The sequence below is a fragment of the Eptatretus burgeri genome, chromosome 1, assembly GCF_056783735.1.
Source record: "Eptatretus burgeri isolate ZD-2024b chromosome 1, Ebu_testis_v1, whole genome shotgun sequence".
NCBI lineage: Eukaryota > Metazoa > Chordata > Myxini > Myxiniformes > Myxinidae > Eptatretus > Eptatretus burgeri.
The window spans coordinates 19,819,432-19,891,520 of record NC_140961.1 but is presented as its reverse complement, the minus strand read 5'-3'; the positions used below and the strand labels follow the sequence as shown (position 1 = coordinate 19,891,520).

Genomic DNA, 72,089 nt, shown 5'->3' with positions numbered 1-72,089 from the left:
GGTGTAAATCTAAAAGAATTATTTTCCTTTTTATATTTTTTATTATCATTAATTAGAAGATAATCACAGAATATACATTGTTTATAGGCTTTTGACTCTGTGTTTAATCCCCGTCTTTCACACGCAGGACAATTCTCAAATTTATCATATGGAGAATCAGGAAAGTCTAGCATATTTATATAGTAAAACTTTACTTAAACTGAAATTCATCTATACTTTCAGTTGTATATTACCATCGATATCGATATACTTTTTTTCATTATCAGATTCAACGACAACATTTTTTATATTAAAGGTAATTTTAAAATTATCGTTAACTACTATTGAACGAAATGTCATTTCACCTGATATATTAACATCTTTTATTTCATCAAGATTTACATCTTTAGGGTTGTTGAAAAAAATACAAATTTCTCCTTGCATATTACAGATGGTCTTATCTTTTCTTTCTAAAGCTTCATCCATAAGGTTTTTGTTCTTTGATACTTTTTCTTGTTTCATTGCTTTTTCTAGTTTTGAATATATTACTAGAAGGAGAGGAGAAACTTTTGTTAGAGATACTTTAATTGATGTTCTACCAGGTATACTAAAAGCCCTTCCACTGAAGGAAATTGAAGAACTCATATTATTTACCATAATAGTTTTTATCCAATAGTTGTTATATTTATCTTTGTTCAATTTTACATCCTTAACATATTTCTCAGTATCTTTAACAGATGAAGAGATTGATTGAAACTTGTCTTTTGTGTCTTGAAACATTGTATTTATTAAGTGAAAAAGTTGGAGGATAAAATGTTTTTAAGCACAGATTCATCTATAAATTAAACGAAATTTTCATCAAGAAAATTTTAGTTTAAACAAAGTTTTATTCTATAAATATGGTGAATACAACGTACTGCGATGTTTGTAATCACGAATATAAACATTATAGAAAACACCTCCGAACCAACAAACACACATTTAATCTATTTCATCAAATATCTCCTCTTGAGTTGGAAAGAAAACATTGTGATATCTGTTCAAAGGATGTTTTGAAGAGTAGTTATAATCAACATCTTCAATCACAAAAACACAAGAAAAATGAGTTTAAAGTAAAGGGAGACTATTATATTAAAAACACTGATGAGGCATTTAAAGGGCATATAAAAATAAGGATTTTTCAATTTGGAGAACCCGGTCCATCATCAATAGCTGAATCAATTGAAATAGTGAAACCCGATGTTGAAAAATTTATTAAAAAGACATTAAAAGAAATAAAAACTTTAAAGTTTTATATGGGAGTGAAAATGAATATGAAAAGACAAGATGAAGAACAAACTCCTTATATGAGAACAGATCTTCATTTTATAACATCATTTCAAGATTTTTTGAATAGTGGGGTTTATGAAGAACTATCAAGACAAGAGGAGGATGTTGATAATACAGTGGTAGGAAGTGGATTCAATATTTAAAAAATCATCTTTTTAGATATACACATTCTAAAATCAAACCCTCTTAAAGCTTCTTCTTATATTGAATTACCAAAAGAAATAAAACTAAAGAAGGCAGTTGTTAATATTAAGAACAATGATAATAAATGTTTTCTCTGGTCTGTTCTTGCTCACTTACATCCACCAAAATGTAATTCAGAAAGAGTAAAACAATATATGAAATATGAGAATACCTTGGACATTAAAGATTTTAAATTCCCAATGCCATTAACAGATATTCCTAAATTTGAGAAAAAGAATAATCTTTCTATTAATGTATATGGATTAACGGATACAAACAAAGTTCAAATATTAAAAATTTCAAACAACTATAAAAATGAAGAAACACACATTGACCTTTTATATTTTAGTGTTGGAAAGAATTCACATTACACATACATCAATAATTTATCAAGATTAATCTCTTCTCAGGTATTCAGAACAGCAAACAAAATATATCCTTGTAAGCGATGTCTTAATTCATTTCATACAAAAGAACGATTAGAACAACATTCAAAATATTGTAGTAATCATAAATCAGCTGTAATTACAATGTCTAAACCTGGTGAAAAGATTTATTTTGAAGATTATAATAAATCTATCATGCACCCATTTGTGATATACGCTGATTTTGAATGTATCCTTAAAAAGATAAATACTGCTTCTCCTAATCCAAAAGAACCATATACAAATAAATATCAAAAACATATTCCTTGTGGTTTCTGTTATTATATCAAATCATCTGTTGGAGAAAAGTATAACAAACTTGAACATTATCGTGGAAAAAATGCTTCACAAGAGTTTGTAAAACGATTAGAAAAGGATTGTATAAGACTCACTAAATTAATGAAAGAAACAAATGAACCGATGAAATTAACCAAAGAAGAAAAATTAGAATTTAGAATGAACAATATCTGTCATATTTGTGAGGGGGAAATTAAGGAGTCTAAAGTTAGAGACCATTGTCATCTTACTGGTAAATATAGAGGTCCCGCTCATTCCTGTTGTAATCTTAATTATAAATTACCTTCTTTTATTCCAGTCTTTCTTCACAACAGCGCCAACTATGATACACATCTATTTATAAATGAACTTTCAAAAACACCAGGGAATATTTCTGCTATAACAAACACAAGTCAAAAGTATATTTCATTTTCAAAAATGATATTCACAAAACCTATAACTCGTATTAGGTTTTTAGATTCTTACAAGTTTATGGGAACACCACTAGCCTACCTCGCATCAAATCTAAGCTCCACGGACTCTTTTCCAAATCTTAATTCATTCTTTCCAAAAGAGGAAATTCTCACTAAAGAGGAAATTCAGATTAAAGAGAGAATTCAAAGTAAAGAGGAAATTCTAACTGAAGATGAAATTCTAATTATAAAGAAAATTCGAACTAAAGAGGAAATTCAGATTAAAGATGAAATTCTGATTAAAGAAGGAATTCTTACGAGAGAGGAAATTCAAACAAGGAATGAAATTCAAAGTAAAGAGAAAATTCTTACAAGTAAGGGAATTTATCCTTATGATTATATGGATTCATTTATGAGATTTAAAGAAACACAACTTCCTTCAAAAGAAAGTTTCTATAATAACCTTTATGAAGAAGAGATAAGTGATAAGGAATATAAACACGCACAAGAAATATGGAAAATATTTAAGATAAAGAACCTTGGAGAATATCATGATTTATATCTAAAAACAGATGTTTTATTGTTAGCTGATGTGTTTGAGGCTTTTAGAACACTCTGTCATAATAAAAATTGTTATGGATTAGACCCTGCCCACTATTTCACAGCTCCTGGTTTAGCTTGGAGTGCAATGTTGAAAATGACAAAACAAGATATAGATTTAATCAGTGATGTTGATATGCTTTTGATGATTGAGAAGTCCAAGAGAGGTGGAATATCACAAGTATGTTCAAAAAGATATGCTAAAGCAAATAATAAATATCTCCCAAATTATGATAGTGAAAAAGATAGTAATTATTTGATGTATTTTGATGCTAATAATTTGTATGGATGGGCAATGTCTCAATCTCTACCTTATGGTAAATTAGAGTGGGTGGAAGAAAAGGATTATGAAAAGGCTTTGATGAATATTGTTATTTCTTCTCAAGAGGAATTGAATGACGAAGAAGAAGGTTATTATTTTGAAGTTGATTTGAGGTACCCGAGTGATCTTCATAATAAGCATAAAGATCTTCCTTTTGCATGTGAGAAAGAAACTCCAAATAAAGAATGGTTAAGTGATTATCATAAAAGTTTTAATATTAAAGGTAAATCAACAGAAAAGTTATTAACAACATTCTATGATAAAGAGGGATATGTTTTGCATCAGAGAAGCTTAAAACAGTTTTTGAGAGAAGGATTGAGAGTAGCTAAAATTCATAGAGTTTTAAAATTTAAACAAAGTCCTTGGGTGAAAAAGTATATTCAATTCAATACAGATATGAGAGCAAATACAAAAGTAAAATTTGAAGGGGACTTTTATAAATTAATGAATAATGCTGTATTTGGAAAGACTATGGAAAATGTTAGAAACAGACAAAACATTAGATTCGCAACATCTTGGAAAGAAGCTTCGAGATTGATAAATAAACCAAGTTTTGAGAGAGAAGAGGTTTTTTCAGAGAACTTTTCTGCAATTCATATGAAAAAGGAAAGTATTGTAATGGATAAACCAATTTATATTGGAACAGCAGTTCTTGATTTATCAAAGATATTGATGTATGATTATTTGTATAATGACTTAAAGAAAGAGTATGGTGAAAATGTTTCATTGTTGTATATGGATACTGATAGTTTTATCCTAGATATAAAAACTGATGATGTTTATGAAGATATGAAGAAAAATATTGGAGTATATGATACAAGTAATTTCAGCAAGAAGAGTGAGTTATTTTCCAAAAAGAATGAAAAGGTTATTGGTAAGTTTAAGGATGAGTTGGGTGGAAAAGTAATGAGTGAGTTTATTGGATTGAGAGCAAAGGCATATGCTTATAAGTATGGTGAACAGATTTATAAGAGGTTAAAGGGAATAAAGAAATATGTAATAAAGAAATCAATAACTTTTAGAAATTATTATAATTGTTTGATGAATAAGAAAGAAGAATATCGGAAAATGAATACAATAAGAAGTTATAAACATAACATATATAGTGAAGAAGTAAATAAAAAGGCATTAGGAGCCTTTGATGATAAGAGATTTATTTTAGATAATGGAATAGATTGTGTTCCATATGGATATTGTATGATAGAGTGTATAAAATAGATTATGTTTTAACGATGGGAAGATGGGTTAGGGTTTTTAAGGGCTACACGCTGCTTTTTCACAATATATAAATGGTTAAACCAAGTATTAATCAAACTAAAGAGTGGAGAAAATCTCAGTCTTGGTATATAAATGGAAAACATAATGAATGTGAAAAATATCAAATAAGTCTTATTGAAAAAATAACTAAAACAAAGGTAAATAAAACAAATAAGCGAATTAATTTAAAAACTAGTAAGTTAGAGGATGTAAAGAAAAAAATGAATATCCTTGAATGGACTGAAAACTTTGATGGTTATCAATTGAACAATGAAAAAACAATTTACTATAATCTCAAAATGATATGTGGCTCAGGAGGTGGTCAGATGAGAGCATTAAGAGAAGTTTATCATTTCGTAATGGCACAAATGGGGTATCTTAAAAAATATAAAGATTCAAATGTTTTGTTTGTCAATATTTTAGATGGGGATTATTGTGCAAAGAAAATTAAACTATTGAAGGAATTTGAGAATGAACAAATCTTTATAGGTTCAATGAGTGAGCTGTTCAACCCTCAGGTGTTCAATTCAATGAGGTTCAACCTCCAAGTTAAAAAGGGGAGACAAATAAATATACCTTGGGATAAAAAGGGGATTTATTTTTAGGGAAAAAAAATATAAATCGCTGAAAATCCCCCATTCATTTACATGGGGAAAAGTGAGCCAGAATCAGTATTCTTACCCTACTTATATATATATATATATATATATATATATATATATATATATATATATATATATATATATATATATATATATATATATATATATATATATATATATATAGTCGGGGATCCAGGGTTCGAGGCTTGCCACAAGGGGAAGCACTTAGGTCCCTCACAAACGCCCGATCCTGAGACCGCAAGGCACAGATAACTCTGCACACCGGCAGGTTGCTCAGCAACTACGAAAGCCGATTGGCGTGGCCAATCTTGGCAGGGTTACACTACTTTGTGTGATACCTTAACTGTGGACGGCCGGCAAATCGGGGTCAGTATCATCAGCGCACATTCAGATTACTGCCGAGCGTCATAGTGAGTGTGCGCTGGCTGACAAAGCAAATTATTGGGGTAGAACGTCCAGTCTTAACTTACTTGTGCACTGCATGGGACCAATAAAGGAAAAGACACCGAGACAGATTGAAAATACCAACAAACAATTATTTATTACAAACACACAAGCAAGCAATCATTTAAAAGCAAGTATTTATTAGCAAGAAAGCAAAAAGGCACATCAGAGCAGATTTAACCATAACACGTATCCTTGTTAAATGTTACTCAAACAAAAGACTTGGCCATCATTCACTCAGGGGCAACAAATAAAACAAGGACTTGAAAATATAGTAAAAGTAATGAATGGAGAAAACCTCTTCTTTTTTAATTTTTTTGAGATGTGGGTACCTCTCTCACTTGTCATGGCACTTCAGCAAAAGACTTCTGCGACTCATTGGGACTGACTCAATTGGTCAACTTCCCGACTCTGATCTCAACCAATAGGACTCCATCTCTTCTGGATCCGATTTTGAAAAAATTCCCCTGAAAATATTTGCTGTTCTTCCTTCACTCCAATCGGTTCTTCAAACAACGTGCTTGTCAAAGTAAACATCTCTCTGGCTGTTATCAGAGAACCACCTCAGCGCCATCAAGTCTGACATTTCACAAAATCCGACTGCAAGGTCTCCAAGCAGCCATCAAACTTCGAGACTGGTCTCCCATCGCTACTTTCTTCAACATAAACTCATCCTGGGAATTCTTTCAAAGAAACTTGCTCTCCCTCATGCACAGATTTATCCCCTCTCGTCTTCAGTAAGTTGTCCTACCCTTCCTCCCACCCATGGTTCACTGAAGCTTGTGGCGAGGCAGTTGTCCTGAAACAACTTGCCTTTGCCTCATGGAAAGCAAACCCAACTGATGGTAATCTCAGTTCCTTCCACAAAGCTCGGAACAGGTGTCTATCTACCCTCAGGAGAGCCAGAAAACAACATCTTTCTAATCTAAGTCTGAACTTTCAAACCTCTCTCCCTCCTGCAAATCCCAGTGGTGTCTATTCAAATCTGTTTCTGGTGTATGTTCCCCCTCCATCCCCTCCCTTACCTCAAATGGCCGCACTGCTGATACCGCACATGAAAAGGCTGAATGCCTAAACTCGGTGTTTGCATTGAAATCTTGTGTCCAAAACCCATCGATTTCTGGAAGCACCAACTGTCCCTGGACTCTGTGTCCTTTTCTTCTGAAAAAGTGGAGAGCTTGCTGTCAAACCTTGCCTCCGATTCTGCAACCGGTCCAGATAGCATCAGCCCACGTGTCCCAAAAACCTGCTCCTCTGCTCTTGCTCACCCACTCTCTGTTCTATTCACCCTCTCATTTGCTCAACGTCATCGACCATCTGCTTGGAAATCAGCAAACATTACTGCCCTGCATCAAAAGGTGCAAAAACAGATCCCTGCAACTACAGACCAATCAGCCTTCTTCCAATCATCAGCAAGGTTATGGAATCCATGGCATCGCTTCAGACATTAAATCCTTCCTCTTCTCCAATGGCTGGATTTCTGATCATCAATTTGGTTTCAGACCAGGTCACTCTACCCTGGATATTCTGCTTCTGCTTTCCCAACAATGGATGGAGGTCAACAATGACAGACATGAAATCAGAGCCATATCCCTCGACATATCGCTTGCTTTTGACACGGTCTGGCACTCTGTCCTGCTCACCAAACTCTCTTCCCAAGGTATCCAAGGCCATCTCCACTCATAGCTCGCAGATTTCCTCTCCTGTCAGTCAACGTGTGGCCCTAAATGGAGTTCTATCATCCCCTCTTCCTGTCTAGGCTGGAGTTCCTCAAGGCAGCGTTCTTGGCCCTGTTCTTTTTCTGGTTTTCATCATTGATCTCTCCAACACTGGAAAATCTTCTTCATCTCTTTGCTGATGACTCCACCCCCTGCCATACCATCTGTCATCCCTCATACCAGCAAAGAGCAGCTTCTTCTCTCTCTGCAGATCTGGATGAGATCACAAACTGATCCAAAACGTGGAACATGTCTTTCAATCCTGACAAATCTCACACTCTCACTCTGTCTCTCCGAAAGGACCGTTTGGAACCACCCCATATACTTTCTCAACAATCCTCTGGAAGAAGTCCTTTCATTCAAGCTTCTGGGTCTCACTATCTGCCATGATCTTTCCTGGGAAAGCCACATTTCAAACCTGGCCTCCAAAGCCAGTCACCGACTGAGAATCCTCCATTGTGCAAAGTCCTTCTTCGGCCCACCTGAGCTCCTAACGACTTACCAAGCTTTCGTCCGCAGCCTGATGGAGTACTGCTCTCGTCTCTGGGCTGGTGCTCCTGCCTCTCATTTCTCGGCTTCATGCTGTGGAAACCACGGCATTTAGGATCATTGGTGTCTCCTGTGATGAGGCTGAGTCTTTGGGTCTCTTACTCTCTCACCGCAGGCAGGTCGTTGGTCTTTCTGTCTTCTTCTGTCTCCTTTCCAGTCTCGCCCCCCCCGCCCTTTCTGCGATATGTCCCCCCCCCTATATTTCTGCAAGGCGCTCAAGGTCCGCCAGCAACCCCCTTCCAGTAAAACTACCAAAATCACGAATCACTGCTCACCTTCACTCTTTTATTCCTCTTTTTTCCCACCTCCGGAATAAACTCCCACACTCTATTCAATCCTATTCTTCCCTTAAGGCCTTCAAAACAGCTGTTCAACACCACCTCTTATCTTCTTCATTCAAAAACCTAGAACTTTCCCCCCCCCCGTTGATCCACCACAAACCCACCTCCTTCAAATTTCCTGATTTTTTTTTTCCTGAAAGTCCCTGTAATGCCCATCTTGTTTTCCCCCGTGTTCCCCGCCCCATCCCTCTCCCTACTACAGATCTCCTAATGTCTCTGTTCCCCACTGTTTTGTCCTTCCCTCTCCCGCCCCTGTTGTCTCATGCCCCCTTTGCTGTGCATTGTGTGTTAGCTCTCATTCGAGCCTCAACAATGTATACAAAAAAGAAAAGTCGAAAGCAGTCTTTCCTTCTCTCCCTCACCTCACACAAATACACAAGAGAACTAGAACGGGCATTCAGTAGAGCGCATACCTTCGCCAACGCTACATTTTGCCCCCCCCCCAACCAGAAACCGTTGATTGTGAGGGTATTTAATCCCATACCACATCTGCCATCTCATATGTGTTATGATGGCTTAAAAACATGAAATTTCCTGTGTCATATCGTATATCACAAGATTGGGCATTGAATTCACAACATTTTGGCATTGGTTGCATGCAAATTGGATAAAAATCGACCGCACTATGGCAAAATGACGATTTTGACCTTTTCATGACCTTGACCTTTACCTTTGACCTGATCGCTCGCAAAATCTAATCAAAAAGTCCTCGGATAATAACCAATCATCCCACCAAATTTGCTGCGATTCAGTTCAATACTCGTGGAGTTATGCGAATAACAAACAAACAAACACACATATTCACAAATAAATAAATAAATACACAGCGATCAAAACATAACCTTCGCAACAAAGTTTGAGAAGGAAAATGGATGGGGAAGATGGGCAGTGGTGATGTGACGGGGAGGGGACTGCAGCCACGTCCCTGACCTCAGGGACCCTGATGTGTCCAGACACAGTCGGCGAGTCTTCTCTGGCGTCCCAGATATGCGAGCTCGATGTGTGACACCCCCCCTCCTTCTCTGCCTCAGATTCTTCCTCTTCAGGCCCCCGTCGATGAGGTGTTGCCGTTCACCCTCCTCGTCCTTCGTGGCTGACAGGCTCCAGAGGGCAGGATGACGCTCGTGGAAGGAATGTTCTGTTTCCACAGAAGCTCGACACCAACTGCTCGTGAAACTTTCCTTCCTTTTTCTTCACACGTGTTTGTTCTTTCCCTCACGAGTCTTCTTAGTCTTTTAGTCTTCTGCTCGAGTGAGGTTGTCCCGTTCGCTTCTCCATTCTGCTTCCCTCGGCTTTCTGCCTTTTGCTTCTTCCCTTTCTGCTTTCTGAGCGGTGTGCTCAGGAGCGCTCTTCGTCCCTGCTCGCATGAGCTCGTCACGAGTGCTTCTCTGCCTTTTCTGCTTCTTCACATCAACTTTTTCCCCTCCTCCCACAAGCCTTCTCCCCCTCCTGTTGGTCCGCAGCCGATGGGAGCGGGTGCATGACATCACTTGTGGAACTTGCCACATCATTCTGAGGGAACATTCAACGAAGCTCCCGCTCCGCCCTCCACATGCTGAAAGTCGCAACTAGAGCCCCCTAGCCACATCCCTCACATGCAAAGCACCCATTCACACTGTTTTGCACTGTACCATGCCCAGGAGAAGCGCCGCGCCTCGCCAGCCATGATGAGCCCCAAGCGCCATGAACATGCATGCGAGAGCACCTGATGGATTATCAAGCAATGCTCGGATGGAGGGAACATGGAAAGGAACCCATCATGACCTCGGGATGACCGAACAGCCAGGGGATTGAAAGTAAGACCGATGGAGTGACGGAGGGACTGTTGAAAGGATGTTTGATGGAGGAGACATTGTTGTTGGACCGTTGAAACGTGCTGATGGGGTAATGGAGGGATGATCGAAAGTAACAGAGGGATTGAACAGAACGATAGTGTGAAGGAGGAAAGATTGAAAGTCACAGAGGGGGAGGGGGGCAGACATTACATGGGCCAAATACAGCCGAGCCAACACATGCTCCCCAAACATCCCATTGATAAGGCACCAAGGACTATCTACACAAACACTTATGAAATAACTGATCCTTGGGTCACCAATGGGTCCACATATGCTCTTCCCCTGGGGTAAGTTTTCAAAAACCATAACAATATATATATATATATATATATATATATATATATATATATATATATATATATATATATATATATATATATATATATATATATACTGTTGGACCCCACGTATTCACGCACCCTGCTTATTTGTGGGTCATAAAGGGTCAACTGCTTCTTCTGCATTCACGTTTTTTTGTTTTGTGTTTTTTGGGTGTTTTTTACACTTCAGAACTGCATCCCCTATATCCACCTGGGAAATTGGAAATCAGCCAACATCACAGCATTACATAACAACTGTACAACAATGGATCCCCTAAACTGGAGCTCAATTAGCTTACTGTACTTCCAATCATCAGCAAGGTCATGGAATCCATCATCAGAATGGACATAAAATCATTCCTTTTCTCCAACAGCCTCATGACCACTCTGATGATGATTCATCAATTCGGATTCAGACCTGGTCCACTCTACCTTGGACATGCTGCTTCTACTCTCCCAACAATGTTGGAGGCCCTCAAAATCAGACATGAGATCAGGGCCATCTCTCTGGACATATCTCGAGCTTTTGACACAGTCTGGCATCTTGCCTTTCTCTCCAAACTGTCTACTTATGGAATCCTAGGCCAACTCCACTCGGGTTACTGACTTCCTTCACTCTCATAGACACGTCTGGCTCTCAACAGAACCCTTTCATCACCTCTCCCTGTCAAGCTGGAGGCAAGCCAATATACAAGCCGAGGCAGTGTTCTGGGCCCCATCCTATTCCTAATCTTCATCAATGATCTCACTGACTCTGGAAAATCCTCTTTATCTCTTTGCTGATGACTCCACTCTCTGCCGTGACATCTCTCATTCCCGACGTTCGGACAACGTCGTTTTGGTTGGCCCACCACTGGCTGGCAACATCAATTTTTTTACAAGCAATTGTAAAGGTTGGCCTGGCGTTGGTGAATAGACGTCATTTTTACAACCAATCGCTTTTACTTTTACAGCCATTTACGTCGTCCAGCTGTAATGTGCATATTTTGTCAATAAACATGGATTTATATACTATATTAGTTTATGTAATGAATTATTGTTTTATTGTGTAATTATTCCCCAGTTTATGTCATGAAATCCTGGAGAGGCAGTTTTTAACTCTGAATTGATGAGCGGCTCACAGAGAGTGACACCTTCCTCAACCCAAAATCAGAAGAAACTCAACGACCTCACAAAAATCGTCCAATAACATGTTGATCAAGAACATCCAAACTTCTGACATAATTGATCACAGACATGATGTTCCAGCACCTGATGTAATTGGAATTTCAATAAATTTGGCTTTTACACTATTTGAAATTTGGAATTTTTTTATCACCACAAGAGGGGAAGTGGGGAGCCTGTGCATATGCAGTGCCCAGGGCCCTGCTGCACATGTCCTGATGTGGGCGGGAATATTTTTGTGTAAGTCTGCGAGCCATGAGTGGAGATGGCCTTGGATACCATAGGAAGAGTTTGGTGAGCAGAACAGACCGTGTCAAAAGCACGCGATATGTCTAGAGATATGGCTCTGATTTCATGTCCGGTATTGAGTACCTCCATCCATTGTTGGGAGAGCAGAAGTAGCATATCCAGGGTAGAGGCAATCCTCAGCCATCTCGCTCTCTACGGCCTTAAGGCGTTTCCTGGGTAACCTCGCTGGTGTCTGAAGACGCCATGTATTTTGGAATGCTCAACCGTGCCTTGACTTAGAACAGGCCGCAACGATTTCTTAACGGCAAAGTTTTTTTTTTCACTTTCCTCACTCATATTAATCGAATGCCTGTTCATCATCGCTATGAGTCACTGTATACATCACTTTTGTAAGTACTATAGTTTTCAAATTGGGAGCTTGGAGTGATTTCATGCTTTATATGATAAGATTTTCCATGATCTACTCTCACGGACTAATTAAAGTATATCATCGAAATATTATTTTGCTTTTGAGGACTGGATATCGTCCGGACTAAATTAGTGTTGAAATGTGTTGTGAAATCTGATAATTTAAAGAAATAATGAGTCATATATAATGAAGCCGATATACCTGTTTACTTTAAGCAAGTAAGGCGAAGTTCCCTCCTCCTCCATACAAACACAAGAAAATGTGAAATTTCCAAAAGCATTAAATTGATCTCTTTCTACTGTTTGGAGAATTATATTGAGTGAACCAAAAATTTATAAACGTGACAAAATTAAGCAGCTTCATTGAGCTATATGATTTGATGCATTCACTGCTAGACCTCGCACTCTGTCCCCAAGAAGGACTGCCTATCCATAGCATCTGCCAGATCTGTGTCTAAATTTTCGGAGGTTTCACGAGGTGCTCCACAGGAAATCACAGCAAATCTGGTAAAAAGCGGAGGTTTAAAAAAAAGTTATAACGTTTGCCCCGACCCTGAACCAATGTACCACGTGACGTGTGCACAGACAAGCAGGCAAGATGGTGGATTATCTGCAATGTTTATTTCACGTGTGATTAAAATTTGCAATGTTTCCAGGGTTGTTCTGCATTAAGTTGCAACTCTTTTATGGATAAAGGCAATATTTGAATGAATTAATTTTATTTAATTAACTGCTGCATGCACGGTGAAGACTGGCCTTCAAGTTAAAGGGATCCTATATGATATGCAGCGACAGCCTGACCAACCATTCCTGATCAACCATTTAAATGGAGTGCTTGCATGAGTGCTTAAGCCACTTGAAGAACACCTTTCAGTCGATGGCAGTACCGCGCTCCGTCCTTCTGAGCGAAACGTTCACTCACTGTGGACGCTTTTGCCCGCCATGACAATCAGAGCGAGTCGTTTGTGCGCCACCGACCAGAGCAAGTGGTTCAGTCACTGCGTACACTTTTGCCCACCACGTCATTCAGAGTGAGTGGTTCATGCTCCATCATCCTGAGCGAGTGGTCCATGCTCCTTTGCCCTGAGTTAGTAGTTCGTGCTCCATCGCTTTGAGCGAGTGGTTCATGCTCCATCACCCTGAACGCGTGCTTCGTGCTCCGTCACCCTGAGTGAATGCTTCGTGCTCCGTCACCCTGAGCGAGGACTTCGTGCTCCATCACTCTGAGCAAGTGCTTCATACTCCGTCATTCGGAGAAATAACACCCGTTTTCTGAGCCGTTTGCCATATAAATTTGATTATTAAGTTACCAAGCCTGTTTCTGTCCCATCCTTGCTCTGCCCCCTCCCAATGCAGTGCAGCACCCTCCTCCTGAGGAGGAGGGGCTGATGATTGCAAAGGAGCATCTTGTGTGCCAATGGCCATTCATATCTAGTGTCCAACTGTGTCTGCGGACGTCCTCCTGCAGTTGGGTTACTCCTTATTAGGAGGTTGGTGGCAGGATTTGCACTCCGGCCACCGTAAAACCCTTTATTGCGCAAAACACGAAAATCCAAAGAAATCTGTAAACCCACTCCGTGGGAGTACCACCTGTGCAGCTTCCCTTCGCAGGGCAGCTCACCGGATGACGGGATTGGGGCAAAGCCTTCGGGACCCCCAATCATTGATGATAGGAGGGAGAGCACGGAGTAACATTCCTGTGTCAGATTGCGGGAGAGTGTGTCGGAGTGGTGCTGAGGTGTCGTACACTAGACGGCGGTCTCCTTGGGTTAACCTGAGGTGCTCCCTTTGGGTGGGTGCCTGTAATGTCCTTTTCCAAAGAGAGGATGATCACCTGTCTCTTATCATCTGAGCTCAAGCGTTTGGACATAGGTATTGCAGCACTCTCTGAGGTTTGGAGACCGGATTGCGGCAAGATCATGTCGGGTGGTTACACCTACTATTGGTCTTGTTGCTCTGATGGTTATCATGCCCAAGGAGTGGCTGTAGCTGTGTCCAATAAGCTGACTCCAATGATAATTGAGGTAACACTGGTCAAGAGCGTATTAAGAGCCGAAGGATTCGTCACTCCTTAGGTGTCACTTCCCTCGTCTCTGTTTATGCTCCGACTGAGGTGAGTGATCTCACCTTGAAGGATGCATTCTACGCCACACTCGAGTCTGTGGTTGATCAGTGCCCCAGACGAGATACACTTCTAGTCTTGGGGGATTTCAATGCATCGACTGGAACTGATAGGGATGGTTATAAGACGTGTGTTGGTCCCCATGGGTCAGGAACTGTGAACCTGAATAGCACTAAGTTCCTGGACTTTGCAAGAAGTCATGGACTCAGGGTGGCCGATTTATGGTTTGGCGCCCACAAACTCATCGCTTGACTTGGTATTCCAACGATGGTGGTGTGGCAAAGGAGATTGACCATTGGCGCGTTGACGGTCGTTGGAGGATGATCCAGAACTGCAGGGTCTACCAGAGTGTTCAGTTCCTCAATACTGACCAATGGCTTGCTGTAGCAACTCTTAAGTTGCACCTTAAATCCAGGAGAATGGTACCATCCCAGCCGAGGCTGGATGTTGGCAAGCTCAAGGATGAGTGGGTAGCTGAGGAGTTTGCGAACAAGCTAAGTGGAGATTTGGGGGGTCTAGGTGTTTTAAAAGATCCTGAAGAGTTGTGGAGTGCCTTGAAGACCACCGTCCTTGATGTTGCCGGTGGATGTCTTGGAACTCACAGCAGGGCAAAGAAGAATTTTGTCTCTCAAGGGACACTGGATACCATTGACCAGAGTCACAGGGTCAGGCTGAATGGTAGAGCTGAGCTGTTCAGGGAGCTGAGGCGTAAAACTGTACGTGCACTGAGGGTGGACAAGGAGGCCTATGTGCGAGGAATCTGTGAGGGGGTAGAGCATCACCTGTGGTCAAGTGATTCTCATCATGCTTACAGGAGAATTTGCACATTGCGTTCATCCATGCTCATCCCTCGGTGTACTGCAGGTGGAGCAGAGGGTGGTAGGCTCTTATCAGAGGAGTCCGAAGTGGAGGCCCACTCGGTCGGTTACTTTGAGCGGTTGTACCAGGCTGATCCACCAGCTGTCTAGTTGGATGTCAGAGGTGCTACAATAACTGTTGCTGACCCTCCAATCAACTGCGGTCCACCTTCCTTTGTGGAAACACAGGCTGCGGTGAACCGGTTGAAATGGGGTTAAGTTCCAGGGATCTGTGGCATCCATGCTGAACTTCTCAACGCTGGTGGAAATGCGGCACTCTTGTCATTTCATGCAGTTCTGTGCTCTGCCTGGAACACTGGCGTCATCCCAACTGAACGGAAGAGGGGCCTTGTTGTCCCTCTCTGGAAACAGAAGGGTGATCGCCAAGACTGCAACATCTACCTCAGGGTGACGCTACTCTCAATGCCGGGCAAGGTCTTTGCTCGGATAATTATTGATGAGGTTTGCAACCATCTGTTTGAGCACCAGCGTCCAGAACAGTCAGGCATTACACCAAAGAGGTCAACGATTGACCGTCTCCTTGCTCTTCGGGTCCTCACCGAACGCAGACGAGAGTTTCGGCCAGGGCTGCTTGCAGCCTATGTTGATCTCTGTAAAGCATTTCATCCAGTGAATCGGGATGCCCTCTGGAGGATTCTTGGTCTTCGTGGGGTGCCACCAAAACTGATCGATCTGAGGTCTGAACTCTACTCTGGTACTGAGAGTGCTGTGAGATGTGGTGATACCATCTCTGACTTATTTCCAGTTGGTACTGGAGTTCGTCAGGGGTGTGAACTGGCCCCCAAACTTTTCAGAACTTGCATGGACTGGATCCTGGGGTGGATGTTGGAAAGTTCAAGCTGTGGTGCATCATTTGGGAATGTCAAGATCTCTGACCTTGATTTCGCAGATGATGCAGTCATCTTTGCGGAGACTCTGAATATCCTATTAGGGACCCTCGAGGTGCTGAATAAGTATTTAGAGCCACTGGGATTACGGGTTTCCTGGGTCAAAACTAAGATCCAGGCTATAATGACATCTTGGATGCTGCTGTCCTGTCTGTGCCTGTTTGTGGTGAGGATGTTGAGATCGTGGAGAGAGTCACTTACCTTGGCAGTGATATTCGTGTCTCTGCTGGCTGTGAGTCAGAGGTCAATGGACGTCTGGGTTGGGCCTGGGGAGTTATGGAATCACTGGATAATGGTGTGTGGCGCTGCCGGTACCTGTGCGGGAGGACGAAAGTCTGAGTCATCAGGTCCTTGGTGCTTTCATTCTTGCTCTCTGGATGTGAGGCTTGGACTCTGACCAGGGATCTGAGATGGAGACTTAAATCCTTTGTTAGCAGGTCTCTTCGGAGAAGCCTTGGCTATCACTGGTCGGACTTTGTGTCCAACGAGCGATTGCTGAGAAAGACTCAAATGAGAATTGTTACCTGCATCATCTGTGAGTGTCAGCTACGGCTGCATGGACATGTGGCTTGTTTTGCTGATGCTGATCCTGCTCACCAGATTCTCTCAGCGAGGGAGTCTCGTGATTGGAGGAGGCCAATTGGCCGACCACGTGCCTCGTGGTTGCAGCAGGTTGATCGGCATGTCAAGGAGATCAGGATGGTCCAGTCATCTGCCTGGGGGATGGCCAGGTGGAGGCCCCTGGAGCACCGGCAGAAAGTGGACACAGCGTCGCGCTGCTCTGCTGCATGCTGCCATACCTGACCTACCTGACCTGAGCCTCCTCCAACATCTATCTCACTCTCCCCACCCCCTCTCTCTCTCTGTCTGTCTCTGAACATGTCCGGATGGTGTTTGTCTCCAGATGTGACTCGGCAGGGTTTGTTTCCAGATGTGTCTGGAGACAAATACCACATGGACACATCCAGAAAAAAAACACCGCCTGGACAAGTCCAGAGATAAACATAGCCCGGACATGTCCGGAGACAAACATTGCCGGTTACATCTGGAGACGAGCACCGCCCGGACGCGCCCGAAGACAAAAACCGCTCAGACGCTTCCCGAGACACACACTGCCCGGACGTGTCCAGAGTCAAACATTGCCCAGCTACAAACACCACCTAGACATAACCACCATCCGAATATGTCCAGAGAGAGAGAGAGAGAGAGAGAGAGAGAGAGAGAGAGAGAGAGAGAGAGAGAGAGAGAGAGAGAGAGAGAGAGAGAGAGAGAGAGAGATGTGGCAGGAGGGTGCTGCACTGTATTGGGAGGGGGTATAGCAAGGATGGGACACAGAGAGAGAGGGGGAGAGAGAGAGAGAGAGAGAGAGAGAGAGAGAGAGAGAGAGAGAGAGAGAGAGAGAGAGAGAGAGAGAGAGAGAGAGAGAGAGAGAGAGAGAGAGAGAGAGAGAGGGGAAGGCGGAGGAAAAAAAAAAGAGATAGGTGAAGGGTGGAGGTGGCGTTAGCAAAGAGAGTGATATGTTACGGTTAATGACTGAACACAAACAAAAATATAATCTCATGTTCGAACAGCTGTACACACAAACAATGACATTACGGAGTTTGCAATGTTAACCACTGGCACATCTGCAAAAACTTTGATATCCCAGTTCCAGAAAATTTGTGGGAACATTAACCAAAAGCATGGACTGAAAACATAGAAGTACCGCTCACGTATGACCTAATGATCCCATTGAGCGTGAACATTGAAAACAAAGCATTGCAACCAGATATCGTACTTGGGTACAAAAAAAGAGAAGAAGGCATTGCTAAGTGAAGTGTTGATACCAGTGATTTTGGACTAAACGATGCAGAAATCAAGAAAATGACCAAATACCAAAACCTCAAGAATGAAGTGAGAAGATCCTGGAAGCTGAAGAATGCCAAAGTTGTGCCAGTGATAGCTGGAGCTTCAGGAATGATGACGAAGAACCTCACAAAGATATTAAAAACCATCCTTGGGGATATTATTACACAAACAAACTACAGTTGGAAGCTGTCCGGGGCTCAGCGACGATCCTGAAGAGAGCCCTCGGCACAAAACTTTGAGAACAGAAAATTTCACAGCTTGGTCCATGAATCGTGACCCCTTACTGAAATGAAGGTGGATACTTCAAGCCCACCCTGGAAGAACTCCATTCCACATTCTGAAACCCCATATGTAGATACCAACAACAACAACAACAACACACACACACACACACACACACATGGAGGTGGATACTTTGAGACCTGGGAGGGCTCCATTCCACTTTCTTGGACCCCTATATGCAGATAACAACCAACGACCAATATCCAATAACACATACAACGATGCCAAGTGCCATTGGAGTAATGCAGTTACACACACACACACACACACACACACACACACACACACACACACACACACACACACACACACACACACACACACACACACACACACACACACACACACACACACACACACACACACACACACACACACACACACACACGTGCAAATGGACACAAATCTCAAAACGTTGTGGACGAGTTATGGCAAAACTAGGTGGATGAGTTGGTTCGGTGACAACGACAAGGACAAGGACAAATCATTTCAATTTTGGTGAAGATCCAAATCTGGCTCCGGATACGATATTTATTTAATTATTTAATGATTATTCACCATTGTGAGGAGGAGATTGAGACCACACTCTGTGCAGAGCATTGGTGCTTCTTAAACAGTCTCCTTGGCTATTGGGCACAATCCTGGACGGGTCGGTCACCACTCTGACAGAGTATACCAGCAAGCTGGCACACAATTTGCCGACCTCGGAAAGATAACAAGCAGAGTCAACCCCACCTGGTATTAATTCAACAGCTGAGCAGGATTTGAACTCAGGAGCCGAGGAATCAAAGCCCGCCACCCAAACCATTAAGCCAACACCAGGCATACCATTGTTAGATGGGGCTATAAACAATATTGCATGGTATTTCAAAACGTTATGGACGGATTCGGACAAAACTTGGTGGACAGGTTGGATGTGTTGAGCCTGGCGGAGGTGTGTGCTCCACCGATTGCCATTTTAGTTTGGTTTAGAGTTTGGTGACTGTTTCAACAGCCGACAAAACATGTCTCATACAAGACCTAGAGAAGATCATAGCTGTGAGGGAATAGATGCTTCTAAAGTGTATCCCGATCAAGAACAATCTATAATGATGTATAATCACACTTTATTAGGATTTTCACTTGCTTTATCCTCCAGCCAGAGTAAAATAAACTTAATTTAAGGATTAACGTTCTGGGAGCTCAACGAGAGAGCATTACTGAAACTGACATCTTGCTAAAGAGTTAGTCACACCTGTCTCTTTCATTACAGTTTTTAATAAATCTCTCACTTGTATGCAGCATGTTCATCCATGAGCCGGCACACTGCTAATTGCATCTGCGGATGGCACAAAGCGCTGGATTTGGATAAAAAAGATGAACGATTTCGCACAGCAACGGTTGCATCTTTGGTAGACAATGGAGCTCTGCGAACATCAGGTCGTCATGGCACAATTTTTTTGGGGTGAATCAGTGATTTGGGAATGCCTCAAAATACAAAATGGCTAATCTTTTGCTCAAAATGGCATTCTCAGCAACCCCTCCGGCGAAGATTGTGTTTTCACCCATGTTTGTCTGTCTGTCTGTCTGTCTGTCTGTCTGTCAGTGCGCACGATATCTCAAAACGTTAGGGACGGATTCAGACAAAACTTGGTGGATAGGTTGGGTGTGTGACAAGGATGAATCGATTCAATTTTGGTGAAGATCTGGTCTGGATACGACAACTTAAAAATTCTATTCAATGATTCTTCTCCATTGAGAGATGGGGCCAAAAACGATATATAGCACAATATTTAAAAAAAATCATTGGTGGGTAATGACAAAACTTTGGGGCTGAGTTGGGATGGTGATGAGGACGAGCCGATTCGACTTTGGTTAAGGTCCGATGCAGATCCAGCCGTTCAGTGGGCTTCAAAACGTGAGCTGTTCAGCCTTACAGAGGTACGCGCTCCACCGAGTGCCTTTCTTGTTTCTCATGAAATCAGATAGAAATGTGACGGGAATATGATTAGAATGTGTTTGAAGGTTTCTTGTAGATGGTGGAGCCTTTGACTTGCAACTAAAGGTGGATCCAAGGTTTGAATGGTGGTGGAAGATCTCCATCAGAAATTGTGTGTAGGACAGAGAGAATAATGGCACAAAGCAATCTGCAGAGGTGGCGGTGACGGAGAATGAGAGTGGTGCTTAGCGCTGTCAAGTGTGAGTGTCATTTCACGAGTGGGTTATTAGAGTAAGAGGCAACACCCTGCCTCAAAAGTAATTACAGCCAAAGGTAATTGCTGCCACCACAAACAGGAAGAAGGGAGCAGGAAGGGTGGTAATATCGAAATAGAAGCTGCAATCTTGGTTACCTTCTTTTGAGACTTTGCTCAAGTGACCCTTGGAGGCAAATGATGTTTCATTATCAAAATGTTTGCACTTCGAACCATAACTTCATTCCATAGTTGCCTTGCAGGGATAGCAAAGCCTTTACTGGGAGGTCTGTAAATGATGAACCTGTTTGACGACAGGTAACTATGGGACAGGGTAGGGAGGGCGGGGGTGGGGGAGACAGGTGGGGTCCAGCATGTTCTGTAGATGTGTGCACCTCAGGTTATTCCCACAGATGAAAAGTTATAATGACAAAAATGGGCACGCCTGTTCCACGGTTTCCTCAGGCAGGAGAAAGCCATCTGGACAGAAAACGCCATCTTGTGCAGAATTCAGCCCACAAGACGAGGCACGTGGTTCGTTAGCCAGCAGTCCACAACCTTAGCACCCAAATGACATAATTAAAATCATTTTACAAGAGGCAGGTCGGAACATCTTTCGGAGGCAACTTGACCTGCTCATCAATTCCACTTGGATTATCGTGTTCCCAGGGCAGCCATTGCTGATTGGCAACCGTGTTCGCGAGAACCTCTTCAAAGCTTTTGTCGGCAATTTTCTCTCGGGGTCACCTAATCCTTTTCTTTATTACGACGTGCACCTCAGCGGTGCAGTGCAAGAATGAAGTGGTGGCATACACAATGTGGCTTGGGAGGAAAGACCCACAAACCAAATACTGCTCAGATCCCAAACCATGACAACCAAGCGTTCTGCCTGGCAAAACGTGTGTGCATGGCAATTAGCAAGATTAGATCTCTCATGTCAGTTATGTCATGTTGCTGAGCATCGCTGCTCTCAGCTGCTTAGCGATGACATGCCATGGGCAAGGTTTTATGCTTATATGGCTTTATAGACAATTTTTTGTTTTTCTGTGCAGGGCGAAGGAGAACGATTCTACAAGCTCGATTTGCAGTCAAATTCAGAAACGTCGTAACGGTACAAATGGAAGATAACATTGATTAGATGCACAAAGTGATGGATGAAGAAGGAGCAGAATATAAACAACAAAAACTAAAAAATGGCAAGAAAAACTGCAAGCTAATGTCTTTGAGAAGACCTTGGCAACTACTTTTTAAAGGAGTCTTTGGTAAGGGCTTTTTAAAGGAAACCTTGAGGCAAAGGCTTTTTAAAGGAGACTTTAGTATGGACTTTTTTTTAAAGGATACTTTGTTGTGGACTTTTTAAAGGAGACTTTATTAAGGGTTTTTTAAATGGGGACTTTGTTGTGGAGTTCTCAAAGGAGACTTTGTTCTGGACTTTTTAAAGAGGACTTTGTTATGGGCTTTTTAAAGGAGATGTTGTTAAGGACTTTTTAAAGGAGACTTTGTTCTGGACTTCTTGAAGGAGACTTGGTTATGGACTTTATAAAGGAGACTTTGTTGTGGAGTTCTCAAAGGAGACTTTGTTCTGGACTTTTTAAAAGACTTTGTTATGGACTTTTTAAAGGAGACTTTGTTGTGGAGTTCTCAAAGGAGACTTTGTTATGGACTTTTTAAAGGAAACGTTGTTAAGGACTTTTTAAAGGAGACCTTGAGGCAAAGACTTTTTAAAGGAGACCTTGAGGAAAAGACTTTTTAAAGGAGCCTTTGTTATGGACTTTTTAAAGGAGACTTTGTTATGGACTTTTTCAAGGAGATTTTGTTGTGGACTTTTTAAAGGAGACTTCGTTAAGAACTTTTTAAAGGAGTTTCAGGGTGCCTAAGATAACCTGCCTACTCTTCCTGCAATACACGTGGAATCTTTAAACATCCAGCAACATCCTGTGCTGGCAGAGGGGTCCTCCGGCTTAACGTACATCTGCATGATGGAGGCCGTACACCAAGATGAATCACTCTGCGTGTGATACACCATGGTGGTAGTTTATAGGTAGGCCGAGATTCAAACTCAGGCTAACCAGCTCAAAGGCGAGTGGACATACTTCAATAGCTATCGTGCCATCCCCTATTGAGTCCCATGAACAACTTGCAGTTAACTGAACCATAAAAAGAAAAGAAAACTCCTGTGAAATGATTTTCTGGCTGGGTTATGGCTGGTACTTACAACTCAAAATATTTCGAATGACATTTCATGAAGCTCGGCAATCTGGTACAGTACTCTACTTTCAATCTTTAAAACGGTTTTGTAACAAAGCTGTCAACAGTCATTTGGAATTGATGTTTTCCATTCTTGGAACCATTCCAATCAGGTGGCTCAAGAGCAGCGTTCTGTGAATTGATGCACTTGGACATGATTGATTGATTTATTTGCATTTAGACAGTTATTAAGGTGGATGAATTATAAAGGATTGTAATCTTTGGTAGTTCAATGTGTTCTCTTTTTCACCTTTTCCACTTTCCCTAATTTTTGCTCCTTTATTTTCTCCACTCACATTGGGATGATAGGAGCCCTTTGAGGAATATAACTCCCGACTTATTCATGACCATTGGTGTGGGGGGGGGGGGTGAGGAGCTTTTGAGTCCATCCTCTTTTCTCTCTCATATGCCACACTTCACAAAGCGTCGGTGCCACCGAAGCAGCTTCATGAGCAAGGGCTGTACTGGGTGGTTTGCCATCACCTTCCCAGCAGTAGTCAGGGCAGGACTTTGCTCATTGTGCCGGCGATAACTCGCCTACTCTTTGCGAACTACACCGTGGGATCTTCAATGTCCACCAATTAATGTTAGTAGGCAGGACGCCCAATGTAACGTTCGTCCGAGGGAAGGCACACACATTGATGAATCGCCCTGGCTGTGAAACACCAGGATGGCAGTTTATAGTTGGATCGGGATTCAAACTCAGGCTACAAAAGTTAGAGGGGAGTGCTCGTACCTCTGCACCATCCCATTGGACCAAACCTGAGAACAGGAGTGATTTGTTAAAAAAAAAAAAAAATAACATTCCATGCGTTAATAATTTTCAAATAAATTTGGATACTTTGCTGAACTATGTACTGAGGGATGGAAAAATTATTTCCATTAACCAATCATAAATAAACCGATGACCAATCCTCGACGTGATAATTTCTTGAGTCCTTTGGTCTCATCACATCACAATCAGGTGGAATCACAACCAAGTGGAATCTTGTCAAACAGGTGGAATCACAACCAGGTGGCATCTTGTCAGGAGGAAAAGCATGGAATGAACTGACCAGCTGCCAAATAAATTTACAAAAGGTTTATTTATTCTCTTTAAATTTATTCTCTTTTTATAAATTTATTTATAATTTATTTATTCTCTTTTTATATACTTTTTTTATATGTTCTATTTATATATAATTTATCCAAATAAATTTATTCTCTTTCTCCCTTTGTTGCCTATATTTTCGAAAAAAAAAAGTGAGGAGAGAACGTTTTGATTCGTTCTGTAGACATTGGACTAATTATATATTTTTCGTATCTTGTATCCCACTGATCGGCCGTATCTGGATTCGGACCTTAACCAAAATCGAATCAGCTTGCTCTTCTCACCGAACCAACTCATGCACCAAGTTTTATCATAATCCATCCATACATTTTTTGAAATATCATGAAATACTGTGCATTGCTTTTGGCCCCATTTCTCAATGGTGGTCCATTTTCACTTTAAAAGTTAAAAAAACAAAAAACAATAAAACTCTGTATCCTGATCCGAAACCAGATCTTCAATAAAATCTCATCAATTTGTCCTTGTCACACAGCCAAGCTGTCCATCAAATTTTGTCCGAATCCATGCATAACATTTTGAGATGTCCTGCTCGCAAACAGACAGAGAGGGGTGAAAACATAACCTCCTTCCACCTTCGGTGGTGGAGATGATAAAGGACAAGTCACCACAATATGTGGGCTTGAATTGAGGATCCCACTCGGCATCATGCATAAAGTGCTGAAGTCGGAATGACGAACGGGTCATGCATTTTTCTGATGACATTGATTGCTGATGCTTCCTAGTTTGCTGCGCCATACTATTTACAGAACATGTAGTGGAGGTCAAATTTGGACGCAACAATCAAGGTTTGAATGAATGAACACAGAGAGAGAGAGAGAGAGAGAGAGAGAGAGAGAGAGAGAGAGAGAGAGAGAGAGAGAGAGAGAGAGAGAGAGAGAGAGAGAGAGAGAGAGAGAGAGAGAGAGAGAGAGAGAGAGAGAGAGAGAGAGAGAGAGAGAGAGAGAGAGAGAGAGAGAGAGAGAGAGAGAGAGAGAGAGAGAGAGAGAGAGAGAGAGAGAGAGAGAGAGAGAGAGAGAGAGAGAGAGAGAGAGAGAGAGAGAGAGAGAGAGAGAGAGAGAGAGAGAGAGAGAGAGAGAGAGAGAGAGAGAGAGAGAGAGAGAGAGAGAGAGAGAGAGAGAGAGAGAGAGAGAGAGAGAGAGAGAGAGAGAGAGAGAGAGAGAGAGAGAGAGAGAGAGAGAGAGAGAGAGAGAGAGAGAGAGAGAGAGAGAGAGAGAGAGAGAGAGAGAGAGAGAGAGAGAGAGAGAGAGAGAGAGAGAGAGAGAGAGAGAGAGAGAGAGAGAGAGAGAGAGAGAGAGAGAGAGAGAGAGAGAGAGAGAGAGAGAGAGAGAGAGAGAGAGAGAGAGAGAGAGAGAGAGAGAGAGAGAGAGAGAGAGAGAGAGAGAGAGAGAGAGAGAGAGAGAGAGAGAGAGAGAGAGAGAGAGAGAGAGAGAGAGAGAGAGAGAGAGAGAGAGAACGCAGTCATCTGCATGTAAGAGCAGGGGTTGGGTTTCAGTTGTACAATGGTGGTTGAAAAGATCATCCAAATAAAGACCTCGTTTGACATGAAACGTCTTTCAAACCAAGTTTTTTTTTTTCCATGTACCATTTCCCACACGAAAATAAACAACCCTTAAAACCCCCTGATTACTTCATGTGGTTAAACATAAGACTACCTGTTTACAACTATACTTTAAGGAATTACCTCGACCCACCTTTGTTGGCCTCCATGTCAACGTCGTTGCGTGGATACCGTCAAAACATTAATTCCAACCTTTAAAAATCAGCTTAAAGATTTCATCAAACATGCAGCAAAATAAAAATTAACAAAGGACAGAATTCAAGCATTTGCCTTTGAGAGCGAGACAACTCCTCAGATCACTAGAGACTAACCAGGTGCACCTTATTAAGTGAAGTTCTTCCTTTATTATGAACAAATCTCCCTGTTTACAAGGTATTCATAACATGCTTTAATAGATACAGTGCTCGATCACCATATACCTGCTTTGTGAAGTACGCACTTAACCGATGACTCTAAGAAGTCTTTCCCAAGGTCTCCTTTAAGAAGTCTTTCAAAGTCTCCTCTAAAAAATCTTTACCATGGTCTCCTCGAAAGAAATATTTACCATGGTCTCCTCTAAAAAAATATATACCATGGTCTCCTCCAAGAAGCCCTTACCATGGTAATTTGCGTGCAAGGGAAGCAGAATATTCATGCACAAAGCCACGCTATCGTGTTTGTTTGTTCTTTTAGTCTAGAAGTTTGAACATGCTAGTGCTTGAATCATCGTCTAAACTACAGCCTTCAGCATTTGGGTCTGTAATTTAAAAAAAACATTAACGATTCAAGCAAATGCCAGCAAATTCAGATTAAGTTCAGATTCAGACAAGCAAACGAGAAGTTGATTGGGCCAGCCATGCCTGCACCCCTGAGGTTAAGGTATTGTCTTGAATGCTCTTTCACTATAACAACTCATAAACCTTAAGGATGACCATGTGAAGGAGATCTTTTATACAGATATGGGATATGAACTGCTTTATCGGCAGAATTTTAATTCCCGGACCAAGCTTTCCTGCCGGGGAAGGAAGAGCCTAACTTCTTCATCAACGATCTTCTCTGACTCTCTGGAAAATTCTCTTTATCTGTTTGCTGATGACCCTACGCTCTACCGTGACACCCGTCATCCTTCAGATAAACAGGCAGCAGCCTCTTCCCTTTCTTCAGACTTTGATAAAATCACAAGCTGGTCAAACACTTGGAATATGTCTTTCAATCCTAACAAATATCACACTCTCACGATCTCTCTCCAAAAGGACCGTCTGGCAAACCCTCACCATCTACTTTCTGAACAATCATCTTGAGGAAGTTCGGTCATTCAAACTTTTGGGTCTCACTATCATCCATTATTAACCCTGTGTGCGTGAAGCGAAAAGTGGGGTGAAGCAATTGGTTCACTTTGTCTATCTGTCTGTCTGTCTGTCTGTCTGTCTGTCTGCAGATGTCAGTCTATGATCGAGGAACAACTTCATTTCAATTGAATGTTACATTTTGAGCACTAAAGAACACGAATCGAAAACACAAACCTGCAGCTTAGCAGTGCTTTGGCTCTGAATTTGGCAAATTGCACGGAATCTCGTTCCGATCGCGCATGCACACAGGGAGGAAGGAGTAAGGTAATCGTTTTATTATATCTGCCTGTCTGGCGGCCAATCAAAATTGAAAATCATTCCAAACAGGAAGCCTACTGTTTTTAAGGACGTCATAAAGGACACAAACAACAGGCACAAATAACTAATGTAACGTGTTAAATAAGGTGGTGTAAAAGACGGTGCATCAACTGTGGTAAACGAGGAGATTGGAATAATTGTGGCCAAGAAAGGAGAGGAAGAAACCATGTCTCCAAAACCCATTTTATTTCCATCCATTCCCGACTTCTCCCTTACCTTCCTATTTCGATTTTTTTATTTTCTCAATTTCGCCCCCAACCTCCTTTTTGCCCAGTGCATACGTAATAATAAATATATAGCCCCTTACATATGCCTTGATAAACAAAGGACCCTCAATATTTTTCAGTGAAGGGAGAATAAAACCGCATTTCTTGAAAAAATATATATATTTTTAAAGTTAACTGTGGAATCAGCACATAAATACCCTCGCTGAAGGAGAGGGCATTGCATTTGGGTCCATTTTGTCTGTTTGCTTGTTTGTTTGCCCACACAGAACTTTCTTGTTTTTCTCTGCAATCACTTGTCGGATTGAGACGAAATTTTAGCTATTGGTGCGACTTCTCATGTAGAATGTTTTCATGATAATTATGACGTCATAGATCACGTCGTGTGGCAGCCATATTGGAAAACGGGAAAAAATTGGACCTCTGTATCTCTGAAACCGCACCAAGGAAAAAATTGAAACTTGGTACACAGTAAGTACTCCTCATGGGGAATGAGTGATTTTTAAAAATGACATCATAGGTGCCTTTGTTATAACGTCATAATTGCATTTGTAGAACGCTACATCATCTTAGTATGAAAATTTTTGAGGGTCATCGAGGGATAAAATGATCCACAAATGTATTTTTGATTAGGTCATTGGTTACGTGATTCAGCAGCCATATATATTTTTTTTAACATTCAAAAATCTTCTTCTCTGAAGTGGCTGAACAGATCGAGGTGAAACTTTACATGTTTGACCACCTATCCATGAGGGACAAAAGGTTCACATGTATGATGTCATTGGTCATGTGGTTTGGCAGCCAGATTGGATTTACCCTAAAACCCATAAAATAATCTTCTCCAGAATGGTTAGACAGATCGAGGGGAAACTTCACACAAATGTTCCCCAAGCCATGGGTGTACAAGTTTGTTAAGGAATAATTGATGGGTCACATAGTTTGGCAGCCATATTGGATTGAAGAAAAATATTAAATAATGTTTTTGCTGGAACCGCTTAATCAATCGACGTGAAACTTCACAATTATTATCGAGCAGTGATGGGGGAATACGTGTTTTAAATTTCAACTCGATCGGATGCATCATCTGGCAGCCAGAAATATTAATTTTTTTTGAATAAGGCTCACTTGGCTGTGCTTGGATGGGTTTGAGGGTAGAGGAGTAGCAGCTGAAGAACAAATCCTATCCAGGTTCCTCCTGATGACTTCATCTTTGCTTTTTGTTTTTTGGGGTTCCTTCTGATTACTCCAATGCAGGACTGTACCAATTTGGTCTTCCATTTGATCTGAATTTAATTTATTTTAATCCCTTTCTAAATTAAATTGAATAATGAATAATATTTTTTTTTAACGTCATGGGTCAGGGTCAGGTGTCCAATCAAAGCGGGACGTCTTGGTATGTGGTCATCACTGCCAGCAGTTATAAAGTGGCAATTCTAATTATGTCTCTTATTAGCTCTGCCACCGAAGGTGAAGGAGGTTATGTTTTCACCCCTTTCTACCTGTTTGTCTATTTGTTTGTTTGTGTGCACGATAACTCAAAAAATTGTGGACGGATCCACATGAAATTTTGTGGACATGTTGGTTGTGTGACAAGGACTAATTGATTAGATTTTGGTGAAGATCCGGATCCGGATCCGACAACTACAATTTTAAAAATAGATTCTTCACCGTTGAGAGGTGGGTCAAAAACGATATATGGCATGCTATCTCAAAAAGTTGTGGACGGATTCAGACGAAACTTGGTGGACACGTTGGGTGTGTTACAAGAAAGAATTGATTAAATTTTGATGAAGAACCGGATCTGATAATGTTTTAAGTGATTCTATTATTGAGAGATTGGGCCAAAAACGATATATAGAATGCCATTTCAAAAATGTATTGGGCCCAATATGTTTTCGTGGATCAGGCATTACGTGGCGGAGGTATGTGCTCCACCGAGGACCCTTCTAGTTAATTATGCAACACACCAATGCACAAACGCCACACAAAAGCGTTTTTCTGGCAAGGGTCTGCAATCTCTGATTGCTCTTTTTATTGTTTCCTCTTAATTTCTGACCACAAAGAACAGAAATTTTGAGCAAAGTGTAAGAAGCCATAAATGTGTTTAAGATTGTAAAGTATGCCCAGGTGTTTACCCGTCAGGAGTTACACCATGGTTGTTGTATCATGGGACTCATGAAGGAGTGATGAGGAAGATTTAATGTGTTTGAATGCTTCACTCAAGGGTTATTTACAGGCTCTGTGTACTAACGCTGATTGTGATGGACGTTTAAACCGTTCAACTCTACAGGCAAGTCACACATTATGATTAATGACGTGAAGGAGCGCCTCCAAAGGGGCCACCCATGTATTACCAACGCAGATACGTTGGAATTTTTGGAGACCCCCCTCCCTCTCCCACTACCGTCCCCATTCACGACATGATGGATCATACAAAAAGGCAACATTGATCTCCATAAAACCTTCCACAAACCTGTTTGCCTTTCATCAATCTATTCATTAGCTCCGCCACCGAAGGTGGGCATTGGTTGTGTTTTCACCACTGTGTTATCCCTCTGTCTGTGAGCAGGAGATCTCAAAAAGTTACGGATGGATTCGGATGAATCTTGGTGGACATGTTGGGTGTGTGACTACGAAGAATTGATTTGATTTTGGTGAAGATGTGGATCAATATCCGGCCTATCAGAAGGATACAAAACGTAAACTGTTCAACCTGGTGCAGGTATCTTCTTAGCTCTCCAGAGTGCTGTTTAGTTCATCTGAGAGTTGACACAATTATCGCTGAAACAAATCATTCCATTTTCCATCCACGTCTTTACCTTTTGTACCTTCGGAGCGCGATGCGATATCGAGTTCAACAAGATACCTCGTCCAAGACGCACAACGTTCGATTTACCTAATTAACACACAGGTGTACTTGATTTGTAAAATATTTCGATACTTTGTGCTGAAAATTTAAATGTTGACGTTTGTGAACGCTTCTTGTATTTGCTCAATTATTTATTTCCACTAATTTCAGACGAGATGTTCATGATGTTAATTTTGTGCATATTATATGAATGGTATCTCAAATTGCTTTGAGAAGGAAACGGTCGAGCTCTTTAAACCTGTGGCTATGATACAACCCACTGGTGATGATGAAAGCAGGGGACAGGGAGTGTGGCAGGTATGAAGAGAGAAGGTAGGGAGGGGGGAGGGGGGTTGGGGAGTAAGAGGAAGGAAGGGAGGAGTAATACAGGACTTTCAAACGAGGCTTTTCGTGCATGCTCTGTGTGTGTGTTTCCAGTGACTCACCGCTAGCCGGAGAGCTTTTAAACTGTCGTTGTGAGAGCAAGGAATCTGAATTTCAAATCGTCTTTGAAACATAATTTTCAGGACATAAATGACCGATTGGCAATTTCAAAATGGTTAACGATAAGTCTTCTGTTCCTGGATGTAAGAAGGCATTCCCACAAGGTTCAAGGCTCACTCTCTGCCAGAGGCGGTTGAGGGTTTGGGTAGCATGGGCCCGTCCACCGGTCCACGTCGTTGGGAGTCTGCCCTACGGGCAGCTGTGAGATCTCAACCTTGTTTGCGAGCTGAGAAAGTACCTCAACTCTCGTTGCGCAGAGGCACACCACGTTCTCTCGGATACTTTTCCAAATATGTTCGGCTCCTTTGATAAGCTTTGTGAGCCATTTTAGGTAACATGCTCATCTTGCATGCACAATATACACTAGCATGCCCCATGACCGCTGTTGCTGGGGGTTTCTGCATGTGTCCGCATAGCATTCTAGGTTGGACTACGTAATTTTGAAAGTCTCTAAATGGAGCCCATGGGTGGGTGTAAGGAGTGAAACATTTCATGCCTAATAAATAGACGACCCTCAACAGAAAACAAGTTCCGATAGGAAGGAAAGGCCACAAGACTATGAACTGCAAGTCACACTTTGCCTAAACAGCGAATTGTAGATAACATATTAATTCGCAGTATCTGATGGACAGGTTGGGTAGGTGACAAGGACGAATTGATGAGATTTTGGTGAAAGTGTGGATCCAGGACCGGCCTATCAGTGGGATATAAAACGTAACATGTTCAGCCTGGCGAAGGTATGCGCTCTATCGAGTGCGTTCTCGTTACCGCCACCACCGAAGGTGGGTGGAGGTCGTTTTCACCCCTGTGTGTCTGTTTGTTTATCTGTTTGGAACTGGTTTTCCAGCAGAAACTTCTTAAATTTTCATTTGTATTGTTCTCCAGAAGTCGAGACTCAATGAACGACAAGGCGGTGCCAGGTGGACATGCCAGGTGGTCGACAGAGGGGACGAGGTGGATCACGAGGTGTATGAGCAGAGGTACGACCAGAATATTTATTGGGAAGTCGTTGGGGTATGGAGAGACTATATATCACGCTGCCTGTCTTGTACTAGAAATAGATATACAGTACGTTAAAAGGACTACAGGGTAGGTCTATTTTGTAATCGTTACACCCTTTGTACTCCGGCCAAAGGGGAGGCCAAGGCCCCCACGGCCACCCTCCCCTGGCCGTGCCCTTGCGGACAAGAACGCACAGATGTTCTGCAGTATGCAAAGAGGGTAAGGGAGTCAAGCAAGAGAATTTTTGTCATACATGTCATTCACATATAGCGTACGCAATAACGCCAAGACTATACAGTACACCCTCCGATTCAGTTCGCTCTTGAAGGTTCCTGAAATTCAACAAAAGTGATGATATCAGGTAGACGGCCCACATTTTATCACCTGTTAAAAATCCCCCTGCTTGTTGGTGGATGAGAGGAGTGATCATTAAGTTTGTGGCCTAATTGAGGAGGTCAGAAAATAGTCGTTCATATGCTGCTTGCTTAATGCCCTGATGAAGGCTGCTCTGTGGTTGAAACTTTGGACCTGAACTCGTAGTTTTTGCTGTCTTTGTTACAAATGTCACTGATGAATATACATTTGTGTTCTGCTTGTGTAAAGTACGTGGAGCATTTAAAAAAGCTCTCCAATGAGATACTCACAACTAGGTCATTCATCTTGGAAAGTTACAAACGTCAGCCCGATTCATAAGAAGGTTACCGAGTCTGATCCAATCAACTGCAGACCCTTCAGCCTTCTCGCCAACAGAAGCAAAGTGATGCAATTTGACCCCAGGCATGATCTCTCCTGCAACTCTCTAATCTCTCATCATCAGTTTAACTTCTGCCATGGCTATCCTATGACATAGAACTGTTGCTTCACTGAAACCTAACAATCAATGGAAGCACGAAATCATGAATGAGAAATCTGGGATGCCTCTCTGGATATCTCTCAAACTTTTGACACTATCTCCATGCCCCCAGTGTGATTTACCAAGCTAATAGTATTCAGGAGCTCCTTCTCGATTGGTTATCAGATATTCTGTGAGAGGGGAAACAACTGGTTGATCCCAATGGCCTCCGACCTTTGTTCTTGTGATCTTCCTCTTCAGGCTGATGTCACGCGAGCCAGTGTTTCGGAACCGACATTCTTCTTGGTCTACATCATTGACCTTTCCCTTTCCCTGGGAAAAAAAAAATCTCTGCCATTTGGCTGATGACCCCACCCTGTGCAGAACCATGCACCACAATTTGAGAGGCAGGCTGCTCTGGTGTCCATCTCTGCATATCTGGAAAAACAAGTCTGTCACAAGATGTGCCGGTCCTTTGATCAATCGACACACAATAGCAGGAAAGTCTTCCAAACGGAGAGATGATTCAGCAAAATGAATTTGAACAGGTTTTGAATTTGAATAAAGAACAGCTTGTGGGTCACCAAACATGTTCTGAAAATTTATCAATATGATTGTATGTGCATTAATTAATTCGATGCAAATTATTGTGGTTGATTAACTATTGGGAAAATTAATGAAATTTAACTCCGAAGTTATTTCTCGTGGCTGTTGAAAAACAACAGCCGCGTGCCCATAGTATATGGATGGTGACGTCACGTTCTCCAAAACAAAGCAGACTTAGCATCTTCGGTAAATTCCGGTCTGTTTTTCGATCACTGACAAAAGTTTTGACTTAAAAGTTAATTTTAGCATATCTTGAGTTTCAAATGTAAGAAAATAATTGCCCAACGATCATTAATGTGATTACAACCTTCGAATCACGTGAAGTCATCAGCGACCCAAAAACCTGCTCTTTAAGCATTATGAAATACAGGATCCCATTCTGAGTAGGGGCACAGTTGCTCCCAATGTTGATTCACTGAAGCGATCAAGTTGAAGGCTCTCCATGTTATTGGCATCTCCCGACAGGAGGCCTTTTCCCAAGGTCTGCTTCTCACCCACCACAAGGAGGTTGGTGGACTCTCGATTTTCTATCTCCTCACTTCTTGCCAACCTACTCCTACCCCCTTGTCCCTTAGTCCTGCCCCAACACACACACGCACACACACACCTTTCCATCATTCATGTACAATATCTTTGTCTCTCTGTTTTATATGTAAAACATCCATCGAAGCATTTCCGGTGGTTTCAGGAGCTTTGAATTATAATATAGAGAAGTGTTCTACGAAGCACAAGACGGTTACAGTCAACGTGATCCTGAAACCAGAAAGTATACTTCGGAGACAATCTGGACTCCCAGTATCGGGACAATTTTTTGTTCAAAGAAAACTTACCTGCAAATGGTCTAAGCAGTGAAACACCGCGATAATACCATCACCAAAAGCTATCTTAACTGCTACAATAAAGTTACTTGGAGGTTTACTGACCGACAACACAATCATGTGTAACGATTATTATGATGGCGATGAGTTAAAAAAAAAAAACAATGCCATTTAATATTTACAAGGAATTTCAGCTTCAACGCAGGAGGAGCCCTTTGGCCAATCAAGGCTGCACAACCGTGCCAATATTTTAGTACCCTGGCTCCTCACCCCAATCCTCACTACCTACAGATGCCTTTACAACTCAATCTTAAAACTGTCCACTGAGTCAAACTTCAATACCCTTGCAAAGAGACCATTCTCGTGCATGTATTCACCACTCTCTGAGTGATAGACCCCTGCGGTACGGTACCATCCGAATGCTCTTATTTACGGTACTCTTACATTGTGGCATGTGTCAGTGTCTTATCTGCTGAAAAAATATTCCACACTTAATTTGTCTAAACATTCAATTATCTTAAGCATCTCCATCACATCCCCTCGTAACTGTCTCCTTTATCTAATCATCCCTCGATATGGAGTACTACCGTACTCCATGATATATGAAGCTCTTTCTTACCACTCACTGAATCACTGATATTAATGTTCGGTACGTAGAAAGCTGTAATTTTGTCTGCCGACAAACATCAAAGCTGATGCAACTGGAAAAATTCACAGAATCATAGGAAATCATCCATAAAGGAAAATATAAATAAATGAAAATAATAAATGCAGGTGAGCGACCTGAGACAATGGGACATCGAAGCCGATACACCAGGAATAATCACAGAACTGTCAGAAAGCATCCAAAAATGAAAATATAAATAAATGAAAATAAATAAATGAAAAAAATGCAGGTGAGCGACGCAAGACAATGGGGAAGCACGATTTGTTATTGCTTACAATGTGTAAGCATACCCCATTAGTCATGTATAAAGCCGTGTCTCGTTCACCCGTTCCTCGTAGCTCAGAGTAGCAAAGCCCAGGATCAATCTAGTGGTTCACAATGAGCCCTCTCTAAGGCACCTTCTGTCCTACCGTAGATGTGGTGACCAAAACTGCACACAATATTCAAGATGGGGCCCCCACTAAATTCCTGCACATTGTTATGGCAAACCTGATGAGTTATATCCCTGCGTGTGGTTCATTTCATGCGGAGTTACCGATTCATAATGCTAATGACAATTAAAGCTCGTTACACACAACATTTCTGTCTGACGTTACACAAGTGAAAGCAAATGGTTTGAAATGTGTAAACACGATCAGGGTAATGGAGGGCAATGTTTGTAGACATGCTCATCACTAGGGAGAGCGGGAAGCATTTGAAGTAATTACGAGTGAGAGCAATCGACGAAGTTGGCATGCATCCTCAGTGTCCCCCAACATCCTCCCACCATGCCTACCCCCCCCGCGCCCCCCAACCGACCACAACCACTTTGTTTCCATGTCTCTCGACAATATTGCTTCTGAAACACAGGAAAAGCAGAAGTGGGGCCTGCACCGTGTGCATGTAAATAAATGAACATCACCAAAGTAATGATGGACCATTTCACACAAATAATCGTCCTTTGAGATCTGGCCTATAGTGCTGGGTGTGCTGGCATCTAATTGGAGACTTGGGCTTGATTCCCGAGTCCATTGTGGACTGTGCCTCTTGGGTGTTTTTCTACATTGTAACTTTCATTATCCATCATCCATCATGCAATTCGTGTCTTTGCAAGGTACACTATGTACCAGACTGGATGATGAATCAGGAATTTGCGCTTTGGTACATTTTCTGACTTGTCACCTGCACCGACGGCAAATGCTTAAATTAACCGTTAAAAAAACAACAAAATTCCTCTAAAATCAAAACAATAAGTGGTGTACTGTGACGTCATGAGTTGCGCAACAGACAACAAACGAGACAACAATCATAACCTCAAGCCTTGTTTGGTGGTCGTGATCGGCTGTCTTGTGCCAAGAGCCCAACATAGGTCGCTGCTTTACCCCAGCAGATATCGAGCCAAGAGTTATCCCCAACACGTCTCCCGCAGGGTTAATTACTCGGATCTCGAGTCTTTCTGTCCGGGGCCACAAGGGTGTGCACCCGCTTTCCTTTCCTCACTAATTAGATCAAGCATGGTTCACGGTGAGAAGCCAACTGTGGCTTGGGGCACTGGGGAAATGCACACCATCATGAGTGCTGCCTATCACGGATGAGTGGTTTCACCAGGAGATCATGGAAAATAGTTCTGCTTCTGCTCAATGTATGGAAATATGATGAAGCAAAATATTTTGAACGTCTTTCTGGTTGATTGTATTGAAACGCAGGTGGTCAATCTAAAAACGAGAGAATTCATAGAACACCTTAGTCCACGTGGTCTTAAGAAAAAGGACATGGGCAGGGGTCTGCGAGCGGAAAATTTGATTGGTCGAGATGCCGTAAAATGCTGTAATTTTTTTTTTTGTCCAAGTCCTGCTAAACGGAAGGTTTTTGAAAGTGTCAAAAATGTGTTTTGCGTTTTAAAGTGTTCAACTATATAATTAAATTTAAGTAAAATAGAGATTTGAAAGGTTGTAAAAAAACAAAAATTCTGAAGTTTACCGCCATTGATGCAACGTCTTTTACACCACCTTGTCGAACAGTTAGATTCGTTCTTCTTGCCTGTTGTTTGTGTCCTTTATGACGTCCTAAAAACAAAGTTTCCTCTTTGGAATGATTTTCAGTTTGATTTGACCGCCAGGCTCTCATCGCTGTCTGCGCATGCACAACGCCAATCTGGACAAGATTCCGTACAATTTACCGAATTCAGAGCCCAAGTACTGCCAAACTGCAGGTTCGTGTTCAAAATATGACATTTAATTCAATTGAAATCAAATAGTTCCCCCATAACGAATTAATGTTTGTAGACAGACGGACAAAGCGAACCAATTGCTCTACCGCGCTTTTCGCTTCGCGTGCGCGTGGGGTAATAACACCGATTTTAACCTCACCTTGAGCATCTAATCTCATGTTTGTCTCATGAGATAACCATATATGAGGAGGCCTTCATTCAGGATGTCCACTCACTCGGTGTCCTGGATGAGGAGCCCTCGATGACGTTTCCAAAGACGCAATCTGCAGCTACAAGGGCTTGTGGGATCAAGCGTACGTCTGCCTTTGAACACAATTCAAAAGTCATTTTACAGTTCCGTTACAGCATTGATTATATCTCACCACTGTATATTCATTAACCTGGTTTTAGTGCACCATATGCTTGTGAGATATCGCCAATCGATAGTGCTTTGGTGATGACGTCATTTTTCAGGCAAGGTTAAAGGATTGAGATATGGAGAACCAGTCGAGTCTACGGTTCAATCATCGCTCCATATAAGGAGAAATATAGCTTAAAATTCCAACATACTGGATTTCACATGAACATATTTTTGTCTAAATTATTTATTAAGTTTATATTATTTTCCTCCTTTAACTTCTGTGCGATTGCCTTTGAGCTGTCCAGACTGGGTTCGATTTCTGACCCAACCCGAAAATCTCAGACCCGGTGCTTCATCGGTGCCGGATGTCGCGTCACCAAACCGTAACCTTCGGATGGACAGTAAGCCGGCTGTCCAGTCTGCCAGCATTAGTTTGGTGAACGTTAAGGATCCCATGGCATCTTTCACGAAGAGTCGGTGAGTTCTCGTCGGTACCAGGACCAAATTACTAATTTCTGTCCTGACTACTGCTGGGAAGGCAATGACAAACCACCTAGTGTATTCCTTGCTATGAGACTGCTTCGGAAGCGTCGACCCCCTGGACAGGGAATGGCACATGATGATGAGAAGCCTTCAAGCCACAGCATGCATTAAAGCAACAGGTGCACGGTGCAATTGGTCGTCACATTCCCATTCCATCCCACGGCAATTTGGGAGCGATTCTTAACCCCACGGTCTGCTCTCAATCAGCACACCGAGATGGGGCGTCTGGGGATGGATGAACCCGCCCACACACAGCTGCCACTCAGCGTTCCCGAAACACCATGGTGTCAATACGCGCGTCTTCCCAGGTGCTGCCCCCCATTTGCTTCTGTTCGCAATCCTCATCTGTCATCTCTAACTTCATCCTTTCAACAACTTCAACGTCGGAATTAGATGTCATTGTGATTGAAATGCCAGAAATGTTTGTAAATGTAATTTGGCTTGTTGGGCAGTCCCATTGTGGGATGAACTTCACGATGCAATGACCCCAGGTAGAAATCCAATACACCTGTGCTCATTTCGACCACCGTCCACAATGTCCTCGGAATCCAGGTGTGCTTGCACTCCCGTCTCGAAAATGTTCCTTCGGAAATGATTAATTAAATAATTAATCACAGGAAAGGACAAGGAGGAAACAAATCACGCACAAAATGACGATTTCAATAATCCAAACCATTCCTCTGGGGGGGGGGGGGCACCACTCAAACAACCACTCACCTGGTTCGAATCCTGACCACCAGCCAGCACGAGCTCCACCAAGAACCTTGGACACTATAGATAAATAAATAAAAATTAAAAACGTTTTATTTCATAACCTTAATGCTTTTGGTCGCATCATTAATGTTTTTATTCTACATTGTAACAAATAAAATGGTGATCTACCTGTCGATACCTGTCACGTTATTACCCTCCACCCCTCTTGGTAAAGAAAACGCCAAAGTTTGCAACAAGCCGTAATTCAACAACATATTCGTCATTGGTGTCATCGAAAATGCTCTTTTTGTGGATAAACATCCAGATGCTTCAAATGTGGATAAAAGTAACAGAGATTAGAATAAATATTGTTTCGGCGTTGCTTAGCAACGGCAATTGCTGAACGATAGTAAAATCGGCTTTTATGTATCCCTGGGGACTCAGAACCAATCAACCTGAACAAACATGCTCACATCTTTCAGAACTCCTTCTAGCAAATATATTAGCATGATTTTAACTCGGTTTATCTACTGCACTACTTACATAACGGTCCCACATATTCACAAGTGCTCGCGGGGTCGCGGGGTCGCGGGCGGGGTACGTTTTTGGCCCGGAGTCTTTCACGAACCGGCTGGGGGGAGTTTGTAATTGGTCCAGGATGCCGGTGATAACGTGCTGCCTCTTCGCGAAGGGCACCTTGAGATCTCGAAATTCCACAAACCACAAATGGTGGCAGACCTTCCCGGCTTAACGTCTTTGGGATGGGTGGCGCACACGTTGATGCCTCGTGCTGTATGCGAAACACCAGGATGAGAATTTATACCTGGATCAGGATTCGAACTCAGGCTGGACTGCTCAGAGGTGAGTATGCACACATGTAAGCTGTCCCATCAGGCCATGACACATGACATAGACTAAACGAAACCTTCAAATTTATAGACCTGCGTCCAGGAAACAAACATCTTCGATTCACAACATTATTATTTTATACTAGTGCGTGCCCGTACGTGCAAAACAAACAAACAAAAAAACTTTCAAACAACCACACAGGCCGTTCCTTCGCTCTCGTAAACGACGACTGGATTGGGGCATTGTGTTTATCTATAAATGCGCATAAGAAATCGAGAAATTATTTGAATACAGTGAAGTCATCACTATCTGGAAGTAGTGCGTGCCCATACGGAATGTTCACATGCATTCCACGAATTATCGCTTGCATTGAAGTAACAACTGCTTGTGATACTTACACACACAGTTAATTAAAATCCAAATTAAAATCAAGTTTACCTCCCTGTCTTTGCTTGCCATGACATTCGCTGCCATTGACCATTGCCACTCCTACACCACAGTAACAAAGGCGCCCTTTCCCCATCGGCCATGCCTACGCAGAAACGTGTCCTCTCATTGGTTGGTAAATAAATGGCCATAACTTGGGAACCACTTGTCCGATTAATATCAAACCTTGAAAAGACACATACTCAGGTCCCCAGAAATATACCTGGCAAGTTTCAATTAGATCGGACCATTGGTTGTTGAGAAACAGCAGTCACAGACACACACACACATTGCTGGAATTAGAGATAGATACAATTGTACCTGAAATTTAGACTGGCTGTGCCCACTCTGTGCTCTCTCGCCTGGGTTCGAATCTCGACCCAGCTATGAACCGCCATCCCAGTGTTTCACAGGCAGGGTGATTCATGAACGTGTGTGCCGTCTCTCGGATAGACGTTAAACTGGGATAGACGTCCACAAAGTCTGCCGGCATTAGTTGGTGGACCTTAAAGACCCCACCGTGTCTTTCACGAACAATATTTCCCAACACTCTCAACAAATTCCTTCTCAAACCCAGAGGAGACACCGCATCAGTGGCACAGCTGCCAGCCATCAGAGCTCTTTGAAGCCGCTGCTGATTACCCGAACGCCAATTTCTGACTATTTTCAGGCAGAATTGTCTTCCAAGAAAATGGCAACCCACTCGTCGATCCGTAAATTTGTTCTTCGTGTAGTACAGTGTGTCCACATCAGGGCTGGTTTTAGGCATGGGCAAGCTGGGCAGTTGCCCAGGGGCCTCCACAACCAGGGGGCCTCCACATATTTCATGAAACAAAAAATTGTAAGGAAAAATGCATTTGTGAGTGTCTGAATGGTAGTTGGTAGTTAGTGGAACAGATATAAGATATTCATCTATAACAGATACAAGATATTAATCTTATCTCATTCTCTATATTATATAGAAGTTCACATTCTTTGTTCTTGAAAGATATACTTTGTGGATGACTGTAAATATGATGTCTTGTCACCTTTTTAGTATTCTCAGGTAGGGTGGGCCTCCACTACTGAGGGCTGCCCAGGGGCCACCACCGCATGTCTAAATCCGGCCCTGGTCCCACATAGTAAAGCGCACACGGTCACCGATCGGTCACTCCAAGTAGGTTCCACCAAGTTTAGTCCCAAGAGGTATATTCAGTCATTCTCCGAGTAGGTAAAGCTTACCTACACACACACACACACACACACACACACACACACACACACACACACACACACACACACACACACACACACACACACACACACACACACACACACACACACACACACACACACACACACACACACACACACACACACACCCTAGGTAAGCACGTTCAAAGTGCACCAGCAAATATGGAGCATGCGTTGTGGGAACAGCCCCGAGCTCATTCAAGTGTGTCCTCAGCAAACGAGCTTTGAAAGAGGGACAGGAGGTTGTGTGGATTTCAATCGGCGAGAATTTTCACCTCTGTTAATTCCATCAGCCCCTTCGAGTGTGGTAATCAGATTAGAGACGGCCAAGAGGCTTTGCGGCCTTTAATCCCTAAAGAAGTACTCCTTGAACGCCGACGGTGGGAAACCGTGCGGCTGAGGTCATTGGGCTTTTGTCATGCTTTACCAAATAAATTTCCTTCTTTTTTAAAGAACCTCATCTCTTTCTTGGCTCGGCTCCCTGGCCAGTTGTGTGCTTCGTGCGGGGTGTGACGCAGCGGGGCGGAAAAACGCAATTTGCGGCCGCCATGTTGTGACAACAAAAGGACCAAACAGATGTCGCACTGCCCCCCCCCCCCGTCCAATTAGCCCGTCGCGCACGCCTCGCTCACAACCCTTCATTATTTTCTAATCAGGCACTTGTTAAATCCGTACGCCACCCTTAATTCTGTCCACCACGCACAACCCCATCAATCCCCACAACCAAACGAGACACGTGATCACGACAAGTCCTGGGAGCCGTCGATTTATTTGGGGACACGACGTGCGCAAGAGGTGGATTTAAATTTAGCAAACAATGAGAAAAGGAAGAGAGTTCAAGGAGAGCTTAAGAAAGGGTGTTTGGAGGATGTAGGAGTGAGGTGAAGACGAAGGAAGAAAACTGGGGACTGGAGGAGGTCAAAAATCTCCACCATATTAGCGTACGTAATAAGTAGATGCTCCTTGCACCCAAAGATGGAAGGATATTCCAAGGTTCTTGCATGAAGTGGGAAGAAAAATAGGTATTTTATGCAAGTCATGTAAAACCGTACACACACACACACACACACACACACACACACACACACACACACACACACACACACACACACACACACACACACACACACACACACACACACACACACACACACACACACACACACACACACACACACACACGATTTAAAATCAAACAGGAGAAAGCAGACTCAGCCTCAAGAGACGGGTCATTCATGGGTCTGAGGTCCGACGTGATGGTGCAGAGCAGGGCCGGATTTCGACATGTGGTGGTGGTGGCCCCTGGGCAGCCTTCAGTGGTGGAGGTCCACCCTACCTGAGAATACTAAAAAGGTGACAAGACATCATATTTACAGTCATCCACAAAGTATATTTTTCAAGAACAAAGAATCTGAACTTCTATTTCAAATAGAGAATGAGATTAGATGAATATCTTATATCTGTTCCACTAACTACCAACTACCATTCAGGTACTCACAAATACATTTTTCCTTCCAATTTTTTTTTTCATGAAATATGTGGCGCCCCCCCCCCCCACCCTGGTGCAGAGGCAGCTCACTTACCTTCAAGCTGTCTAGTCTCGATTTGATTCCCGACCCGAACATAAAACTGTCTTGGTGGTTCGTGGGTAGGGCTTTGAATCACAAAGTGCGCTACCCCCCCCCGGATGGACATTAAGCCGAGTGTCCTGCCTACTTGCATTAGTTGGAGGACGTTGAAGATGTCATGGTGTCTTTCGTGGAAGAGTAGGCGAGCTATCGTCGGCACTCTCAACGAATCTCCGATTCCTGCCTAAATCAATTTCACTGGAATGTCAGGCCTGGCCAGCCGGTTTGTGAATGAATGATTTGGACCAAACCCTCCCCCCTCCCCCCCTCCCCACTGACCCCTCTACGAAGCAGCAATCACTGTGGCCGTTAAGGATGTCTTGCCAGTAGTTTTTTTCCCAGCAGATGAAGGGCTCATGCTCGAAACTCATCAGGTTTGACGGCATACATGCATTACCTATTTTGGTCGCCATATCTTCCCACCGTATACCTGTACACCTTGACGTGTCACCACTATTCATTGTTTACCGCGGTTACCAAGTGGCGTCTATTCTATTTTGCCCTGAAGGTGGATCTATTTATAACGCACACAAATATGGACGAATGTCTACACAGCACAGTCTCCCAGTGAGCACCATTCCGGTAGCAGACCTATCCTCGCTATTCTCCGTCACCTGTACAGTACTCAGTTACATCATCATTGATGTGTCGGACTCTTTAAGTAGCGTCGGTGGTGCTGTCGAAGCAGTCTCTTGGTAGGAGTAAAGTTGGTTGGGTGGTTTGCCGTTGCCTTCTCAGGCTTAGCCATGTAGACGGCCCTTTAACAACACTCTGGTTAATTTATTACATAGACAATGGTCTGTTGTTTTCACTAGCGGGCACTCGCACCCAGGGTGGGAGTACCCTTCTCGACCCACCTCCGTTGGGCAATGTGCTGCGGCACATTCTTGGAAATACACTTTATAATTTTTGTCATTTTTGAAATATATTTTATTTATTACGAGCAAATACCACCCGTTGATCCGCTGACGGGAATACTAAAAGGGGGAGGGAGTAAAAGAGGGAGACAGGGGTGGGGGGAGGGAGAGCAGGGAGAGAGGAGGGAGGGGGAGTGAGTAAGGGTGGGAGATTGAAGGGGGTGGGGAAAGGGAAGACAGTGTGAGGTGAGAGGAAGGGAAGGCAGATGGGCGGTGGAGCGTTAATTACCACCCGGATGCTTCCGGAAACAAACACCACCTGGACGTGTCCAGAGACAAGCAGCGCGCAGACACGTCTGGAGCCGAGCAGGCCAGAGACAAATACCGCTTGGACACCTCCGGAGCCAAACTCCCGTTCAGACATAACTATCGTCCGGATATGTCCAGGAGAGAGAGAGAGAGAGAGAGAGAGAGAGAGAGAGAGAGAGAGAGAGAGAGAGAGAGAGAGAGAGAGAGAGAGAGAGAGAGAGAGAGAGAGAGAGAGAGAGAGAGAGAGACAGACAGAGACAGAGACAGAGACAGAGACAGAGACAGAGACAGAGACAGAGACAGAGACAGACACAGACACAGACACAGAAAGAACGAGAGAACAGCTCGAAAATTGGGTGTTATTCCACAACTCGCTTAGGGTGATGGAGCACAACCCACTTGCTCAGGGCAAAGGAGCACAAACCACTCAATCAGGCTGACAGAGCATGAACCACTCACTCAGGGGTATGGAGCACGAACCACTCGCCCAGGGTGATGGGGCACGAACCACTTGCTCAGGGCGATGGGGGCACGAACCACTCGCTTAGGGTAACGGGGCATGAACCACTTACTCAGGGCGACAGGGTACAAACCACTAACTCACGGTGACGGAGCATGAACCACTCGCTCTGAATGAAGTGGTGGGCAAAAGCGTCCGCAGTAAGTGAAGGATTCGCTCAGAAGGACATAGCGCGGTACCGCTATCGACTGTGAGGCATTCAGCAAGTGGCTTAAGCACTTATGCAATCACTCCTCAAAACCGAAATCATATTTCCATGATATACTTTAATTAGTCCGTGAGAGTTGATCGTGGAAAATCGTCTCATATAAAGCATGAAATTGCGCCAAATTCCTAAATTCAAAACTATCGTACTTACAAAAGCGATGTATACAGCGATTCGAAGCTATGATGAACAGGTATTTGATAATATGAGTGAGGAAAGTGAAAAAATAACTTTACCATTAAGAAATCGTTGCGGCTTGTTGCAAGTCAAGGCATGGTTGAGCAGGCGAAAGAACATGGCGGCTTCAGACCCCAGCGAGGTTACCCAGGAAACGCCTGAAGACCCAGGAAACTAAGACTAAAACACTAAGACCAGGAAAACAAAGAGCAAGGTGGTCAAGGGTATCCTGATGATGGCTGTAATTAAATAAGGCCGTTAACGATCTTCAAAAGGGGTGTTTTAATTAAACCAAACACCTAATTTTCACTCCTGCACTTCGTTGGAATTCTCTCAGTATGCATGCAAAGTTTCACGTTGTTAGGTTTTTTGGTTTTGGAATTATGGAGGAGACACACTCACACACACACACACACACACACACACACACACACACACACACACACACACACACACACACACACACACACACACACACACACACACACACACACACACACACACACACATTTATTAGAATAGACAACGTATCATACTCCACATCATTATTTTAAGAAGGTTCCATTATTACCTCCGCCAACGAAGGTGACGGAGGTTGTGTTTTCACTCCTCTCTGTCTGTCCGTTACTTGTAAAATCGAAGATTTTTCAAGTATTATTGGTCAGTCGATTTTGTTATTCTGTCTCTTTATCGCCTTCAGGTCACAATTTTAAACCAATATTCATGAAACTTCAACATTTGGTAAAGTTTGTCATAAGGAAGAAGCCTAATGTTCTTGAGGTCAAAAGGTCAAAAGGTCAAAAGGTCAACATTGGCCAAAGGCCAACATAGGCCAAAAAGGTTAACAAGTAAGGTGATATTTCTAAATTCCTCAATTTTCATCCGATTGACTTGAAATTTGAAGAGGATTTCATATTTAAGGTCACGGAATTCAACTAGCCAATTATTTTTGAGGTCAACATCGACCAAATTGTCAACATAGGCTAAAGGTCAACAACAGGTGGTATTTTTGAAATCCTCAATTTTCATCCGAATGACTTGAAATTTAAAGAGGATTTATATTTCAGGTCAATGAATTCAATGAGCCAATTATTTTTGAGATCAACATCAACCAAAAGGTCAACATAGGCCCAAGGTCAACTAGTGTACGGTTCAATCATCGCTCCATATAAGGAGAAATATAGCTTAAAATTCAAACATGTGTTGGTGTTTCTTGGTGTTTTCAACCCAACACCACAACTGAGTTGGTGTTTCTAAAACCCTCAAATTTTCATCCAATTGACTTAAAATTTTAAGAGAAGTTTTATTTCAGGAAAATGAATTCAAATAGCGAATTATTTTTTGAGGTTAACATAGATCAAAAGGTCAACACAGGCCTAAGGTCAACAACTGTGGTGGTGTTTCTAAAACCCTCAAATGCCATCTGATTGACTTGAAATTTGAAGAGGATTTATATTTCAGGTCACTGAATTCAACCACCAATTATTTTGGAGGTCCACAAAGACCAAAAGGTCAACATAGGCTCTGCACAGAGTGTGAGTGGATAGATGGATGAGGCAGTACACAATGTAAAATGATGAATTAGGTACCTCTACCAATGTTTTGAAGGTAAATATTTCATTTGAAACCATTCCTGAAGCACGAAATCACTTCCTGATACCCAAACTCAGCGTACCCTTTACCACTGAAAAGTGTCACCTCAAAATAAGCTATGTTTGATGTTTAACTGATGTTGACCATATAATCTTTCTCTGTTTAACAGAGTTGCCAGGCCGAGGCCTCTGGGTTGGAGGTGATGCTTTAGTGTAGGACTATGTCCAATGGAGATCGGGAGAGTGAGTGCTGGTCACACTCCATATGTTTCGATTTACCTGTCGATTACATCATGTGCCTTCTGGTTGAATGGTTTGCATCAGCAAGAACAATCGTCTAGGTGGCAGAGAGATGGTTGTTCCTTGTGGATTATGCAGTTACCGTGTAAGAGATAATCCATGGTGATGCTCACCATCACAATCAGGAGGTGCATCTGATGTGTGTTTGCATATACATATATATGCATATACATACATCGACACAAGTGGGGTGCGGGGTATGCTTACACATTGTAAGCAATAACAAACCATGCTTCCCCATTGTCTTGAGTCACTCACCTGTATTTGCCTTTTCATTTATTTATTTTCATTTTTTTTCATGGATTTGTATTTCCATTTATGGATAGTTTGCCATGGTTCTGTGATTTTTCCTGGTGTATCGGCTGCGATGTCCTTCAGCATGAAAAATTGCAGCTTTCCATATCACCTTCTTTAATATCAGTCAGTCAGTAAGTCAGTGAATCAGTGGTTAAGATATATATATATATATATATATATATATATATATATATATATATATATATATATATATATATATATATATATATATACATGCACACACATATATATATATATATATATATATATATATATATATATATATATATATATATATATATATATATATATATATATATACATGCACACACATATACATATATATATATATATATATATATATATATGTATATATATATATATATATATATATATATATATATATATATATATATATATATATATATATATATATATATATATATATATATATATATATATATATATATATATATATATATACATGCACACACATATACATATATATATATATATATATATATATATATATATATATATATATATATATATATATATATATATATATATATATATATATATATAATTCCAGCAATATGTGTGTGTGTGTGTGTGTGTGTGTGTGTGTGTGTGTGTGTGTGTGTGTGTGTGTGTGTGTATCTGTGTGTCTGCGACCGCCGTTTCTCGACAACCGCCGGTCCGATCTAATTGAAACTTCCCACGAATATTGCCGGGGACCCGCAGATGTGCCTTTTCAAGGTTTCATATTAATCGGACGAGCGGTTCCGAAGTTACAGCCATTTTATTGCTTTTTTCAGTGTTGGAAAGGTGTATATATCGCAGCTAAAGTGTCGTTCCACCTTATCACCTTATCATGCCATTTTTTCCCAAAGATATCTCAGAATAATTATAACAGCATATTAATAATAATAATAATAATAATAATAGCACAATAATTGGCAGTAAGAAAAATAATAACGTGATACAATGACCAATGTCTGTCAACCAATAACGACCTATATATTGTCTGTCAACCATTAATAACCAATAACGTGTCAACAAATGACAGGACACGGTGCTATGACATCACGAATGACGTCACAACGCTTCCTCTTTTTTATATGATGTAACAATTGACCCTGGGACCTGAGTATGTGCCTTTTAAAAGTTTGATATCGTTCTTCTTCATCTTCTTCATCAAGGTTTGAATTAATTGTTGTGCTTGGAAGACATTTGTGAATACATTTACAGAGGGGCGAGAAAGGAGGAGGGAGAGAGGTGAGACGAGAGAGGAGGGCGAGAGAGGGGGGGAGAGGGGGAGAGGAGGGGCGAGAGAGAGGGGCCCGCACCTATGGGCCCGTACTAGTGTATATATATATATATATATATATATATATATATATATATATATATATATATATATATATATATATATATATATATATATATATACATACACACGCACACACATATACATGCATCTATATATTATTTCTGTTAACGTCTATGCGTAATTTGACGTATCTCCTCCAAAACTGCCGGACAGATTGTCGCCACTTTCGGCATGCGGTTGCTCTGTGGTCTAATGAACAGCATGGGTGATGTGAGATCGCGCCAGATGGACACATTTGGGAATTTTGGGCGATTTTAGAATTTTTACATTCGTTTGCATGGCGACGTATGACGTCACCGCTGAGAGGCGTAATTCTGTCATGACATCATCGGTCATTCTCTGACGTCATTACGTATGTCGTCGACAGACCATCGCCACCGAGAGGCAAAACTTGTGTCGTGTTACCTGTGTTACCTTTGTTACTGACATCGTTACCTGTGTTGTTTCTTGCGTGTGTGGTCTTCAAATTAAAGCGTCCAGCGGTGTTCGATCGTCGGATGTGCGCCAAAAAGTGCCGTTCATTGAAATTTGCATTCTGATTCTCACCCTCCACTGCTCCTGTTCAGTCTAGGGCGAGGCCTATATCATGTTAAACTTGCCCCATGAGACGCCAACCTTCCAGTCACACTGCAGAGGATGCAATTTCCAGTCAGACTCGCATACTCGATGACTATAAACAAATCCCAGGGCCAAACATTTGACAAACTCTGAATATACCTCCCAGCCCCCGTGTTCTCCCATGGCCAACTATATGTTGCATTTTCACGTGCAAGAGGTTATTCCTATATATCTATCAAAGTGGACAATAATTCCTCACAAGGACTATTCAGCAACAAGACACTCACCAGAATGTCATCTACAGGGAGGTCCTTTAGAAAACTAAGGAAAGGTAACCACAGTGCATCACATCCCGAATGACCCTCCCCAGCTTCCCATAACATCAACTATTATGCCTCATCCACCTTTTGCCACCCATTCAACTCCGTGCAGTGCACGGTATATGCTAGTATATCTATTCATATATATATATATATATATATATATATATATATATATATATATATATATATATATATATATATATATATATATATATATATAGTATGTCTATACATATATGTATACCCCGGTTAAAATAGGTGTACCATATCCCTGTGTCGTAAGAGGCGACAAGGGTTGCGTCATGAAGGGCATCCGGCGTAAAACATGTGCCAAATCACGATGCGGATCATAGTCAGGAGGCCCAATGCAGAATAGTGTACGACCCTGCTGATTCCGTGTTAGAATAGTGCAACAGGCGTAAATTGACTGTCCAGACACACAGAAACGTGAATCAACTTGTTGCCAACTCTGGATATGGATAGTATGGCCACCATGACAGTTTACAAAATGGTCGCCATTAAATACACTTTTCGTCATATTTCAGCCGCAAATTGACATGAAATTACAAAATTAGGGTCGATTTCCATGTTTTTGAGCATGCCTGAGCTGATGGGAGTATAGAAAAAAACATTGCTCCATCCATTTTCTAAAAATAATATGACTTGTTTTTCACTATATTATTTTTAAAGAAATGTTCAGGCTCGAATTAGAATGTCTGATTATACAAACCACAATCAATGAATTTTACAACTTTGCTATAAAATGAACCTAAACTACATAACTGTGTGTTTTTCTGTTACCCAGGACTAACTGAAAAATGAAAGCCACAAGATTTCTCACAGGGGTTTCAAGGGATCGAGAAGAAGAAGAGCATGTAGACTGGAATAAATGCTTTATTTGCCAGGACAGTTCAAAAACTAGCAAGTCAACGCCACTTCGAAAGACTACAATCGTTGGTGTGAAAACTGTAGCTGAATGTTGCAAAGAAAGAGAGAAATATAATGACGCTAAATATATTGACTCATTCTCAAGAATCAGAAAATATTCTGTACCGGAGCACGTCGAAAAGATTCAATGGCACAAATTCTGCTATAGTGACTTTACTCACGCACAAAAAATAGACAGACTGAAGTCAAGGATTCAGCCACAATCTGTGACTTACGCAGAAGAGATATCCACAACATCAGGTTCCTCAGAGAAATACCATGTCCCAAAGTCACTAAGATCCGCGCACAACGCTATGGATTGGTCAAAATGCGCTTTCTGCCAGACTGACATTCCTGGAAAAGCTGGTGTCCTGACAAATGTTGAATTTGATCACACATCATCCAGGATGCTTAGTTTGGCCCAATTTGACCCCACCATGCGTCACAGGTTTGCAGGTGTTTCAGACTTGATGGCAGCTGAAGGTAAATATCACCTCAAGTGTTATGTTTCTTTTCGCAGAAAGTATAAAAAGGAGAGTGGAGAGAAAAACCAGTCTCCTGAAAGCATCTGTTTCAGAAATGTGATGAACCAGCTTGAGAAAGAGCTGCAGAAGGGACATGTGTTTACCCTGAAAAACATCTGGGAACACTACAGCATGCTGTTATTGAATGATTTTGGAATTGAGGCTGGAGCCTACAAAAGCTACAATTTCAAGCAGAAAGTGGAGGTTCACTTTGGTAGTGACAAGGTGACATTCGTGCAGCCATTGGATGTCACAAAACCCCTCATAGTTGCATCCTCAACGGTGACAAAGTTTGCCATGAGAACCGCCGTGAATGATTTATCTGAAGAAGGTGAAAGTTCTGAAGAAGATGAATTGGCCCAGTGCAGTCTGCCTCATCATGAGAACGAAATCCTTAGCTGGATCTTCAGAGTGGGCATAAAGATTTACAGTGACGTAAAACACTCTCCAGGGCATAGCATTATCGGTGGACTGAACACAGAAAATGCAGAGCGAATTGTACCTGAAACCCTGTACATGCTTGTAAAGCTTCTTTGTGGTGGTGACAGCACTGACAAGATGGACAATGAAGAAGTGGATGAGACAGATACCAAGAACAAAGTTCTGAGCATCTGCCAAGACATTATTCATGTGGCTTCAGGACACTGATGTCCTCATTCTCCTTGTTGCCTATCAGCCGCATCTCAGTCCCTTTCTCTGGATGAATGCAGGGACACCCAAAAAGCAACACTACATTCCCATTGACTCCATCAATATCCCAGATTCGCAGAGGGAGTCACTTCTGGCATTTCATGCAGTGACAGGTTCAGACAGCACAAGCCAGTTTGCTGGAATTGCGAAGCGCTCTGCATGGGCTGTCTTTCAAAACAACTCCCACCTGTTGAATAACCTAGACAAAGAGGAAATTCCTGATGAGAGTGTGATTGCAGATGCTGAGTCATTTGTCTGCAGGCTTTATGACCCTCATGGCCAAGATAACTCAATTCAGCGAGTAAGTTGTGATCTGTTTCTCAGTCTGACCAAAGCTATTGAGAATCTGCCTCCAACTCGCGATGCTCCGATTCTACACATCAAGCGAGCGCACTACCAGACTTTTGTGTGGAGAAGAGCCTTGGAATCTGAACCACATCTACCTGCACCTGAGAACTGTGGGTGGGAACAGGTCGTCAAAGATGGAAACGAGACATTTCAGCCGCGACTCATGACTGCACAGCCTATTACTGCTTACTGTGTAGAACTGACGACATGCAAATGCCGTGGGTCATGTTCAACTCGACGGTGCAAATGTACACGGAATGGACTGCCTTGCACGAAAGCATGTGGATGCAAAGCCCTTTGTAGGAACCCGTTCAGTGTACAAGCCGATCAATAGCTCTGAAAATTGTACTTGGGTGTTCTCACAACACTTTTCTCTTCTGCAAAGCAACGTAATTTTGTGTTAGAAAGAATCTGACAGCTGTTGAAATAACCTTTGACTGACTGTAAACCCATCTCCATCAATAGTGCTAAACATTTTCTTTTTCACATTTGTTGCTCGTATGTGCATTTTCAATTTCGTCTTTAAGTTGTCAATTATGTGAAAAGTTGTGATCCAGTACAAAAATAAAGCACAAAATAGTGTTCCTCGTGTCAGATTACATAGTATTTCACAATCATGACAAATTTCTGGCTTGTACAATTTGCAGTAAGAAAAAGACTAAATCTGATGGCGGCCATTTTGATTACTGTCATGGCGGCCATAATATTCAGATGCAGACTTGGCAACAAGTGGAACTAGACTTGGTCATGCCTAGACTCTTCAAAAACACCAGTTGCACCATTCTAACATGAAATCAGCAGCGAACCTATTTTCTAGGCTAGCTACAGATTTTGGCTTCTAGACTATCATACGGATGATCCGCTGTGGCGACCCCTAACGGGAGCAGCCGAAAGAAGAAGAAGAAGAAGATATATATATATATATATATATATATATATATATATATATATATATGTATATATATATATATATATATATATATATATATATATATATATATATATATATATATATATATATATATATATATATATATATATATATATATATATATATATATATATATATATATATATATATATATATATATATATATATATATATATATATATATATATATATATATATATATATATATATATATATAGTACATATATATATATATATATATATATATATATATATATATATATATATATATATATATATATATATATATATATATATATATATATATAGTTGTGGATGGATTCGGACATGTTATATATATTCGGATGTATTATATCAGTATACATGAAAAAATAAATGAGAATAAATAAATAAATAAATAAATAAATAAATAAATAATTCACTCAAAGGTGAGTGACTCAATACAATGGAGAAGCACAGGTTCTTATTGCTTACAATGTGTAAGCATACCCAACTTGCGTATCTAAATATACATATGTATATATATATATATATATATATATATATATATATATATATATATATATATATATATATATATATATATATATATATATATATATATATATATATATGTGTGTATATATATATGTGTGTATATATATATATATATATATATATATATATATATATATATATATATATATATATATATATATATATATGTTTTTATATATATATATATATATATATATATATATATATATATATATATATATATATATATATATATATATATATATATACATATGTATATATATATATATATATATATATATATATATATATATATATATATATATATATATATATATATATATATATATATATATATATATATATATATATATATATATATATATATATATATATATATATATATACACACATCAGATGCCCCTCCTGATTGTTATGGTGAGCATTGTCACAAATTATGTCTCATGCAGTAAGCGCATAATTCAAAAGGAACAACCGTCCATCTGCTACCCTGACGATTGTTCCTGCTAATGCAAACTGTTCAACCAGAAGGCACGTGATGTGATCGGCAGGAAAATCTAAACATGTGGAGTGTGACCAGCACTCCGCAGATCCCCATTGGACAGAGTCCACACCATCTGACGTATAGACGACGAATGTGGTCATGATTGGTTCAATATTTATCGGTATGCCATCCTGATGAGGGAAAATAAGCCCGAAATCCGGATCTGTGGCTCAGTTTTTCTCACCTTTGCTGTTTCAAACCCTTCCCAGAGTTCCTCAACAGCTGTAACGACATTCACAAATTGTACACACATGAGAATCCCAATGCTACACCCCCCCCCCCCCCGCAGCCCCCTCACTCCTGTCACCTGCCGGACCGGTTTCATCGCTTGTTGTCGAATCATCAGCGACAGTGCAGACAGCAATGCACACCAATGAGGCTCCCAAGCATGTACCACGTTTCAAATGTCGAAAGCAGTCAACATTAAACTTATAAACAAAGACCCACTGACGTCTCTCACCTGTGCACGGCCTTCATGATGGAATGCATTTGAAAAGTCCTGTGATGAAAATTCATCTCTTTTCCATTTCAACACCGTCAATTCACGCAAAACAGGCCTTGTGATGAGAAAGCGTCGTGAAACGATGGCGGCGGGGCCTTGATTGTAATTACAATGTCGGAATAAAACCACATCCTCACTTCGCAGCAACTCAATGTTATATTTCATGCAACGTAGAGAACCCAACATGCTAAGTGTGTTCTTCTTTTGCAATAAACGACAAATATTCCAATTTACGTTTTCCTTCCTTCCATTTACAAAATTGCTTTCAAGTTTCATTCAGACAATTTTTTTTCTACAAAGTCGAGGCTCGTAGAAGTGCTGCGAACGCAAAATGGATCAGGACGCAACAGAACAAAAGGAAGTTTTTAGATCCTCGTGGAGGATCTCGAAGTCTTACTCACGTTGTGGTTCTTGTGGACTTTTTTGTTTCACAGCCTACAGTTTTCATCAAAACTTCCTGAAACTTGGCATATATATGTAAAAATATTCTGCGCAGACAGTAACCATCTCCGATTTTGAAAATTCCTCCGAGAAAAAAAGTTATGACGTCAAAATATATCCGCTAATGGAAATCGCCTAAAAAATTATCTCCGAAACTAGACAAGTTTTTTGAATTCTGTTTGTGGGAATCGAACGGGGCATTAGCAGAGATGAATTACCGCACATATGAAACATCATTATGACGTTATATCAATTTTTCTGACGTCATTCCTATTGTTTGACATTTTTTGTTTCACAACCCAGAGTTTTCATCGGATCTTCGTGAAACTTGCCATGTATATGCAGAAAGCCCACGCGCAGGCAGTAACCAACTCCGATTTTGGAAATTCTTCCTAGAAAAAAAGTTGACGTCATAATATCGCCACTAATGGAAATCGCCTACACCATTATCTCCGAAACGAGGCAAGCTGTTTGAATTTTGTTTGCGGGAATCAAGCCGGGCACTAGCACAGATAATTTATCGCAAACCTGATACATCACAATGACTTCATATTCGTTTTTATGACGTCATCATTAAGAGGACGAGGATTTTAGCTCATTCGAGCTTGTTTTCTACATATATTTGTAATGTTGTTTCCATCCTGTTGATTTCTAATTATAAAAGGAAGAGTAGAAAGTGAAGGGGGGGAAAAAAAGAGAGGAACAATTGATTGGAGGTGAGCAGCGAACCTGGATTTTTGGAGTCTCACCAGAAGGGAGTTTTTGATGGACCTCGTGCACCCTGCAGATACCTGGGAGGGGGGGGGGGGACAAAGCACGGACAGGACAGAGGGTGCAAGACCAGAAATGAGGCAGAAGAAGAAAGAGATATTTATAACGTGATGCGGTATTTGAATATTTATGAGAGTACAATTGGAACAACAACGACAACATTAGCGACGCTGACAAAGACAACAAAAGTTTTACCATTTTCCCCTTTTTTTTCACGGCTTGGTCGAATTACGTCATTTCCCCCATACCGATATATACAATGTATCAGTGTTGTGCAAACCCAGTCATTTCATAACATCACCAATATTAATAATACTGCATACTTTTAAAGCTTATACAGTTATACATCATTAACGTGTTTAACAGCCCCGGTTCTTCCCACCTTCTGTGTTTGGCCAGGTGACGTTTTGGACTAAGACTTTCACGAACCAGTTGAACAAGCCTGGTCGACTGTCAAGGCGATTTGGACAGGAAGTTATAATTGTTCAGTGTGCCGGCGATAACTCACCTATTCTTCACAAAAGACACCCGTGATCTTTAATGTCCACAAAGTACCAGTGCTGGCAGACGGGTTGTGGGACTATTTGCGTCCTTCGGATCATGGACACCCTGCTTGTGAAATACCAGGATGAAAGTTTATTATATATGGGTCGAGATTCGAACCCAAGCTCGACGGCTCAAAGGTGATTGTGCAAACTTCTCAGCTATCCTACCAGTCCGATATAAGTTCATATGTGCATACCTGTATCCCACTTTTCCTGGGGTACCTCGTTGACGATGCTGCTCCATGAACAGTGCCTGAGAATCGTCGTTAAGTCTATCGAATATTCGAAAAAGCATTTTTGGACTCTCTTGTTTTGTAGAGTAAATTATAGAACTGAAAGGCTTCCTTTAGAGGTGTGAAATTATTAAATGACCAGAACCAGTGTAATTGTAGTTAGAGCATCCCCTGCGAATCTGAGTGGTCGGTGGTTGAATTCTGACCCTGACCAGTCATGCCAAAGACTTTTTTGCTAAACACTCAGCATTTAGAGGATAGAATATGATTATGCCCCATTGGTTGGCATCACATGGGAAAGAAGATTTCTTCTTTTTATATTTACATCTTTTTAGAGTTGGAATCCCATGGGAAGAGATTTCCTTCTCTTATCTGAGCCAGTGAAGCAAAAACTTCTCACAACGAGATACTCACAGTTGCACAATGATTAATAAATATTTTTTTTTCTTTCTGAATATATAAGTTAGTTTTTTTTTTAAAGTAATAAAAGTTTGTGGTTTTTTTTTTTTTAAGACTTGTTTCGTTAAGCTTCCTAGTCATCTGGTGTTTCGCATCAATGTGTGTGCCCGCAGTTCATCGGATGGACGTTCGGCCGGAGGAACTGTCTGCCAGCATTGGCAGAGGAACTGTCTGCCAGTGTGTTAAAGATCCCACGATGTCTTTCACGAAGACTCGATGAGCTTTCACCGGCACTCTGAACAAATTACTAATCCCTGTCCAAAATCACCTTCGGTTGAACGTCAGGCCTGGCCAGTCGGCTCGTGAAAGACTTGTGCCAAAAACTTTCCGTATCCGACCTCACAAGTAGGTGGAAATAATTTGAGCCATTAAAAGAAGTAGTCATAGTGATGCTGTATGTCATCATTTTAATATCACTTCCACAAGAGTGCTCGTTAATTAAATTGCTTTGAGAGCCATCCATATATTGAAGTTTGAGGTGAGTGGGGAGAGAAGGGAAATAGGTTTATGAAGAGATACGAGTAAGGGAAGGGAAAGGGCATGCATGGATCACGTGGGCAGTGATCTCATTCCACCATATTGTCGGTAGTAATAAATAGATGGCTCATTATTCTCTTGTAATTGCACAATTCACGATGTGCATTTTTTTTTTAGGCCATGAGGGGTCTCAGCAAACTTTACATTCCTGCAGCCAATAAAAAAAAATAAAAAAACGATTAAAAAGTTTTTGCTTTCCTTTGCTGTCATCAGGTGACTCCACCTTGATCCTCTGGTGAAGGATTCCTTTCAGCAAGCTCACCTTTCTGCCTCAGAGTACACACCGAGAAACCGCAACCACACAATTCAAAGGTTTTCTGAGAAGTGAAGCATGCAGCAGTCAACAAAGGTGGTTTGATATAAGCTGGAAAAAAATGTGAAATAGGACATTTGTGAACAGAAACACGTCATTGTCTGCAAGAACACACAAAAACAACACGTTCGCTTTGCTTCCAGATCCTAGAGGCACCAGAGGTCCCCTGGCAGTGTCGAGAACGTTTTCCGAGCTGAGAATCAACCTTGTATAGGTCAGCACTTCATCGCAGGGTTTGACCGAAAGCAGCACTCAACGAGTGCAAAGCAGCACTCAACAAGCGCAGGAGTTCATAGCTGGCTCGGGCACTGGCACACAGCACACGATGCTTATTGATGGAACACCCTGCCAGTGAAATACCAGGATGACAATTTGTAGTCAGACTGAGAATAGAACTCAGACTATACAATTCAAAGCAGGGTACAGATGAGTTTATAGCAGCAATTAACTGGTTTAAATGGCTCCTTTTCGTGAGTGGTACAACAGGAGACATTTAAACCCCATAAGTCGGTTATAGTCTTGAAGCAATGCCAGTGTAGGACAACAGATCCTGGTTTTGTCGAGGAAAATAATACTTCTGGATAAACACCACATTGTCTTATGTCCACAATACACTTCCCACTTTCATGGATCCGTGTTTGCAACTTGGTTTCAACTTTAAAATGTTACGGGTAATCTGCCTTAATGAGATGAGATCCAAAATTGAGATCTGTCTTAATGAGTGTCATGTCTCTCAACCAGGGATTACTGGAGGTTGAAGTAATGTAGAATTTTGGATGGAATTTTTGGTACAGCCTCTTATGGCAGCCATTTGTGTTTATGGGTGCTGCGCTGTATAATCATCAACGCACAATGATCTTGTACTTCTGAATTGCGACGTCAAGGATGAAATACATCATTTGGCAAGTATTGCTACTGACCGACTGCAGTTTTATCCCACAGACTCTGTGAATCTGAATGCGTGCCCAAGAGGAGCATGTTAGTTAGTCCAGCAGGCTAAACGGTAAAATAGAATTATAAATGTTGATGGAGAAAGACCAAAGGACCCGTGATTCACAGACGACATTGTTTTATTTTTGAGCAATGAATGAATAACGAGAATGGCCATTCACCAAGTTTCGTCCGAATCCGTCCATAACTTTTTGAGATATCGTGCTGCATATCATTTTTGGCCCGATCTCTCAAAGGTGAAGAATCTCTTTTTCAATTCTAGTATCCGGATCCGGATCTTCACCACAAACTAATCAGTTCGTCCTTGTCAAACACCCAACCTCCACCAAATTTTGGCCGAATCCGGTCCACAATATTTTGAGATATCATGTTCACAAACAGACAAACAAAGAAATGAAAAATTACTCAGATGCAAATGACGTCACTGTCACCTTGACCTTTGACATATATAGTCAAGAAACATTGGCAGCCTCACTTTTGTCCTTTGGAATCCTCTGGTAAAGTTTAACGAAGATGGCTGAAAGCGTTCGTGAGTTATCGCACTCACAGTAAACACCGAGCCAAGCCGAGCCATGTCGAGCCATGCCATGCCAAGGCATAACAAAGAAGACAGACTGACATATGACGAATATTTTCAATTTTCTTCAAAAGAAGTAAAACCTCATGCAGAGCACGATACTTGCGAAATCCCTAAAACAAATTTGACCAGATGAAAAAAAAAATGGTGGTTGAATACAGTCACCCGATTTGCAAATCTTCTTCAAATTTAAGGTCAATTGGATGAAAATTGACAATTTTAGAAACTTGGCCGATGTTGACCTATTGGCCGATGGTGATCTCAAAAATAATTGGTGGTTTAATTCAGTGACCTGATATGCAAATGCTTTTCAAATTTCAAGTCAATTGGACGAAAATTGAGGATTTTAGAAATTGCATCTAAGTTGTTGACCTTTGGCCTATGTTGACATTTTGGCCTAACTTGACCTCAAAAATAATTGGTGGTTGAATTCAATGACCTTATGTGCAAATTGTCTTCAAATTTCAACTCAATCGGATGAAAATTGACGATCGAAGAAATTTGACAAAGTTGTTGACCTTGGCCTATGTTGACCTTTTGGCCTCAAAATCAATAGGTTTCTTGCTTATCAACAACTCTACCATTTAGTGAGTTTTCATGAAAATCGCTTTGAAAATGTGACCTGTCGGCGATGGACATACAAATAAACAGACAGACAAACAAGTCGACGTCGTGCTGAGCATCATACTCGCAAAATCCATAAAACAAATTTGACCTCAAAAATAATTGGTGGTTGAATTCAATGACTAAAAATGCAACTGCTCTTTAAATTTCAAGTGAATCAGATGAAAATTGCCAATTTTAGAAAACCGGCCTATGTTGACCTTTTGGCCTACGTGGACCTCCAAAATAATTGGTGGTTGAATTCGGTGACCTGAAATATAGATCCTCTTCAAATTTCTAGTCAATCGGATGAAAATTGAGAATTTTAGAATTACCACCTTAGTTGTTGACCTTTGGCATATGTTGATCTTTTGACCTCAAAAACAATAGGCTTCTTCCTTATGACAAACTCTACCAGGTGCTGAAGTTTCGTGAAGATCGGTTTAAAATTTTGACCTGCAGGCAACAGACAGACAAACAGGCAGAAAAACAAAATCGACTGACCAATATACAGGTACTTGAAAAATCTTCGATTTTGCAAGTAACAAGAAGCATGTCATGCATGGCATGAAACTTGTGAAATCCATGAACTTTAAAAATAATTTGTGGTTCAACTCAATGACCAAATATGGAAATCGTCTTCAAATTTCAAATCAATCGGATGAAAATTGTTGATTTTATAAATTTGATAAAGTTGTTGACCTTTGGCCTATGTTGACCCTGTGACCTCAAAATCAATAGGCTTCTTGCTTAAGATCAACTCTACCATTTTGTGATGTTTCACGAAGTTTCGTGAAGATCGGTTTAAAAATATGATCTGTAGGCGATTGACATACAGACAAAGAGAAAAAGCAGAGAAACAAGATACACAGTGTTTATGCTTCAGTCACATTTGGCTCGGCAGCCGTAGGGTCTAAAAAATCTACGGCCACTAGCAATTATAGGGCGGCCGCAGTATTTCCATGGTCACACAATGTAGCAGTCACATATGTTTTTATTTTTCGGGTAGCCGCACGGGGTATTTATAAATTGTGGAGACCAAAAACGTGGGGGTGCCGTTCGGTCTTTGATTTGATGTCGCACGGTGACCTTAGGGCGTCCCTGCGGCGGCCATAGAATTTTCAAGGCAGACGCAAGGTAGCCTCAAGGTGCCCGCAAGGCGACCGCAGGGGGGCCCGAAGGCGAACGTGGAAATAGTGCGGCCGCCGTAATTTTTTGGGGGTTGGCAAAATTCATTTTTCATTGATAAGAGCCAACGGAAAACGCACGAATAACGCAAGCCCACCGTACGCCCTACGTACGTACGGTCGACGTGGAACACATCTACGTCAGGGCTACAGCTTGTCGAATTGCTACGGCCAACCTTAAAATGAAAAAAGTTATAACTCCACGCTTTAATTCCACGGAGACCCCTACGACCTGTAAAAGATAGCCATACGGCGTAGCGCCACCCTGAGGCCACCTCAGAAACTCTGCGGCCACCGCACGTTTCTGTCAATTCAGGGGGTGGGGAGGTACGGCCGCCGTATCCTAGCCGTAGAGCAAATATGACTCATGCTTAAGCATGATACTTCCAAAATCCCCCCCCACCCCTTCCAAAATAAAAGTTGTCATGTTAACATCAAATTGTCTCTTTCAATAAGATTGAAATTGGTGATCTCAATCAAAGCTCGGGTTAATCGGATGAAAACTGACGATTTTTCAGATGAAAATAGATTTTAGAAGTTTGAACTTGAGTTGACGAATGACGTTGACTTGACCTTTGACCTATTGACCTCAAAAATAGTTGGTTTCCCGATTCAGTAAAGCACTATGCAATTGCTGTTTAATTTTCAAGTCAATCGGATGAAAAATGACGATTTTTTTTTGAAGAAATTTGACCTCACTATGACCTGTGGCCTTTGATCTTAAAATCAATCGGCTTCTCAGCTCTGACTACCTCGACAACTTAGTAAAGTTTCATGCCAATTGGTTTAGAATTGTGACCTGGAGGCAATTGACAGACAGACTGACAAACAGACAGAATAGCCAAATTGATCAACCAAGATACTTGGCAAATGTTCGATTTTGCAAGTAACAGACAGACAGACAGGGACGAAAACATAACCTCCATCCATCTCCGGTGGCAGAGGTAACCACAGAGTTAATAGAACACCTTACCCTGTGCAGTCTTGAGAAAAAAGGACATGGTAGGGGTCTTTTCTACTCTTGCTTCTTGTGTTTCCGAGCTCCAGTACATTTCCGATGAGCTGCCATTTTGTCTGAATCTCAATGTTGAATGTTCCCCAACGCTGATAGCTCAAACAGCAAATTTGATTGTTCGAGATGACAGAAAATGCCGTAATATTTTGTCCAAGTACTGCAAAACTGGAGGTTTTTGAAAGTGCCGATAAGGCTTTTCGAGGAGGTTGATGGCAGGATTTGCACTCTGACCACTGCAAAACACTTAATTCTGCAAAACAAATTTAAAAAACGCAAAGAAAACTATAACCCACTCTGTGGGACGACCTTAGTTTCGCAGGACAGCTCACTGGATGATGCGATTGGGGAAAAGCCTTGAGGACGCTCTTTGTTTGATGATAGGAGGAAAAGCATGGAGTAACCTTACTGGGTCGGATTGAGGTGGTGTGTGTTGGCGTGGTGCTGAGGTGTTGTTCACCAGACGGCGGTCTCCTCGGCTTAACCTGAGCGTGTCCCTTCAGGTTGGTGTCCTATGCCTCAGTCCTGCCTGTAATGTCCTATCTGTAAGAGATGATGGTCACCTGTCTCTGCTGTCGTCTGAGCTCCAGTGTTTGAATATCAGTATTGCAGCACTCTCTGAGGTTTGGAGACTGAATAGTGGGGAGATCATGGCAGGTGGTTACACAGCCTACTGATCTGATAACTCTGATGGTTACCACACCCAAGCCCAAGGAGTTGCTGTAGCTGTGTCCAATAAGGTGATCCCCCAAACGATAATTGAGGGAACACGGTACTCGAGTTTATTATGAGACTGAGGATTCGTCACTCCTTGGGGGTCATTTCCCTGGTCTCTGTGTTTGCTCCGACTGAGGTGAGTGATATCACTGTGAAGGAGGCATTCCGTTCCACGCTGGAGTTTGTGGTTGATCAGTGCCCCAGGCGAGATATTCTTCTAGTCTTGGGGGATTTCAATGCATTGACTGGCACTGATAGGGATGGTTATCCCTATGTGTTGGTCCCCATGGATCTGGAACTGTGAACTAGAATCTCACTAAGTTCCTTGACTCTGCATGAAGTCATGGACTGAGGGGGGCTGGTTTATGGTTTCAGCACCCACAGCCTAATCGCTGGACTTGGTATTCCAACGCTGGTGGTGTGGCAAAGGAGATTCACAATGTGCTCGTTGATGGTCGCTGGAGGATGATCCAATACTGCAGGGTCTACCGGACTGCACAGTTCCTCAATACCGACCACAGGCTTGTTGTAGCAACTCTGAAGTTGCAGCTTAAATTCAGGAGAATGCTACCATCCCAGCATAGGCTGGATGTTGGCAAGCTCAAGGATGAGAGGTCGCTAAGGAGTTTGTTAACAGGATGAGTGGAGATTTTGGCGGTCTGGGTGATTTGGGGAATCCTGAAGAGTTATGGAGTGACTTCAAGACTACCATCCCTGATGTTGCTGGGATGACTTGGAACCCAATGTCAGGCAAAGAAGAACTTTGTCTCCAAAGGGATACTGGATAACGTTGAGGAGAGTCACAGGGCCAGACTTAATGGCAGAGCTGAGCTGTTCAGGGAGTTTAGGTGTAAAACTGTACTTGTGTTGAGGGTGGATAAGGAGGCCGATGTGCGAGGAATCTGTGAGGGAGTAGAGCATCACCTGAGGTCAAGTGATTCTCCTTCTGCTTACAGAGGAATTCATGCATTGCGTTCCTCCAAGCCCATCCCGCAGCATACCGCAGTTAGAGTGGATGGGGTGGGCTCTTGACAGCAGAGTCTGAAGTGAATGCCCGCTGGTCCGGTTACTTTGAGTAGCTGTACCAGGCTGACCAACCAGCTATTAAGTTGGACATCGGGGGTGTAACTATCCTGATTGCTGACCCTCCAATCAACTGTAAACCACCTTCATTTGTGGAAACACTGGGGTCTGTGGCATTCATGCTGAATTTCTCAAGGCTGGTGGAAATGCTGTACTTGTGTCATTGCATGCAGTCTGCGCTCTGTTTGGAACACAGGCAATATCCAATTGACTGGAAGAGGGGCCTTGTTGTCCCTCTCTGGAAAGGGAAGGGGGATCCCCAGGACTGCAAGGGTGACGCTGCTCTCAGTGTCGAATAAGGTCTTTGCTCGGATAATTATTGATGGTGTTCGCCACCATCTGCTTGAGCATCAGCGCTCAGAGCAGTCAGGCTAAACACCAAAGAGGTCAATGATTAACCCTATCCTTGCTCTTCTGGTCCTCACCAAAGGCAGACGAGAATTTCAGCAGTGGCTGCTCGCAGTATGTGTTTATCTCCGCAAAGCATTCAATTCAGTGAATCGGGATGCCCTCTGGAGGATTCTCGGTCTGCGTGGGGTGCCCCCAAAACTGATTAATCTGATTTCTGAACGATACTCTGGAACTGAGAGTGCTGTGAGGTGTGGTGGTACCATCTCCAACTTATTTACAGTTGTTACTGGCATTCATCATGGGTGTGTACTGAACTCTACACTTTTTCAGTGCTTGTATGGACTCGATTCTGAGGAGGATGTCAAAGAGCTCAAGCAGCAGTGCATCATGTGGTAATGTTAAGATCTCTGACCTTGATTTCACAGATGATTCAGTCATCTTTGCGGAGATGCTGTATATCCTCATGTGGGCCCGCGAGGTGCTGGATGAGGAGTTGTACCCACCGGCATTATGGGTTTCCTGGGTCAAAACTAAGATCCAGGTTTTCAATGACATCTTGAATGCTGCTGTCCTGTCTGTGTCTGTTTGTGGTGAGGAAGTTGAGGTCATGGAGATTCACTTATCTTGGCAGTGATATTCAAGTCTCTGCTGGCTCTGAGCCAGTGGTCAATAGACGTCTGCGTCAGGCCTGGGGAGTCATGGATTCACTGGATCATGGGATGTGGCACTGTAGCACTAAATGGCACTAAGCAGGAGGACGAAAGTCCAAGTCTTTAAGTAGTTGGTGCTTCCAGTGTTACTCTACAGATGTGAGACTTGGACTCTGACCAGGGACCTGAGATGGACCTTCGGTAACAGGTCTCTTCAGAGTATCCTTGGCTATCGCTGTTCAGACTTTGTGTCCAACGAGCGGTTGCTGAGAGAGACTCAGATGAGATTTGTTACCTGTCTTGTCTGTGAACATCAGCTGCAGCTGTATGGACATTTGGCTCGTTTTTCTGATGCTGATTCTGCTCACCAGATTCTCTCAGTGAGGGATCCTCATGAGTGGAGGAGGCCAATGGGCCGACCATGTGCTTCATGGTTGCAGCAAGTTGATCGGCATCTCAAGGAGATTAGAATGGGCCTGGCATCTGCCTGGGGGATGGCCAGACGGAGGCCCCTGGAGTACTGGCAGAAAGTGGATGCAGCGACGCGCTGCTCTGGCGCATGTTCCCAGACATGACCCGACCACTCATGTGATTTGCACTCGACAGTGTTTAAGTATTTAACCGGGCGTAGTGGCGTGCGCCTGTAATCCGGCTACTCGGAGGCTTGGGTTGGAGGATCGCTTGAGGACGGGGGCTCTGCACTGGGCAGGGTGCAGAGCAGCCCGGAATCATGGCGAAACCCAAATCCTGATCCCTGTGTCGTAAGAGGCGACCAGGGTTGCGTCAGGAAGGGCATCCGGCGTAAAACCTGTGCCAAATCAGTATGCGGATCATAACGGATGATCTGCTGTGGCGACCCCTAACGGGAGCAGCCGAAAGATGAACAACAGTGTTTAAGTATTTAATTAAACTGTCATAAAATAATGATTTTAAAGGTTGAAGAATAATTTTTTCGGAAGTTCACTGCAGTTGATGCAGCATCTTTTACTCCACCTTATTTACCACATTACATTAGTTATTCGAGCTTGTTGTTTGTGTCCTTTATGACGTCTTTAAAATCAGGAAGTTTCCTTTTTGGAATAATTTTCAATGTTGTTTGACTGCCAGGCAGGCAGACAGAGTAAAAAAAAAAAATTCACTCCTCTGCACTTGTGCGATCGGGACGAATTCAGAACCAAAGTACTGATAAACTATAGGTTCATGTTCCGATTCATGTTCCGATTCGTGTTCAAAATGCAGTATATATCGTTCAATTTAAATTAAGTTGTTCCTCGATCATAAAGTGACATCTGTCGAAAGCCAAACAGACAAAATTAACCAATTGCTTTCCCCTGCTTTTCGCTTCTCCTGCACATGGGGTAACTAGTCGATGGAACTGGGCTGGACACATGGCAAGAAGAATGGACAAAGAGTAGATAAATGACAATTACAAACTGGAAACCTTGAGAAGGACCTAGAAGAAGCAGAGGAAGACCAAATATGAGTTGGAGAGATGAGATTGAAACATTAATTGGCATTCAATGGCCTCAAACTACAGAGAATATATGAGAAGAATGTAAGTTGTCGAGGGTGGCCTTCATCCTGCAATGGACTGAAATATGCTGGTCAAGTCAAGTCAAGTGAAAAAGCACAAAACTAAACAGTGTTACCATGACAACAACATCTTAACTTTTCCAAACGGGATTACCGGATAGGAATGCGTTACGGAATAGGGATGAGGTTTAAGTTGGGAAGGAAGTGGTGGGAAGCGGAGTGGCAGATGCTGATTGAAAAGTGATATGTCCTGGCAGAGCAGTAATCGTGGCTACATTTACTGCAGCTGGACAGCACAGCAAGTTTTCAATTTTGTGGAAGTGCAGTGGTGTTATTATGTGGACTGCCGCCACGTGACCATTGCGATTATTTATTTATTTCATGTTTTGCAGACCATGTGCAGATCGCAGTCATTGAAAACGTGGTGGGAGTGGGGGAAATCTGCAATTATATATATATATATATATATATATATATATATATATATATATATATATATATATATATATATATATATATATATATATATATATATATATATATATATATATATATATATATGAAACTGGTCTCAAAAATACCTGTTAAGGAGAGAGGGAGAGATGAGGGTCTTTGGAAGGGAGGAAATAAAAATAGGTGAAGGAAGCTCCACAATGTTTGAGATCTACAGCACTGTACTTGAACCTTCATCTCCTGTAGCCTTTCTCGAAAGGAGATCGTGCTTTTTATGGACTGTTTCGAGATGTGTATACCATACGAGCGGGGTGTGCTTACACATTGTGTAAGCATACGAACCGTGTTTCCGCATTGTCTCAGGTCGCTCACCAACATTTGATTTTTCATTCATTTATTTTCATTTATTTATATTTTCATTTACGTGTCCTTTCTGACCGTTCTGTGATTTTTGCTGGTGTATTGTCTTCGATGTCCATCGGCACACAAAATTACCATGCTTCCTCATTGTCTCAGGTCACTCACCTGCATTTTTAACCTCCGCCATCTTCGAAGATGGATGGAGGTTACTGTTTTCACCCCTTTCTGTTTGTTTGTTTGTTTGTTTGTTTGTGAACAGTATTACGGAAAAATTCGACGGATTTCGACGAAACTTGGTGGGGGGGGTTAGGTATGGTCCAAGGATCATGCCATTAAATTTTGGACTTGGTCCCCCCCCCCCAAAAAAAATTGTTAGAGAATTTTTTTTTGCATTTCTACATGTTTTAAGTGATTTCCAACCCCCCCCCAAAAAAAAATAGAGAAATTTTTTTTGCATTTCTAGAAGTGATTTCCAACCCCCCCAAAAAATTGTTACCCCCCCCAAAAAAATTGTTAGAGAAAAAAAAATTTTTTTTTTTGCATTTCTTCATGTTTTAAGGGACTTCCAACCCCCAAAAAAATTGTTACTCCCCCCCCCCAAAAAAGAGAAAATAATTTTTTTTGCATTTCTACATGTTTTAAGTGACTTCCCAACCCTCCCCCCCAAAAAAAATTGTTAGAGAAAAAAATGTTTTGCAACTTTTTTTCAACAAAATTTCGATTTCTTTTTTTTTTTGCATTTCCACATGTTTTAAGTGATTTCCAACCCCCCCAAAAAATTGCTAGAGAAAAATGTTTTTTTGGCATTTCTACATGTTTTAAGTGACTTCCAAACCCCCCCCCAAAAAAAAAATTGTTAGAGAAAAAAATGTTTTGCAACTTTTTTTCAACAAAATTTCAATTTTTTTTTTTTTTTTGCATTTCCACATGTTTTAAGTGATTTCCAACCCCCCCCCCCCCCAAAAAAAAAATGTTGGAGAAAAGAACTATAACTCTGTCAGCACTGTTGACATCATATTTAATGAATAAGATATAAGGTTCACTTGAGTGACCCAGCAGTGTTGGCGGCGGAGGTTTTGCACTCTCCCGAGTGCTCCCCCTCTAGTTTTCATTTTTGTTTTCGTCCATTTATTTATGTTTCCTTTATGGATGTTGTCCAACGATTCTGTGATATTTTCCAGTGTAATGGCTTCGATTTCCAAGGGCATGCAAAATTTCAGCTTTCTACGTCATCCGGAAGACACCGATCTTTAAGGTACCTGGAGGTAGTGCGACACAACACACATTTACATCGAGAACTAGAAGGGCACTCGGTTAAGCGCACACCTCCGCAGCGCAATGCCTGATCCACGAGAACATATCGGGCCCAACACATTTTTGAGATATCGTGCTACATGTCGTTTTTGGTATGATCTCTCAATGAGTGAGGAATCACTTTTGAAATTATCATATCCGGATCCGGGTTCGGATATTCATTAAAATTGAAACAATTCTTCCTTGTCACACACTCATCGTGTCCACCAACTATCGGCCAAATCCGTCCACAACTTTTTGAGAAATCCTGCACACAGACAGACAAACAAACACACAAACAAACAGACAGAAAGGAGTAAAAACATAACCTCCTTCACCTTCGGTGGTGGAGGTAATTAGCTATAAGAACTAAAAGTGTGTGCGTGTGTGCGCAATTAGAACTAATAGGTACGGACTCGCTTCAAGGCGAATGTGCGTCCCGCTTGTTGAGGCCATCCTGTCAATATATTGTGACGGTTCTGCGAAACCGTCACTCCCCAAGGCAATGGTGCACAACATAACGTGGTTCCCGAGATAGTTATTTCATTAGTATTAGTTCCAGAAAATCCTTCCCTTATGTCTAATGGGTTTATGGATCATATGTATCGTGTGGGCTCACACACAAACAAGACATCTTCACCGTAAAGCGCTGTGCATTCCACACATTCAAAACTCAGTTCTCTCAGTTCTCTGCGTGAGCGTTCTGGGTTCTCTGGCTAGCGTTTGTTCATTGTAGGCGGCGCGTTGGGTCATTCTCGATTTGCAGTTCCTTCTTCTTTGTGGTCATAATTCATTCCTGGTTGGCGGAGCAAGTGGAGCAAGCGGAATGGAGCCCACGTAGTAAAGTGCAAAATGGGTGGAAGAGCCAGATGCCAGACCGAGCGTCTGTATTAGTATTAGACAGCACTCGCATTAACACTCACAGACCTCCTTACACTTCAGTATTAGTTTATCTCCTCACATGTCTTTTCCTTATTTCCATCATGTTCACTATGGAGCCAATAAAAATGCATCAAACATTGTCCGGGGCTACTGATCCACATATTTTACATCTTCTTCACTGCATATCACCTCTCAATCATCGCACCTTCACCTCCAACCACGCACGTCAGACACCCTCCGTTTTTCTCCTCCTTCCCCCTCCTGAGTGACTGGGTTTGCACAGGTCCGTCATCCTCGCTTGGTAAACAAGAGGTCGAAAACACCTCGTACTTCTCTTATCTTTCTCGCTTTCAAATTTTCCTCGGGAGTGTTTCTGATGGCACTTGTCGTGTTAATGTAAGTAAGATTGTGTAAGTTTTCTCATGGTTTCGCTTTGCCCTGTATCCTCTTTTGTATATAACTGTTTCTTCTTTTGCCACACGACACCCATCCTTGCTTCCCTTGCTGTACGAATATTACTTTTGTATTATATCCTTTGCTTACTTGTACACATACGTTTCCTTACCCTTGTTAGAATAAACTTGCCTGTTATTGTAAAGGTACCAAGCTCTTAGTGTGTTTTCCTCCATTGGTCCAGCATGGTCCACATTTAGTGTTAGCCAGGAAGTTATACCCCCGTGATTTGCTCTGTTAGCAGGCGTACACTCACTGTATTGCTAAGCAGAAATCCAAATGTGTGCTGAGGGCACAAAACCCCCTTGAGTGCGGTCATCCAAAGATAAGTTAAAACACGAAGTAGTGAAAACTCTGCCAGGATTGGTGGTACCAATTGGCTTTCATGTTTGATTAGCAACCCCAAAAAGCCTGGTGTTGGCTTCGTGGTTAGGGTGGCGGCTTGGGATCCTAGCGTCCTGAGTTCAAGCCCCGTTGGCCGCTGAATTAAAATACACCAGGAGGTTGACTTAGCCTGTCATCCTTCCGAGGTCGGCAAAATGAGCAACAGTGTACTGTTGGGGTACAGACTGGTAAGGGGGACACTGCATCAGCGGCATCGCCGTGTCCCAACCAATGATCTAACCAGCAGCCACAGGCTGCACTCAATAGGCAGAGCAACGCAAAAAAGAATATTTTAAAAAAAAAGTCAGATCACTCCAAAAGCAAATATCTCTCCGTACAGGTTGCCACTGACAAACGAGACATAATCTGCTTAAAATAAACTTTCCTCCTTCAAGATATCTCTGACTCCTTAATTTCTCTTCCTGGTTTTAGACCTGAGCCTCGTCCTGTGTCCAGAGTTTATCAAAGACTCTATTCCTCACTCTCCATGCACTGCCCTCACTCCTCCACACCCCCAGGAATGCCTCTGGCTCTGGATTCCCCTCCGCTCTCACCTCTTGTTTATATGTGTGCTGTACCATCCACCAAACAGTGATGACTCCATTTACATCTCGCTTTCCGAAAACATGGTCCAACTTCTATCAACTCATCCAAATCTCTCTCTTCCTCATATGTGGTGACGTCAATTATCATCACGCCAGTTGGCTGGGTGTGGGTACCTCTCTCACCTGCCATGGCACTTCAGCAAAACACTTCTGCGACTCATTGGGACTGACAGAATCTGTCAACTTCCCGACCCGGATCTCAGCCAATGGTACGTACTCCATCTCTTCTGGATTTGATTTTGACCAATTTCTCAGAAAATGTCTGCTTTTCTTCTGCTCCAATCGGTTCATCTGACCACGTGCTTGTCAAAGTATACATCATTTTGGTTGTTATTGGAGAACCACCTCAGTGCCAATGAGTCAGGCATTCCACTCAAACCAACTGGCAGGGACTTCTAGCAGCTATCAAACTTCTACACTGGTCGCCCATTTCTACTCTCTCTGACATCACCTCATCCTGGAAATTATTTCAAAGAAATTTGCTCTCTCATGCACAGATTTATCCCATTTCATCTTAAGTTGTCCTACGCTTCCTCCCACCCGTGGTACACTGAAGCTGCGAGCAAAACAGTTGGCCTAAAACTACTTGCCTTCGCCTCATGGAAGGTAAGTCCTTCTGAAGGGAATCTCAGTTCCTTCCACAAAGCTCGGAACAAGTGTGTGTCTACCCTCAGGAGAGCCAGGAAACAACATCTTTTCAATCTCAAGTCTGAACTCTCAAACCTGTTTCCCTCCTCCAAATCCTGGTGGCGTCTGGTTAAGTCTGTTTCTGGTGTATGTTCCCCCTCCATCCCTTCCCCACCTCAAATGTCCACACAGCTGACACTGCATGTGAAAAGGCTCAATGGCTAAACTCGGTGTTTGCTTCTAAATATTGTGTCACAAATCCATCGCTTTCTATACCCACCTTACCCAGTCGCACACAGCTGTTCCTGGACCCTGTGTCATTTTCTGCTGATAAGGTGGAGAGCTTGCTGTCAAACCTCGACTAGGATTCTACAACTGGTCCAGACGGCATCAGCCCTCGTGTCCTAAAAACCTGCTCTGCTGCTCTTGCTCACCCTCTCATTTGCACAAGGTCATCTGCCATCTGCTTGGAAATCAGCAAACATTACCGCTCCGCATAAAAAGGGTGCATAAATAGATCCCTGCAACTACAGATCAATCAGCCTTCTCCCAATCATCAGCAAGGTTATGGAATCTATTATCGCTTCTGACATCAAATCCTTCCTCTTCCCTAATGGCTTGATTTCCGATCTTCAATTTGGATTCAGACCAAGTCACCCAACCCTGGACTTGTTGCTTCTCAATTCCCAACAATAGATGGAGGTCCTTAATGCCAGACATGAGATCAGAGCCATCTCCCCAGACATATCGCATGCTTTCGATATGGTCTGGCACCCCCCCCCCCTTTTCACACCAAACTCTCTTCCGATGGTATACTAGGCAACTTCCACTCATGCTTCACAAACTTCCTCTCCTGTCGCAGTCAACATGTGACCCTTCATGGAATTTTCCCTCTGACTGTCCAGGCTGGAGTTCCTCAAGGCAGTGT

General features: G+C 42.0%; 1 long non-coding RNA gene across 1 annotated transcript; it reads left to right on the top strand.

Annotated features, from left to right (window-relative positions):
- The first annotated feature begins 31,629 nt into the window (after positions 1 to 31,629).
- LOC147033970 (uncharacterized) lies at positions 31,630 to 57,248 on the top strand. The gene is made up of 3 exons (XR_015059253.1): positions 31,630 to 31,741; positions 55,753 to 56,036; positions 56,704 to 57,248. It is a non-coding gene; the product is annotated as an uncharacterized LOC147033970 (long non-coding RNA).
- Positions 57,249 to 72,089: the final 14,841 nt, after the last annotated feature.